Source organism: Macadamia integrifolia, chromosome 5 (assembly GCF_013358625.1).
Source record: "Macadamia integrifolia cultivar HAES 741 chromosome 5, SCU_Mint_v3, whole genome shotgun sequence".
Classification (NCBI taxonomy): Eukaryota; Viridiplantae; Streptophyta; class Magnoliopsida; order Proteales; family Proteaceae; genus Macadamia; species Macadamia integrifolia.
In genome coordinates, this window is record NC_056561.1 from 15,161,079 (window position 1) to 15,233,167 (window position 72,089).

The following is a 72,089-nucleotide window of genomic DNA, read 5'->3' on the forward strand; positions in this document are numbered from 1 at the left end:
ATGATTGTAGAATACCTATTTTACCCCCCAAATTAGAAAGTAAAAACTAAAAAGTAAAAACATGTTCATATTTTTAAATAATGGTTATATTTGGTATCATTTATTAATTTATTGTCATTTTTTTGGGTTTGCATGAGTGGGCCGGAATATAAGAGCACATTTTAAAGAGGGTCCGTTTAAAAACCGGTTAAAGCCCGTTTAACATTAAACATGTCCGTAGCCCAATTAAGGCCCGACTAAAGCCCGATTAAGGTGGCCCGATTATAGCCCGAGGCCGACTGACCGAATATAAAGTGTACCATGCCCTCAATAACTAAGCCCGATTAGTTAAATGGGCGGACACGGTGTAGCCTTTGAAAGTCTTTAAGCCCGATTAAGCCCGATCGAAACCAAACCGACCCGACCGGTTGACACCCCTATGATGAACCTTAGATTTGTAAAAAAACTTGAAAATCTAAGGTTAAAATTGAAAAAAGTGAGTAAAGATGAACTTACTATTCAAATTTTTCAACTTTCAAGTTCAAGGTTCTTCTTGGACTATGTTTTTCTCCTTCTTTGAACCATTCACTTCGACAATGTTTCTTTCAATCTACCATTTGAGTCTCCAAAAAGGTGTGTGAATCAAAGGGGAAGAAAGAAGAGAAATATAGAAAACTATTGGTGAGAGTTTGAAGTGTTTGTTTCAAACAATAAAAGGCACATTCACGGGAATTTTCATATTTTCAGTCGATACGTACCGATACGGTACCGATACGTACCGATACTCTCGGGAATTTCCAGATTTTCAAAAGTTCGTATCGTAGAGTATCGTACGTATCGGTACCAATACGGTACGGTATGGTACGATACGCACGATACAGCGATACGTAAAAGGGGGCCCAAAATTCCTCGTAGCGTATCGGTATGTATCGTGCCGATGCCTACCGATACGGATACGTATTGGCCGATACGTACGATACGCACCGATACTTAAAACCATGATCACAGCTGAATTTGAGTACAGCTTTTCACCCACAGACGGATGGTCAGTCGGAGCGAACCATACAGATATTAGAAGACATGCTCAGGGCATGTGCAATGGAGATGAGTGGCAGTTGGGAAGAATATATACCTCTTATGGAGTTTGCATATAACAACAGTTACCAAGCTACAATTGGGATGGCTCCGTATGAGGCGTTATATGGCAGAAAGTGCAGGACTCCTTTGTATTGGGATGAGGTAGGTGAACGTCGAATGTTAGGACCTGAGATGATCCAAATGACTTGTGACAAAGTCGACGTTATTAGAGAACGGATTAAAGCAGCTCAGTCCCGTCAAAAGAGCTATGCGGACACCCGCAGAAAAGATATTGAATTTCAGCCAGGAGAAAAGGTATTTCTCAAGATCTCTCCTACTAAAGGGTTGCAAAGATTCCACAGAAAAGGGAAGTTGAGCCCAAGATACATTGGACCATTTGAGATCTTATCCCGGGTTGGCTCAGTAGCCTACATGCTTGCTCTGCCACCTTCACTTGGGGATGTTCACAATGTATTCCATGTATCCATGCTGAAGAGATACGTGCATGATCCATCTCATGTACTACCCGTGGAACCAGAGTACCTAGAAGCTGATATGACCTATACAGAACAGCCAGCTGAAATTTTGGACCGGAAGGTGAAAACCCTTCGCAACCACTCCATCTCCTATGTAAAGGTGCGATGGGCTGGTCACTCACTTGAAGAAGCATCTTGGGAGGTAGAAGATGAAATGCGAGCCAAGTACCCTCATCTTTTTGATCAACCAGGTACGCAATTTTGAGGATGAAATTTTTCAGAAGGGGGGGTAATGTAATACCCCGCTTCTTAAACCCGGTCTGATTTCGAGGTTGAACCGGTTTAACCATGCAGGAACCGAGCCAGAGGAAATTAGAGCGGGTTCCTTATGGGCTATGATGGCACGGGTGACCTTAAACACCGGCTGGCCCGACAAGTTTGAGCCAGTGCCAGAAGAGACGGGAGTGCCCAAGCCGTGTACATGCACCTACCATAAGGCCATGTACGGATAAAGCAGGTATTATAGCCGTATTTTAAGGTATATACGTATGCTACATCGTATGCCAGGGGTGGGGTTCGTGCCGAGGCCCGAACCCCATCAAAATCCCAAGTTTTGGCCCTCAGGTGGGCGGACAGGTGGGTGCACCCACCCACCTGAGTGACCCATCCATGTGCACTATTCACTTAATTAGGAATTGTATATATAGCTTTATGTTTTCTTTTCTTTTCTTTCCATTTATTCACCCGTACGTTGGTGAGGATAGTAAAGAGGAGAGAGAAAAGAAAGGGAAGAAGAAGGGAAGAGAAGGAAGAGGAAGAAAAGAGGGATTTCAGCGGCGCCGAAGCTCGATCTTCCCATTCCGGCGCCAGGAGAGTGATCTTCAACTCTAGATCTACAGTTAGAGGTAAGCAAAGTTGGGTTTTGTGAACATTCACCATATCCAAGCTTTAAACCCTTGATTCGAGTATGGTTTCTTGAGACCTTGTAGATCCCCTTTGAAATGATGAATCTAAGGTTTAATAGATGGTTTACGTGTTGATCTTGAAGGATTTGAAGAGATATTGACAAGGTGGAAGAAGCATTGTGGGTTTGAAGTGATTTGGAGGGTTTGAAGTTGTTCTTGAGCAAAGAAGGTAAGATGGTTTCCCATCACTTGAATCTAACCTAGATCTAGGTTAGAACCATCCTATAGGACCTTGAAGGTGTGAAGAATGGATGGGAAAAGCCCCCATTTGATTCCCCAAAGAATGGAGAAAATGGGGAAGAAACAGGGTGTTTCCCGCCAAGACCGGTGGGCCCCTACCCGCCTGTGGGCACCCACTTAAGAAGGCAGGGGGGCCATCGGGCACAACCGGCGGGCCCAACCGGTGGGCCATCCTACCCGTCGGTCCTAGCAGGGGCCCCTGGCCCAACCGGCGGGTGGAACCGGTGGGCCATACCGGCTGGCCCCTACCCGCCGATCCCAACCGGTGGGTAGGACCGGTGGGCCAGACTGCCCACCTGTCTGACCCACCCGTGTGGCCCCGAAGGTGATCCTTATGTTCGATCGAACCCAAATCGGACGTGTGACCTTCTTTTAACGTTTTAAACATGATTTTATCATCAGATCGCATTAATTTTGATCCTAAAATGGTGAAGTACTAACCTCGCTCAATTATGTTAGGTTCACCAAATCCTACCCGATTCGCACCGGATCTCACCCGTACCGAACGGGAATCCTTGTACGCTACAGGTAAGTGGGGAGAGGACGTTTGGCCTTGTTTCAAGGTATTGTTTGGCATTCATTTAATTATATCTAGTCTAGTCATGCCATCATGAATATGCTATGTAGACTATTCATTCCACACATTGATGTGCATATGTGCTATGTTTACTTTCCAATTGCCAATTGAATGAGATGTTTATATGTTGAATGTGGACATCATTGTGCATGTTGCATTGATAGACTAGATGCCGTAGTCGGCTTGGAGATGAGTGCATTGGTGGCCCGTGGAATGGGACACGGAGGCACTATGCAATCGTACTATTGTCATATAGGAGCATGCGGTATTAGGATTCTCACCATCCCGTGCTACGACCCTTCCCAACAGGGGTTAAGGTGTTGGGTTATCATTTGGGGGGAAGCAGTGGTCGCGGTCGTCGGGTCACTGTAGCGGTTAGACATAATGCCCGGCGGGTCATGTAGGACAGCCGACAACCCCGGTGGTATATTCAAGAGGGCCAATCGTACTGCTTTTAAATTGCTGGAGTCAGCACCTTTATTTTCAGTCATTTACATTTCTGTTGAGAGCCGGTGGACGACATTGTCTTTACTTTTCCGAGTACTCACGGTGGGCCTTCTCCGACAGCCCTATGGGCGTATCGCGGGAGGGAGTTCGCGGCTCGTACCCGGAGTATACGTGCACTGTGGTTATAGTAGCACTAAAACCAAGGACTTAGTAATGTTGCTTAGGTGGATGTGATTTAAAATGTATAGCATGGCATGTAGTGCATATGATGTGTTGTGATGTGTGGACTGCTGTGTGGTCCATCTTTCTACTTACTGAGCTAGTGAGCTCATCCCACGTGTACACCCCTTTTTAGATGATTTTGCAGGTCATACATCTGAGGAGCACGGGGTGGGTCCCACAGTCGAGTTTCCTAAAGAGGACTGGTGGACCCCTGAGGAGTTAGAGCACGGCACTGACTGCTCGTGTGAGAGTTGTGCTGCGGGATAGCAGTTCTGAGGCCGTGCTGAGCTCCACCTTTGAGGCCGTGCTGAGCTCCACTTCTAAGGCCGAGCTGAGCTCTTCTATGTGATGTCGAGCTAGGCTCACTCCTTGATGCCGAGCTGATCTCTAGCCTTGATACTGAGCGAGCTGTGTACTCTGATTGTTTTGGTGGATTTCCTTATGTACTTGATATTTGAATTTTATTCTTTTTGTGTAAATATCATGCCTTCGGGCCCAAATGTATATAATTATTATATCACTATCCGGGTATCAAGTATTATGGGATTATTCACAGGTAAAACTTAGTCTTCCGCTGATCTGATGAGTTTATATTAGTTGTGTGTATGCTGTGGTGGAATACAGTATCTGATGATCCTGACAGGTTTGGCTTAACCGGTGTTAACTCGGTCACTGGCCCGGTTCAGTGTGAACGGGGTGTGACATATACAATAGGAAAATTTTGGAATAGGGCACGCATAAGTGGGGTCCACACATATTTGGATCCGATTGCACGTATATCATGAAGGGGAATACCATTAAAGCAACAAATAATAATTTGAGTTGGGAAAGTAAAAAATATATTTTATTTCCAAAATGGTCCACCAGAAACAGGGTTGTTTTTCACTGGAAATAAGGTTTGGTTCACCGGAAATATCAATGTTATTTCTGGTGAACAAAATATAGAGCTAACTGGGACTTTTTAACTCACCAGAAACAGGCACCAGAAGCAGGTCCAGTGGATCTGGCTTGTTTCTGGTGGTTCCAAAATGGCTATAAATAGACTTGGGTTTGGGTTCTATTGTATAAAACCCTAATCTAACTTGTGGAGAAGGTGTGGAAACGGCCAAGGAGAGTCTTTCAACCCATTCCCCTCTTTCCTCTTGCCATTTTGCTATCGATCGGCACCGCTTACACACCAAAGGTATGTTTCTCTTCTCTTCAACCTAGTTTTGAGATTTTCTTCTCTGTGAGCTTTACTTTCGGCCATTGAACTAGGTTCTCACTCTTGAATCCTTAGGAATCATCTTGCAACGATGTCCAAACATCGTGTACGTACCCATCGTGCCGTTGAACCCAATCCTGTTCCGCTCTGTGGCTGAGCAAGATCGTTGGGAACTCTTCGAGCATCGTAATGTGGACCCAGGGGTTTACATGAGGCCAAGAGACTTTCGTACATTCCATCTCCATCAATGCTTCAAGGCGGTCTGGTGGTATCGCATCTCAACACTGGTCAGGTTGTTCTACTCCAAACTGCAATGCGTGAACCAAGGTATTGAAGAGATGCGGATCACCTCCTACGTGAAGGGGGTTGAGATCTCCTTTGACATGAGGCAGTTGGCCAACATTTTGATGGTTGATAATACCGGTGACTTGTTGTATTGCCCGCCTTGAACTCTAGCTTATGACTTCCAGAGTCCCAACACCTTTTAGGAGATAAACGACATGTTGACCAAGGAGGCTAAGGGATGGGATCGTACAGTTAACTACTTTGCCACTCCAAAAGTTTTCTGTTGTGTGGAGTTGAACGTTCTCCCCACCTGTGGGCACTACTGAGGTATCTGTATTGCATGCCTATGTGACTTACTGTGTGTATATGGGGGCGCAGATACGTCTTCCTTACCTCTTGATGTGGACCATGGTAATTCAGTCCGAGCGACAAGATCGTCGAGTCGGGAACCTATACTATGGGAGGTACTAACATACATCTTCCTTCGCTTTATTTGAGTTTGATGTTTTAGGTTTTAGTTGAACTTTTTACTTTCTGTCATTTGCTTTAGTTGTTTAATTTCCTAGATTTAGGCTAGTTAGGATTTTTTGCTTTCAGTACTTTATTTTCTTATGAAAAGTGCAAGCTGTGTATTCAAATTTTCTATTATAATGAAAAGGCTTTAACACCGATACTTGTCTCCTAATTATGTAATTCTATTATTGTTGTCTTGAGATTTTTATTTTCATCCTAGTTTCCCCAAGTAGTGGTTTGGTCGAGATTGTGAGTTAAGGCAGAGCTTCACGCTCTGATACCATATCTGTCACACCCCACTTTCAGTAGACCCAACTTATCATTAGGAATACCGGCGATGTGAGTAAGACACATACGTGTCTTACAAACCTACCAGGATCTTTGATAGCAGTACCTTTACATTTCACAATCTCACATCACAACCCAACCAAAAGCAACAGAATCAGAGTACAGTAGCAGAATCATCAATAAAATGGGGAAATGTCTAATGATAATATAATATCAATAACCAAGTTATTCTGTTACATTCATTTGTGACTTATAACATAAATCTCAAAATATAACATCCACGATTTATACCAAGAGTATCAAAGTATGATGTACAATCTCACAGTGCGAGGTAGGCATAGTGGTCGCAAGCACAGTCCTGATTGTGCTCCTCCCTTTTGGTATCCACCAGTCGCTCACACTATACTCTAACCCAAAGGATACTGGTCCACACGCCATCGGCACCACAGTAATTGCATCATCATCTAAAAAAAGGTGTATACGTAGGGTGAACTTTCCAACTCGCTCAGTGAGGGGTGGGGTCAAGCAGATCTAATCAACAGTCACAGTAATAATATATGATGCATGATAGAGGAAATTAAACACATAGTCCATGATGCTCATGATGTAATTCATTTATTTTATTATCTACCTAACAATACAACTAAGTCTGGTAAATGCTACTATGACACATTAGGTTGTATCCCTCATTCCGGAACTGCCATCAACTATGCAAGGATACAAACCCTAGTCATGAATAGAAGCCTATCGATCCCTATATGCATCCATGGGTCACCCAGCAAACCCCTGATAACTCCCTCCTAGCTGTCATGGCACCGATACCAATCATCGACCACGCCTGACAAGTTCCCTCCTCCAGCAATAATCACATCGTACCGTGGGTGTGGCAATCCAGAAAGGCACATCGAACATACCACAATGGGTTATCCAACACATTTACCCCTATTGGAAAGGGTTCATAGCATAGGGAGTGATACCTAACCACATATATACTATATGCCTTTATAATGATACAATTAGTATGAATTACACAATACCGGTAAAACCTCGGCCACAAAGTGTAATTCATCTCCAAATATAGTACCGGGTACACAATACTAGTAATGCCTCGGCCACAAAGTGAAGCCTGAGACCGTTTATCTAATCTAGCATGCATATCACAGTTGAGTATGAACTACGCAACACCGGTACCAATCATCAGCCACGAAGCGTATCCATTTTCAAATGTAGTCCCGGAGTACACGATACCAATAACACGTCGGCCACAAAGTGTAATCCACAACTACAACTAACTCTAATGCACATAATCAATACATGAATGCAACATAAATATGGAAATCATGGCACCGATACCACCTCGACCATGCCCAGATTCTGTCTCATACATACAACCAAACACACGACGATCACAGTATTGGTAACACCTCGGCCACACTGGATCCCATCATACATTTCCATAACAATTCATATCATTATTATAAAAATAAATGTAACATATTGCATGTCATCATCATACTTGAACAATTAAAATAAACTTGTTCAACCTTACACATGTGGGAAATTCTATAATAATAAACAATCCAAAACAAAGCAACCATCCCTCACCTTGTTGATCTCTGCTTGTGTTAGGGTTCATATGAGGCCACCGATCAATCCACTCAATTTTGGTCTCGGGGCTCGTGCACATCACTGTCATAGACACAAGGGTAATCGTACATCAATACGTGTTAGAAAGTTCGGGAGAGACCCACTTGGGTCACCCCCAAAAGGTACAGACAAGGTTTCCTAGTGACAGTAATGTCATCGAAAACACCCACCAAAAATAGGGTATTTTCATCGAAAATATCATTGTTGTTTCCGGTGGTGGCGATAGACAGCTCATTGAGCTCTGTGGTTCATCGGAAACAACCCACCAAAAACATGCCCAGTGGATCCCTATAAACTCCACGGAACAAATCCCGGTGATCAGGCCTGAGCCGAAAAGCCCCAATTAGAGTGTGATTCCACCGGGCCGTTTGGGAGATATGTTGATCGAATAATCAAAACCCTAGTTGGTCATTTGGCACTACTTGTTGCCAGAGGTCACCGAGCTTGGTTTAAGCTCGACAATAGCATCGGGAGGGTAGAATACGCATTCTACAACCTCAACATGGTTTATACACTAAGATTTCATCCAAACCTAGCTTAATCTAGGTCAAAATGAAGAGAGAATTGTATGGCAGGTTGAACTCACCTCTGGCAAGGATTTTTGAGGACGATGAGGCAGCTGGGACCAAGATAAACTCTTCCCTCCTTCTTCCTCTTCCTCTTCCTCTTCTTCTTCTTCTCCTTCTTTTCTCCTTTCCTCTCCCACGTTTGTACACAATGGGAAATGAGGAAATGAATTCCTCATTTCTAACTTATGAGTTAAGTTGGGCCTTAGGGTCCATTTGGTTGAACCCTATTTGGATCGATAAGATGAATACGACTTTCGGAGCCCGAAAACCCGACTACTTAGGTCCGCAATGTGCTTACATCATGAGGAAGATGTGGAGAATGATTTAGGATCATCCGAGACTGTCTACGATGTGAATGGCAAGACCCATAGGCATCGGAACCTGGAGAGTAACCTGTTGGCTCACTGGAAATAGCCCACCGGATCTAGGCCTAGTTTCCGGTGGCATATTTCTGGTGGTCAAGATAGTTTGCTATCCAATAGCTAGTCTTGCACAGGTGGTTTCCCTTGGCAGTGCTCGTGGTCTTTCAGCAACTTCGGTACATGTTAGAATTTATGTGTGAGGATTCAGGTCACTACCGTCTGGGATCGGGAGGTTCGAATCCGCTTCAGTTAGATTGGCATGCGATGCACGAATACTTGGGGTCATCTCTCCCCCTTTGGCAATGGGCGGCGAAAACCCCTCCTTGCTTCCGAGTCAGGGCACAGGTGTAACACATGGGGAAGTGGAAAGTATATGTGCTCTACTACCACCGGTCCACTACTGTCTTGATAAGATTTGCATCCATCTTCTAGCATGGTGTTCCGTATCCAGTGCTTCAAAACCGGACTGAGCTCATCGTACCAATCTCAAACGCTATTCGGTAAGCCATAACTCTTGTAGGTCAGGTAAGCACTCTTCGGGCCCTTCTGCAAAGTAATGTAACACCTTAATATCACCTCTTCATATTAATTGTGAACAGGCAAAGGTACCAGGCAGGAAAGGTCAACATTAGCTTTGTTGCCAGCAGTAGAATGCCAAGAAGGGGAGAATGATCCAACCTGTACCTGTACCTGTGCATTCTGCCAACAGTGTTGGAAGAGTCAACGAGAAAAGTGGGCCAACATGTAGTTATTAACCTCTGATTGGGGATAGAAATAATAGAGAAAGCAATAGACCCAAGGGGGACTGAATCTAGCTCAATCGGCTAGAAAGCCCTGGGCAGGACAGGTTGGCATGTTAGCTGGGCAAAATAGTCATCTTTGACTGTTGTGGGTCCCACACTTATAATTTAACGTCAGGGCCTACTTTCTTTGATCCTTTTATATTAAAATAAATAAAATAATAATATACATAAGAAATTATAGGAATTAAAGTTACGTATGAAATTAAATATGAATAAGTATTAAAAAGATAGCATATATTATATTATATTATATTATATTATATATACATATATATATATGTGTGTGTGTGTGTGTGTGTGTATATCCACTAAGGGAGATAGGACTATAAATAGTGCTCCACCGACCTTTAGCACTCTCATTTTCTTTTACGTACAACAAGAGAAAGAAAAGAGAAAGAAGAAGGAGAAGAAGAGAAGAGAAGGAGAAAAGAGAAGAAGAAGAAATTGAAAGAGAATTGAGGTTCTTGAGACAGCAGTTGGCTGATTCTTCTTCTAGGTAAGAATCTAACTTTGTGTAAGTGTTGAAGTGATAAAATCATAGTGAAGATAAGGGAAGATTAAGGTGAAATCTGAAATTCAACATGGAGTAAAGACTTAGAGTAAGTTTCTTTGATTTCTTAAATTTGAAATGGATTACCATGAATGAAGGCCAAATGGGATTGGAATACTATGATCCTCACTTAAAATTCTTAAAACAGAAAAATTAATTTGAATTGAGGTGAAATCCCATCTTGATTTTATTGTCATATGGTTTTAAAGACACATGCAAGATGAATTAAAGGTTTGATTGTATGCATGCATATGAAATTGAGGTTTGATCATCAAATAGAAGCTAAATACTGTTATTCCATCTCTAATTTCATTTTTGTATGAGAACTTCGTTTAATTGGGAGAAATCTGAAAATTCTACTACATTACATATATAATCTAAGAGTTTGAATATGGAAAATGATGAATGGATTAAATGAGAGCTTAAATTAAGTCCTTATATTGTTATCAGGTGATTAGGACCTCAAAACAAAGGAGTATGAGCTAATACAAAGGTGAACTTCTGCTGAACATTGGCAGAATCAAAATTCTGTAGAAAAAGGGCAACCGATGGGAGACCACAGGCCAACCGGTTGGTCCGACAGTCTCCAACCAATTAGGCTTTCAGAGACCAGTTTGCTTCCAGACTTTAATTGAGATCTCTTAGATTAAAAGGAGACCTATAGGACTTACAGAGGAGATTATAGCTGACCTTATTAGGGATGAATGATTTCAAATTGATTTTAATATCATGTATGTATATATTTTTGGTTTTAGGAACTCTAAATAGCAGTGTTAGAGCTTGTTCAGTGCCAGAAGGAAGGTTATCTATTTCAGAGTACTAGTGTGAGTGGGTGCCCTGACCTCTATCTTTTAGAGTGTTTCTTATTGTTGTTCATGCATAAATTGTTTGTGGATGTGCATATTCTTTTATTTTGATGATCTATAATATGGTGCAATTGATGGAACTGAGATGTAAAAGGTAAGACAGGTAAGATGGGATACGTGCATGTTCCCATGATTGTATGTGTGAATGTGGTGAATCTTGTGCATCATATAACATGTTGGGCTATGTGTCACAACCCTAAGTACTACAACCCCTTGTCTGTGGGGGGTTAGGAACGGACTAATCCCGACCTATGTGACTTCCTGATCAGTAGTGCACTTTTGTGTGTACGACGTACTGTACCAGAGATGAATGTGAGACAGGATACGATGTACTGTATGCCTGGTGGATGTATATATATTATATGGGGTTACTAGACTGAGGCTCTAACCGGGACTGGGTGGCTCTTGCTTGCAACGAGCTTGTATTCCTGAGGCCCGTATAGGGTAGGGAATGCCACCTACGATTTGTAGCATTATACCCATAGGAGATGAGACTTAGTAATGGACTAGGGATTTGTATATTTTAATAATTAGAATCATGAGCATCATATTTCTATGTGGAGCATGCATTGCATCATATGTTTGCGTGTGTTTGTCTATCCCACCCCTCACTGAGCATTTCCAGTGCTCACCCCCCTTTTCTTTGATCCTCAGATGATGAGAGCAGTCATATGTCGATTACCAGTATAGAGTGTGAGATTATGGACATGGATCAGTTGGCCTATATCTAGGATGATGATTATAGCCATGAACCTGATTGTGAGTGTGATGATTGTGTTTATGGAGGACAGCAATTCTGAGGAGTAAATGTAACTGACTATTCTTTTGTGTACATATATGTAATTGTGGTGATCAGTTTTTGATGATCTAGGTTAATGACATGATAAGAAAGAAGGCATATTTGTGTAAATATTTTTGTTATAATGGGATAACTGTAAGATATGTATTTACTATAATATAATGTTGTGGATTACTGTACATACGGTATCACATAGATACACTAGATGGATATGGACTTTATAATTTGTTGCAACTCTTATTTTTAAATAATTATTGTGGTATTGTGGACAATCCTAGAGTAGGGTCATGGGAAAACAAGCTGACTGGGTGTAGTGAGATATCCAGTGCTGGCATACCTGTGCCATATTGAGGGCAAGGTGTGATAGGTAAACAGCCCAAGTAAGTACCATTCTATCTTAAATAAAAATTGATAAGCAAAGGGAATCAGACTTACCCATCGGCCCCACGTCGAGTTGCATAGATGCTAGCGCATCCCCCCGCAATGTAGACCCGATGTACTAGGCCACTGGGCCATCCTCTTCCGTCCTCAGCTGAACCGGCCTAGCCAGATCCTTCAGCACCCTATGGTTGCACTTTTTACCCTTATCGCCAATAGCAAAAGACAAAAGAAGAATATATATGTTTTAAGAAATTGACTCAAGTCAATGTCAGAGAGAATAAAGAAAATGGGGGTGGGGACCACTACTTTTAAAAAGTGGCCCCCTTTTTTCATGGCTCCAAGTAAAAAGTGGCGGCCCCATGAAATTTTAAGAGAAAAAAAATTCAAAAACCAATTGTTTCGTCCAAGGTATAGGTCTAAAATGACCAAAATAACCCTAGATGGGCTAAACCCAAAAATTTATTGCTTGGCCAGAGGTATAGGTCAAAATGACCAAAATACACCTGGATGGCCTAAAACCCAAAAAAAATTATTGTTTGGCAGAAGGTATAGGTCTGAAATGACCAAATAAACCATGATGGCCTAAAATCCAAAAAAAAAAAAATATTGTTTGGCCCAAGGTATAGGTCTAAAATGAGAAAAATACCCCTGGATGGACTGAAGTCAAAAAAAACTAATGTTTGGCCCAAGGCATAGGTCTACAATAACCAAATGCCCCTGGATGGCCTAATTTTTAAAAACTAGTACTTAGCTAGGATATTGGTCTAAAATGATCAAAATACTGCTTGGATGGCCCAAGTTCCAAAAATCCATTGCACCATCAAGGCTTAGGCCAAATGACCGAAATTTCCTTGCTTAGGTTAAGGGGTGCCTAGGATGGTTAGTTTGACCAAAACACCCTTCACTTAGGTTATAAATGACCCCATATGGCCACATTGACTAAACCAACTAAGATATGTTGCATGGTAACACTTTGTAGGAACCAAACATTGGGACCCGTTGAAAGTCTCCCCCCGGAGATTGCCAACTCAGGTAAAATCTCAATCTCCTAGTCCATTAGATAGATTATATTAATTTTTTGATTTAACATGATTAACCATTTAAATTGATTTTCAACTTTTAGTTTTTCATTTACCAACCGATTTTCCAAATTTTTATCGATGGGATTTAGCACCTGCATTTTTTACATAGCACCTTCGCCATCCTTGAGCAAGATGACGAGAGTACATGCTATGGGTGACAAAATGTGGTAGTTATTTTCTTTGCCTTTCGGCTGTGGCACAGGCCTCGACCAAAGATGGGCATTCTGTAGACACCCAATTTGCCACCCACCCTAGGCTATGATGATTTACAGAATAAGGATGCAATCTACGCTTTCAATCGATGGAGAAATCGGCCTTTTAAAGTAACCTTGACCTAGCTTGAAAACCATAGCTCAACCCAAATTTTAGGCGTAACCATCACTAGTCTTATGGCATTTGATAGTAGCACATTATATGTTGGGGAATCAAATCTAACTACTCTCCAATAGTGCAAGAACACATGAAAAAAGATTGTCGAATATCCCTAAGGTGGAATAGGGCAAAATCCCTTCCCTGTGAGTCCCTAACATTTTTAAGCCAAAAAGAGGCTCGAAACCCATACTGATGGATAGTGCTTGAAAATATGATTCTAACTATGTGTGGTAAGCCAAAATCAAGCCACTGGATATCCTAGGATCACACCTGAAAGACAAAAGCCTTGTGGAGGGTTGGATCAACATCTTTTTTATCCAACGAATATTCCTTTTCTCACCGCCCCACGAAAACCTCATGACCTCGTAAATTTTCAAATTGGTTGTGGCTAAAAAATTGGCAGCCCCGCAAGATTTTGGCCAAAGTGGGCGGCCCTGCGAAATATACCCCTTTTGGGCCCGAAAATCTATTTAAAAAAAAAGGAACTGTTCACCCATCCCAAAGGGGATAGATTCCACCTCTCTGCCTACCCCTCTCTTGGTGAGCTACCTACCCTTCCAAGTGTTCTGGAGTATGGAGAAAGTTCCTTAACCTTCATTTTTCCCCTCCTAACTTTTGCTAGCCGAAGTTTGTCGAAATACTCACTGGTCCCATTACCTTGATTTGCATGCCAAAAAAAATTTAAAAACACTAAAAAAATCCATAAAAATACCTTGACCTTTAGGAATGCCTTAGAAAGTCATTTCATCTCCAAATCCTTCTGAATTCTATTAGTATCACCTTAGGAACTCAGAACTCTATCGAAATTTCCATAAATCCCCCGAAGCTATGAAGGGTAGCAAGAAGGCCGAAATCTTTGAAGAAGGAAAGCTAAAGGTCAAGACTAATTCCACTTGATCTGGGGAACTCCAGTCTATACTCGCAACACACCAGCAGGGGACCACCCCTCTCAACCCGAAATAGGCGTCGAGCACAAATATAAACTCTCAACTCAATCAGTTAGAATGTAGAGTTTTAACTCATATGTGGTAGTGTACATAGAAGTGTAACAATAACTTAGCCATTATAAGATTAATTATGGGAGACTCTTCATTTATAACCATCTAGAAGGAAGATCGGTTCAACCGGGTGGAGTGGGTGCCTAACACCTTCCCAACTCCACAACCTGACACTTGCCCTCATCTTTGGACTAGACCAATTTGTAGGCCCTTTCTTTATGGATCAGGCCCACCGGTCCTAGATCCTAATCCTACGTGGAAAATCCAAAATTTATGATTCTCAATCCCCAAATGTTTGTCAATAGTTGTCATTAAGATGCCCTTAGAGAATACCCCCAAAGGCAAGAGACGATCTATGAAACAAGCCTCCACGTGTTCTCAAGCATGGATGCAATGGTGTGGGGCCCGCAGGTGAGCACCCTTATAGTAGGTCACTGTCCAACCAGTGGGATGTTGGATGGTTTGTACAGTTGGTACACTTGTTGGTTTCCAACCTTCTTTTGCCAATACCTGGGGTTCCCTAGGGACATGTGCGCGGTCTTTTGGTGATGCTCCCACCATATAAATGAGTCAAGTGGGAAGGTGTTAGATCACTTTCCAAGGTATGGGATGTCTAAATCCTCTCCAATTCTCTTGGCATTGTCGGCATTATCAGCATTGACACCTGGGATCACTCCATCCTTCTATACAATAGACCATGGCTATCCATAGGTCATCAGTGCTCACTATCTTCGGTACATCACCTATTAACAAAAGTTTAAATTTGATTGGATTAGGACACGAGTGTAACAACTCCCCATCTAGACAGAACCACCAAAAGAAAATAGGTAAAGTGAGTGCAACAAGGTTCATAGGTTGATCACTACCGATAGTTCTTTACTGCCTGAAATATATTATTTGATTGTGGGGCCCGGGCCTTAGGACCCATGTACTTTGAAACACCCTTGAGGTTTGGTTCATCACCCATAATGATGGATTAACCTATGAAAACCATATGGATGTGGAACCTATGAAAACCATATAGAGGTGGGCCCATATGGATCAAATATTGTATTAAATCAATTCTAAGAAGAACACATTATTTTGGCAAACAAGTTTATCCATTTAAGCCATGCATATAATGTGTAACTCATTTCACTTGTTCATTTCACAAATTGAAGAAAGAAGGAGAGAAAGGAGAAGAGGAAGAAAGGAAAAGAAGGAGATAGAGATTAAGGGTGGAGATATCCTACTACATACATACACAACTAAGGTAGGAGCCTCTCCCTCTCTCTCTCCCCCAATTCCATTTCTGTAGAACCTAAGCTTGGGTGAGATTCCATTTCAGCTAAAACCTAAATGGCTGCACATGCATCCTTTACATGCTTGCTTCTAATTCACCCTACCTAGCATGAAAGCATGCAAACCTAACTAGAATACTAACAATATAAAAGGATAATTAAGTAATTGAGATCCAACAGGACACTAAATGAAATCCATGCAACGAGATGATTACATACATCCATAAAGGAACCCAATGCATGAGTATGATTCTTGTAAGGAAATCAACCTAAGTATACATGATCCTTTTGCAAGCAACTTAATTTTGATCTCAAGACTTAAGTCAGAAAAATTCACATAAATGGGATCAAATTAAACCTTAAGTAACAACAACAACAACAACAACAAGCATTACCTTATCCCAACTAAATGGGGTCCGGTACATGGATCTAATATGATCAACAAAGTAAAAGAAATATAAGAAATTGCAACAACTAAGTAGAAGACGATACAAGAGATATGCTTTAGCAATAAAAATAGAATATCATCCAAGGAACATCCTTTACAATAGGTCGGCTACGCGGGTCTTTGTCCTTCACATTGTCTATTTGCAGTTATATTGGAATCCAACCATACCAATTGCATATATTTCCTTATCACTTCGTCAATAGGCATTTTAGGTCTACCCTTACCTCTTCTGGAACCATCTATATGAACCTTCAGTAAATATCTACAAATAAATGATAATTTCATCATAACATAGGAACCCAAATGGACCAAAATGCCTTGAGGATGAAATCTGGGCAGAGATCTCAGCTTCAGGGCCTCACCAACTGATCACCATCAGTGGATCCCAATTCTACCAGAGGCATCAACTGGTGGACAAAACTTAGAACCCTGAAGCCTCTTGTACATCCTCTAGTGGTACCTATCAGAGGGGTACCATCCACCAGTGGTACTAACTGAACCCAAATTCCAGGTTTGATTCAGGGGTATTTATGAGATTTTAGTAGGGATTAACAACCTAAATTCACCAAATTGGCTATATCAAAACCAAGTCACATGGTGTGGCCAACGTAGAGTGAGGATAATTGATTCACTGAGTTTATCGACGAGGTGAGTGGGTGTTTGGCTTAATTTACAGAGTGTTTTCTCATTTGTTTGTGTATGAACATGATACATTTGATTTACTTATGTCGTATCAATTAATTGCAAGTGTATATTTTGAGATGGAATGAGATAATGTGTATGCAAGTTGATATATCATGTGAGTGTTGAGATGATGTTTTTGAGAATTGTGAATTGTATGATTGATTAGGTGAGGACCACGGTGTGGCTGAGGGATGGATTCTAGTACTGTGTTCCCTCATGGTTTTGATGTGTGCTGTTTTGTGCATTCTAATGTGTTGTTATGTACATAACATGTAGAAACATGGGTTAGGTATAATAGACCTAGTACTACAACCCCTTGGGGGTATAGGCATTGGACAACCCATGTGGTAGGTATGATGAACATTTATGGAATACCATGTCTGCGGCACGATATGATTGTTGTTGGAGGCGGACAAGGAGAGCCCGGGTGACTGATGTGTGATTTTCAGGATCATGGCGCCAGGATGATGTTTATCAGGGTTTACTAGGAGACTAAAGGTCATATTTCGAGACCAACAGGGTTTTAATCATAACTAGGGTTTGTTGGCTAGGTGGTCGATGGCGCATTCTGAGACCAAAGATACCATCTAATGTGTTACAGTAGCACTTATAAAATTTCAGACTTAGTTTTATTGTTTAGAATATTTAATTCAAAGAATTATGCACCATATCATGATATCTTAGTGAAGCTCATCCCACATTGTTGTTTTCTTTTAGATGTTAATAAATGTGATATGTCTTCACCAGTAGCTGATCATTAGTGGTTGCCAGAGGTTGAGGAGCGTAGTCTCGACTACATATGTTATGACTGTGCATACGGAGCACCTTGATGAGGACAAAGTAGTCCTTGAGCTATTTTTGGTTATTTTGTGTTTTTAGATATGCAATCTTTTGTTAAGTTATGTATGTAATATGGAGAGGTGTACAGAACAACTTATTGTAAATATTTCTTCTATCATATAAATTCACCAGTTATGAGCTTATATATACTACCTTAAATCATTTTTGCTCATTTATTTAGATGAACAAGTATTTAATTGTGAAAGTCAAAGTACTGTATTATAATCTTGAATGGTTAGTTAGGACAATGGTAAGTATAGTCACATGCAATACCTTAGTGAATGTGGGGTGTGACAATGGAGGCGGTGGTGATGGTGGCATTAGCGGTGGTGGTGGTGGTGTGGTGGAGGCAGAGGTGGTGGTGGTTGTGGTGGGAGGTGGCGGCCGTGGTGGGGGTTGTGTTGTTGGTAGTGGATGAGGTGGTGGGGTGGTGGTTGAAGTTGCATTAGAGATGTTATACTTTTATCATGAAATTACTTCTTTGCCCATCAAATTACCCATGTGCTCATTAAAGAGCAACCCCTTATTTCTCCCTCTTAATTTTGAGATAAAGAAGTTCCTAAAATATAATTCTTTTTTTATTTCCTAGTAACATTTTGGTCCTGGTTATTCCCCATTAGTAAACGGATTTCTAGCCTTTTTTTCGTTCCCAAAAAAAGAAGAAGAAGAGAGAAATAGAGAAACATGATGGTTATAAGTACTCTTTCTGGTGTGGATTGTACTTTAACTAAGTAGACATGTCACAATCAAAATCCAAGGGATGGTTTTCTGAATTTGTAAAGGGGAGATGAGATGGCACCATAGATGAACATACACTCATGGAAAGCAAGTATAAGGGAAAACTACTTCCCCTTTCCTTGTAGTTTGCCAAAATTACGTGTGGGTCCAAGGGTTTAAACGATTTACATCTCCTCCCCTGACACTAACGGTGTGAGTATGCTGTTAATTTTAGATAGAAAAAGAGTATGTTGTTAATTTTAGATAGCAAAAGACCTTATTACGGATAAAAATCCTCTGCAATTCCTTATCCATGCAATACCGTGCAATACCGTGCAATACCCCCTTGAGAGGGTGACACATGGACAAAGTGGTTTGAATGGTTCAGATTAATCCTACATTGATCCAACCCCAAACCAGTGAGTTGAAGTTGGATCAATGTAGGATTAATCTAAGCCGTTCAAACCACTTTATCCACGTGTCACCCTCTCAAGGGGGTATTGCACGGATAAGGAATTGCAGATGATTTTTATCCCCTTATTACCCTTTAGTGGAAAATGGATAATACCCTTAATTGATGATGTCACTTTATATGATGTACCTTAATGCCAAAAATACCCTTACATTAAGGTAAACTTACTAATACACCCTTCCCTTAAGACAAACAAAATAAGGTTCTTCTTCAACTTAGTTCTTCTACAAGAGGGCGATCAAGAAAGGGGTCTGCTACTACGAAGCAACAAGAGGACGATTGAGAAAGAGAAGGTTCATTGGAGATTACTCTGTACAAGTCCCCTAAATCAGATGAAAAATTGGAGTACTAGACGAAGAACATTGGAATCGTTCATCATCAAATTTTGAAGATTAAAGAAGAAGATTCACACCTAAGGGAGGAAATCCGAGAGGGAATTGGCACGAAAGAGAAGCTTGCTGTTCTTCATCTCACCTCGCCGATGGATAGTTTTATACTTTCAAGGCTGATCTTGCCTTCTTCCCTTCAATTCTCTCTATTCCCTTCCCAACCCCGTTAGCCATCGTAATCCGACAATAATTTCCTCCCTGGTAAAGACGTTATTTGTGCTTCGCGATCCAAATCGAATTGACTTGTCTGATTTCAATCTGATGGCACCTTCATTTGGTATATTTCTAGCTCATTATTCCGTTTCATCATTTTTTTACTTCTACTTTTAGTTTTTTTTTTTTTTTTTTTTCATTTCTATTTGTATAATCTCCCTCGGATTTCGATAATTTCGGTTGGAGATCCTTTTTCTGTTTTTTTATTTGGATTTTTTTTTCATTCTCTCTTAATCGACACCCCGACCCTCTAATTTCGTGGGAAAATTCTGCAGATGATGTCAGTATCATTTTGAACGCTTCAAATTTTGATCGGGAATCGTCCGCTTCCCATTTGGAATCATTTATTTATATCGTTTTTGTAATTCTTTCCAATGGATCCATGTATTTCATTTCTCTGGGTAGTCCAGTCGACAACACCATGAGAGAACAGAACTAATTTCGGCAAAAGATTCGGAGGTTCCGCTTTTGAAAGAGCTGAAATCTAGTATTAACTTCCATGAGAGAGCTGATTACTTTCGATCTGACGCTGAAGTATGATGACGGAGGGATTGAATAGGCCGATGGACAGATGGGTTCATGGTGCCTCGCAGCTCAGGCCTTATTTCATGAGCCTTACCAGATGCTTGCTGCCAAGACCCTACGGATTTGCCGATATGCTTATTGAAGCCGCTAAGTCGAAGAGACTATTTGATCTAAATCTTCCGTGCTTGATGCCAGACAAATTTTGATCTGATTTTGTTGAGATAAGATGTTTTGGAGATGGAAGAGGATTTCTCTCTTTTCTTAATTTTAAGTGAAGGGTCTTTCGGTCTCTTCACTTCGTTCTGGGGGTATTTTCGGTATAAGAAATGTTATCTCACTACATAACAGATTCAAAGTCATGCCACTAACGGATTGGACTCAAATGTAAGAATCTTTCATACTTCAGGGGGCATAAATCGCTCAAACCCTTGTACCCACATGTAATTTTGGCAAACTACAGGGGAAGGGGATATAATTATCCCCAAGTATAATGGCAGGTTGTAACATAGAAAATTCATAACAAAACGTTAGTTTGCATGACAACTTTCTTTAACCTAGTTATGAAACCATGCTTTGTATACCTTTTGGAAGAATAGATTGGTCATGAGTATTGAAAACCATACAAATATATGCCTTAGTATCAATACTTTCTCATGACTAATTCAATTGTTCCTTCTTGAAGTGTATACAAGAGGGTGCGGTTACGTAATGGTCACCTTGCACTGGGCAAAACTAGTTGTGATATAGGCAACAAACAAAGGCGGCTTGGATAATATTGGACACATTTGTAGTCTACCCTATGTGGATAACAAAAGAAAAAAAAAGTACCATATGGATAAACTTGGTACTCCCTAAACATCTTATTGATAATGTAAAACATTTACCAGGTTGAGACATGTACCACATCGGAAACAATATTGATGTAGTTATAAGCACTACAACCCAATTTTCAAAGACAACCTAGCTCGCATGGCTGCGAATGATCCCTTGTATTCAGGTAGACAGTACTATATGAAGGTTATAACCAAGTCTCAAACAATTTACCATTTAATTTGTCGCGTATCCTAAGATTTCACTAACTATGCCCCTACATGGTATAAAAATTAAGACAAAAAGGTTCCCTTTGACAAGGAGAATCAGATATACCTATCACCAGTGTGAGTCCTTACGTTGATACATCGCTTTACATACAGTTTGGGGATCAGTAGATCTTAGAATGATCAAATTAGAGCTTTTTTTGGGTGGCGGATACCCCCAACATGCTAGTGACCACCCTTGCTGGTTATTTCTCACTAAAGATTACAAGATCAAGAGTTGTGGTTTTGTTGTAGGCTCATCCTACCTATATAGGGGGCCTGTCTGACTACGCCACATGGTTTTACAAGCAACCATGTTTATGAGTATGTGCACGAGTGTAAGTAAAAGAAGTGACCATCAATAAATTCAATCTATCATCTTCACTCCGAGTACCATACATGATGTGGTTAGTGCAAACATGATACAGTCAAAGGTTAGCTATACATGTGATCAAACAAAAATAAAGTGAAAGGGAGAATATTCTTGCATTAAACATGAGCGTCTAATTACAAAAGCTTGACAAAAAATGACCCCTTAGTGGGGTTGGCAATGTGTAGATGGTAAAAAGTTATGGCCTAACTTTCTTTAGTGGCAACAGGGGGTTGAAATAACATGAAAAAGGAGTCACTACCTAGGATATGGGGCTAAGACCCAAAAAAGGTGGCCCAATCCCTGATTAGGGGAGAGAATGAGGTTTCATTTTATATAGTTTGGTCCAGAGGTTAGGGAAAGGGTCAGGTTATAGATGTGGGAAGATGTTAGGCATCTCTACTCCATCAGTAAAAACCGATCTTTCTACTAGACGATAAAATTTGAATAATCTTTAAAATGTGTACATCTTAAACCCACATGTTTGATTATGTTTGATAACTAAGGTATAATATTGTATCCTATGTTAAATCCTACTCGTGATTACATCAACTACTTTATACTAATCATGCATATCTAATTAACACATGCTAATTAAAATGCTTCTTTGATTCTAAACATGGATTGATAATTAATTTACTATTATTAAGTTAATTAATTAATTACCCCCCAATTATGCTTATCTAATACTATTGTATGCTACACTACACTATGTTATTTTATTATTCAATACTATATTACACTATGTATGCAAACCTACTAAAGGAAACTACTAAGAGAAAAGGGAAAAATATACTAGATCAGGACCTCAATTGAGGATTGGAAGGGGAGGGCCCCTTTGCTCCAAACACAAACTCACGAATCCATGAACTTGCGAGCCAATACTATATGTTTTTTTCCCCTTTTACTTGAACCACTACTATACGGTTTAGGGAGGAGACCAACTCTCTCTCTCCCTCTCTCTCAGAGGATTCGAAGCCCTTTCCCTTTCTTCGAATTAGGACCCTTTAAGAACTGTAAGTGATTAAGTTTCCACTAAAATCATTACTTTTGATGGATGCAAAGTTTCCAAGCTCAAAATTCAACTCCAATTACTTTTGGTGTTAAAGATGGGGGTTTGTATATATAACTTTCCAAAGATGCAGGTGTGAGCCCATTAACATACAAGTGGGAGCCATGTGCAAGCCCATAATAACGTGGAAATAAATAGGGTGAGATGGAAATGAGTATTAAGTATTCTACGTTTTTCTTTTCTTGTTGCTCAACTCATTAGCATATGTATGAGACCCACATGTTATATAATTCCACCCCCTAAACACCACCAAACAAACGGCACTTATTGGGTGAAATTGTGAGATATTTTGTGGTATTGATTGTAGTTGTAATACGTGAATTTTTGCTATATCTGAAAGTTTCAATTAAAAAGACATAATTTAGCGTATCAATCCAAAAAATTTGTATTATATAAGAATTTTATAGGTACCCGTATTGTACATGTTTTAAATGTATATAATACTTTTTATTCTTATTAATACGTTTAGTTCGGGAAAAAAAAAAGAAGAAAAAACTCAACTCCAAAATTCAAAACTACACATCTCCTATTCCGTATTTTTTTCAATTTTAAGAAAAAATGTGGATGATACGCATCTCCCTTTCTTATTTTATTAATTCCAACCCTTTTTTCATATTGCCGCTTTCTCTCTCTCTCTCCTTGATTACTTTCTTTATGTAACTTCATTTCAAGCTCATCATAAATCTATTAATCCATCAAGAACCTTATGTGTCTACCCTCTTGTTCTTAACCATTAGCCTATTAAGTCTACTGAATTATAATTTTTTCACTCAATTTAAAATCTGATCTTAATTACGAATCTATCATTGGTTATTATGATTGAATTATTGAATATTTAAATGGACCTATACGTGATCTGATTTCAATATTAGAATATGGATCTGCATCAGTAGGGGTTGCATTGGATTTTCTTGTTTGATAAGATAATATCAATGATGATATTATAATTTGTTAAATGATTATCCACATGCTATTATTATTGTTATTTTAGCAAATATATGTTATTATTTACCATGATAGAAAGTGGTTGATGGATGACCTATCAACATTGGCTATGTTAGACATGATTAAACTTAGTTAATATTAGAAGTAAAACAAACAAAATTGAGAAATGATTCCCAATTGGAAAGCTAGATTGGATTTAGGTGTTCATGAGAGCATGTGATATTAGAATTTAGTTGTAAACAACCAGTTTCAGTTCATTCTTAATACCAAAATAAATATGTATTTTCACTCCCGAATTTTTATATAGCAATCGTATTAAATTCGTACCCTATCATTGCCGTGGGCATTTTATTGAATCTAATTTATGAAAAATATTATTTTTGTATGACCCATTTAATTGTCGTATATTTCCGTTTTTATATTATTGTCATTCTCGAACTTACTAACTATGATAGTGATATGACATGCCACATGTTCATCAAAATTTACCAAAAGAAAAGGGAAAAAAAATCCACTTAAGCTCTCCTTTGGTTCTTGAAAATATGATTGTAACCCCTGCCAAGCTCTTTAAGCTCTTTAAACTAAATGAGTAGGCTTGAACCGGAGGAAAATTTCTATGATTAAGGCTAAGGATGTGACGCCCCGAAACCTGGCCTAGGGTTTTTGGACATCAACGGTCCACAGGTCTGAAAGTTCTAGGTGATAATGAATCGAAATAGAATCCACACAAACATAAGTGCAAGCAAGAGTTAACTAAACTAATATATTATTAAAATTCAAGGTTCAAATATCTAATTCAAATTTTAAACTTAAAGTAAAGTTGAATTAAAGTATGTTTTTATAGTCTAACTCAAAGTCTACATCATCTAAAAATAAAAATCATTGTCTTCTTCAAATCTATAAGCAATATCCTCATGCTGATCAACTCTAGGTTCAGCATTTACGTCATCTCCATACTAGTCCTCACCAACATCATCTACAAGTTATGAGGGTAAGTCTCTGGGAAGAAACTTAGTGAATAGAACCATAACACTAAACATGTTTGAAATCACGATCATATAACCAATATCAGGAAAGACATATACAGTGTAATATAAAATTTTTAAGAAGATAAAGAACAAGCATACCACACATACTTACATTGCTTTATTTACATCGCCGCATAAGTAAATATGACGACTCAGCAGAAATTAAATAACAATTTCACAATATCATCTATGAATGATCAATGTGTCACAGTACCACATTGCCCCCACTCAATATATAGAAACTCGCAGAAGCTATCTAGTGTCCAACCTCTTAAAGACCAACTCATATCTCCCGAAAGTCAAGTAACAATTGGTAGATCCTGCCGAGGGTAGGTTGTGTCATCTAATAGTCTACAGTTCCACTAAGGAAAAACCCAGTGAACCAATCCTCACCTCAACATTATAACGCTAATGTTGACAAGGCAAGATAAGAATAATAAAGTCAATTAAGAATGACAAATATATATAAATACAAACAAGTTCGGAATTCAAGTGTGATTAATACTCTAATTCACCCCTATCAGTCCCTATGTAAATATGAAATCAATTTCAGTTTCAATTTTTGTAAAAGTCATCAAAACAACAACTATAAATAACAAATCAATGATTAAGGAAGTCTCACATTCCTCCTCAATCAAGGTTGGTAATGTAAAGCATTATTACCACAACAATGTATCTCATACATCAAAATAGTAAATTTATGTAAGTTGGTGTTTTAAAAACATATGCACAACAAAAAACTTATGTGATATAAGAATCATGTAATGCACATAGTACATTACTCCATGCAATCATAATCACAACTTAACACATAATATTAGAAATTAATATTATGAAATCAATGTTCTATTTATAAAATTTTACTATGTACATATAATGCAAAGCATGGAACAACCTTCAATTTGTTCCTCATTCTTTCATGTACATAACATTAGGTTTGCAAAATCATATTTCTAATGAAAAAACATCATAAAATTCAAGGTTTAGAATAGATCTAGGGTTCATAAAATTCTCTTTTGGATAACACTATAAAAATAAACAAGTTACGGTAGAGGTTCCACTCACCTTGATGTCGTTCCTAAAATTTTGCCTCAACCTATTCTGCCTATTGACATAGAAAAATAAGAAATAAATATCTCTGGAACTCCAAATATGTTGAAATTAGATCCTATTGAAACCTAACTCATGTATACAAGTCTCATACAAAGATCACATAAATAAACCTTTCTTAGGTTAGATATCAATCTCCCTAAAAAATGATCTTTAGACTGTAACAAATTCTGTCCAACGAATTTAAGAAATTTATTAACCCACTTTATCGAACTCAAATAACTTCTAAATTGTTTTTTTTTGAGATTTAGAAAACTCATGAAAGTTTCTGCGATAAAAATATCAAATTCAAATTCAAAGTCTATATGCCTCCGTCACAACCGCCACTCTCGGGTATAGAAAACTCCCTTAATAGTGACCTATCTGAATATATAAATTGTTCGATATATCAAATCAATCCAAATTTGATGAAATTTTTATGAGATCCCGTAAACACATCCATATACTCATAGTAATTATTTTATATTGTAAAACAATAACGAACTATTTTTAATAATATGAATAAGCTCGGGCTATTGTTCTTTCTGACCCAGAAATTACTGTTAACATCTCAAAATCTTATTTTCTCTCTCCTTAAACCTATAATTTAAAATCCCAATTATTTAAATCATGATTAATCTTCCAAGTAGAACATAAGAAAGTAATAAAATCATATTAAGAATTCTTAGCTTCGAAATCTTGATTTCTTTTCTCTTTTTTTTTTTTCTTCTTCCTTCTCCTCTTTCTTCTCTAAAATAGCTTTTCTTTTCCTTTTTGATTTTTTTTTCACAAATAGAGAGTGAGAGGCAATAGAGCCACGTTTTTTACTTCTATTTCCTTTCCCCAAATCATCTCCAAATCTATCTCTAACATTCCTACTTCATCTCCAACTCCCTCTCTTCCTTTATTCTAGTCACAATTGATCTCAAACTCTTTCTCTCACTTATCCTATCTTATCTTACTTTATGCACAAGCTTATCCAAAATTTAAAAAGTGAGTTGCAACTTTATTAGGAAAGCTTTCATTTGTTAACTATTAATTAACAATAATTAGTTAGTTAGGGTTGTTAGTTAATTAATCATTATGCACTTGTTATCTAATTATCCATGTGGATAGTTAATATGTATATAAATAAATAAATATATATATATATATATATATATTATTCTTAATTAAATAATTTCATATTAGAGTTGACATTAGAATCATGTAATTAAAAAAAAAGTCAAATTATAGTCTATAGGCAAAATGGTAAATTAGGGTTTAAGGGCAAAATGGTAATTTCAAAGGTAAAAACCCTAAAATTATTCTACATTGTAGTTACATTTATTGGATAAGTTTTAACACTTACCAAGGATCGATGCACCCTCAATGGTCTGGTATCCCCACTTTAAATCACCCTGACCCTACAATGGTCAATAAACAAAATACCCCTAGTAAGATTTCGGGGTATTATAAGGGATGTCAATCCTGAGCCCACACCGATAGGCCTGACCCAGCCTGACTTGCTTAAGGCTCTACCTGAACCGGCCCATTTAATAAACGTGTTGGGCTTATTAAACGGGCATTTACGATGCAGGCTACTAGCCCCTTAAGCGCCCAACCAACCCTACTTGTTTAAGAAGCCTGCTTGAACTGAGCCATTTAGCCCAACCGACCTGACCCATTTAAAATTGCTTAAATACCTATTTTACCACTACTAATACAAAATAATAGTAAAGACTGTAATAAAAAAATCTATGATAGATGATGTTGAGCACGATATTACATCAAACTTTATAATAAAATAAAATAGGGTCTTTTAAGATGCTTTAATAGAGAGTGAATGAATGGTAGACAATTATTGTGGAGAACAATCACTTTGGTACTTGTCTTAATCTCTCTTTCTTTTTTTTTTTTTCTGTAAGAAACAACCATGATCTCATATATGATTTTTTTTTTTTTTTCTGTAAGAAACAACCATGATCTCATATATGATTAATTGTGGAGAGTTTTTGAGTGACCTTTACTATGTTCAAATGGAAAATTTCTAGACATTTAATCCACTTAAAAAAAGATTTTAGGGGGAGCCCATTTAGAGCCCGTTTAAAGGCCGTTTAGACTTAAGTATGTGTGTAGCCCGTTTAAGGTAGCCCGATTAAAACTCGACACCGATCGGCCTTATTACAAACCATACAATGCCCCCAAACCTAGGCCCGTTTAAGCAAACGAGCGCTCACAGTGCAAGGGTTTTACTGCCAGGCCCGGTTAGGCCCGACTGAGACCGGCCCGGGCTGACCGAGACCGACCCGGCCCGGCCTGACCGATTGACACCCTTAATTATGCCCACTTCATGTACTGCAGCAACAGCGGAATGGAATATTCCAAGAGTATGAAAGTTAGTTTGGTGGGCCCTTTCATAAATCATTGGATTAAATCTCCAAAACCCCTTCTTTGAATCTTCTTCCCAATTGATTATTCCAATTTCCAGCCACGCTCGTACTGGTGCAGTAGTCCCGGTCCGTTTCATATCTCAGAACAAAATCCGGGAGAGTTGGTAAGAGGCCTTAGAACAGAGCTGAGCATTCCAATCTTCTAACAATGCCTTTAAGCCTTTAAGCCTTTAAGCCTTTAAGCCTTTAACCAATCCAAAATGCAATTCCCCTGTTGTGTTCTTCACTGAAAACTTAAATCTTGATAGTTGAAGTCGCCTTCCTGTTTCGTCAATGGAGGAACAGTACCCACATCACAGATATCTCTTTTTCTCCATATTAGGCAGTTGAGATTCGATGAATTCTATGTTCTTCTTCTAAAACGATTTGGGCTTGCTTCCACATCCAGTTTTCTAATACCCAGAGGTTTGCAAATGTCAAGGAACATTGTCTCTTCTGCGAATTCGTCATTTCTACCTTTAAATCATTCCGGGGTACCCTCTCGTTCTGCTAGATTTTTGGTTCTAAGCAGAAAGAGTTTGGGTTATTATTCTGTGGAAAGAAAGATCGTTTGCGCTTGTACGGCGCCTCCAAGGAACTGGCCCGATGGCTTTTCTGCAGTCAGGTTTAATGTAAGTTCATCAATCCAACTCCCTGTCTGTAACTTCCATTTTTTAATCTATTTTATTGGTATCGAATTTTGTTTTTTTCCTTTCCTTTGATAGATATTGCACTTCTTAGTTCTGTTCTTAATAGGGGTTTTCAATTTTGGTGCGAATTGTTGATGATATTAAAGTGGTTTTATCCTATCACTTTGAAAATTTATTAATAATAATGGCTTTGTTTATTGCTTTCTCTCGTAGGATCCATCCCATGATGATAAGGATTCATCCAGCGTGGAGAATTTGAGTGTGGCTAGAGACGTTGAGGATGACTCTGATGTCCTTATTGAATGTAGGAATGTTTACAAGTCATTTGGGGAGAAGCACATCTTGAGTGGTGTCAGCTTTAAGGTGAATTTTGTGTACTCTTATTTTCATTCCCTTTGGTGAGTTTGGTAGAATTCTTCTACATCATTGAAGTTTATTTAACCCAATGTCTTCTTCATTAAACTGATATACACTATTCATCCGTTACAACTAGTGATTGGAATATTATAGCCATAATTTCTTACATTTTCTTTTAATTGTAATGGCTTTTAGAATAGGGCATATATGTATGGGATTTATCAATGCATTCAATACTCTTGTAGTATTTGGAATTTATCACCTCTAGGGGTTGGGGAACTTGGAGATATGGCTATCTGTTTATAGTTTTTGGAGATGGATGCTAATTTTCTGTTTTCTGTCCTCTGTCACCACCAAGAGAGGGACAGACATGAGTTTGGTACTAACGTATACCTCATTCTTGATATCTCTGCGTGTTTTATTCCTTCTCTAGTTTCATCTAATCTTTATAGTTTGTTATGGCCATGTTATTTGCATTCGAAACATGTTTAATTAATTTATCTTTGGAAGAATTGCAATGAGTATTGGTTTTCTTGTAAGTGAGCCAACACTTTGTAGTTTAAATGAGAATTGAATGAGTTAGGCTGAAATGGCTGGCATATTGAGGTTATCATTTTTGTTTATGTAGTTTTCTTAGGATTGTAAAGAGGAGTATCAGTAACTCTCATGGATTAATTTTAGTTTAGAGTCTTTTGAATGGGTTTGTTCTAGTACAATCGCCCACCACACAACAACAACACCCCCCCCACCCCCCCCAAAAAAAAAAAAAAAAAAAAAAAACCACGGCTTCCCTTCATTAACAACTTTGCTTCAAACAATTTCAATTATTTCCTATATCTTTTACAGTTCCTTGCAACTGACACTATACCTTCAGTTTACCAAGCATACTAGGTGCTCGGCCTGTAAAGAATTTTGTATATAAAAAGTTGTCTGAAGATTAGTATCTCAGTTCCCCTCTAAAAGGGGAAGGTCATCCATTTAAGATTTTGGATGTCACAGACACATTTCTCCATTCTAAAATGATCTATCTGTTTGATTGCATTAACTCCGTAATTTCATATAATTGGGATAACATAAGGTCAAGTCACTTGTGACAACCCCCCACAATAGGATCTCAATTACAACCAGAAAATAACCAACTTCAGAAACAATAGCTACAAGTATTAGATGGGTCTTATATTTCAATCGGAGAGAGGTCTATTAGAGGGGATGAATCTCATAAAATATTAGCCCAATTAACAGTTGGATCCTGAGATATCAGCTAGTCATGAAATTAGAAGGTAGGTTTCAAAATTTGTAAGTAATGTGAAATAGACAAACTCGGCCACTATATCACCACCAAATCAGAATTGAAGGGGAGGTCTTAGAGTGTGGATTCAGTCCTCCAAATTCCAGCAACAGCTGGTGGCTTGATGTGCGGATCAAGGGGATCAAAGTTGCAGTAAATCCTTGAAGCAAACAGAACCTCCTGTGCTGGGAAGCCTTTCTTGATCAGCTATGATGGCAACAGAGAAACTTGTTAACACTTAATGGAGTTTTGGTGATGATCAAAAGCTTCTGTAGATGCCTTGGTAGTCTCAAAAAACAAAATCAGAACTCAAGACAAGAAGGGAAAAACAAGGAGTCGATGGGAAGAAGGGAGAGGGATAATGCAGGGGTCTCTCTCCCCTGGCCACTCACCATAACTCTCACAGAGCCACTGACTCTCTCAGAAAACTATTTCTCTCAGCCAAACAACAACAACACAACTTAGCCTTATCACAACTAAATGGGGTCGGCACTCAGCCAAGCATAAAGCTTAATTTCTTTTCTTCAAATTGTCTGGGGATAGTCCCCCTTCCTTGTATTTATAAGAAAAGTAAATCAATATGAGTGAAAACCTCCCATGTGTTGGTGACCTAGAAGGTTATAAATACAATCAAAGATTCGAAATAAAAAAGACAATCCTTACACCTCCCATAAGGAAAAAGGAAAAAAAAGAAGACAATCCTACTTTCTAAATTTGAAATTAAAAACTATTCCTAACTAACTTGCTATGGCATGAAAATAGGAAGTAACTAATACAGCAAGTAATCAAATAAGCTTCTTCCGCATGTGCCAGCTGTCCATGGACTCCACTACTCTTCTAGAAGCTCACTATTGCAAGTAACCAATTCCCCAACAAAATAACCACACTATGGCCAGATTTGGGGCCCACAAAAATCTGAAGAAATCTATTCTATAACAAGCTGTCGATGGCTTTCGTGGTCAGGAATATGAGCTTGACCAGGGGCTTATATCTGACCAGCACATGGGTCCAAATATGGGCCTGATCATAGCTTAAACCAATGGCCAGAATAGGCCCTGGTTTAAGCTGAATATATCTTGGCCCATGTGAATTAAACAAGGGCCTGTTTGGACTAGCCCTACACTGCATCAACTCTCCCCCACTTGAAAAAACTCGACCTTGAGTTTTAATGAGTTGAGGAACCAGTTGAGTGTGCTTAGACAGTAGACACACAATCATTGTCAACAGTTAAGATTGCGCCCAAGTGATCTTCTGTAACAATATCATCACCTTGCTTATTCTCTAGTTCAAGCACATTTCTGCTGTCCACTGTAACATCTGTTGAAGGAGCCATTCATAAAACATGAATGCTGACGGTGTTGTCTTCGTTCTCTTCAATGTTATTGGTCGGCTGCTCTTTAACATTGTCGCCAAAGGGAAGGGGCTCAACATATGTCATCTCCAGATTGGCTTCTATAGTTGCTAGAATATGGTTCTTTGATTGTTGAGGGCAAAGTTTGCCGAAGTGACCATACTTGTGGCAATGTAAGACTTCGCGTCACCTCCATTAACCATGAGAGTCTTACCCTTATCCGTTGTAACTCGTGGAGCTCGGGTAGGAAAGCCATTTGGCTTGCTTTCTATAAAATCCTTTTTAGCATCCCAGATTGAGGATTAAAACACTGAGGGGCTACTTTAAGTAAATCTTCCGCTTCCATTCCTTTCTCAAACCAATCATTTAAATTGGGAATATGAATCACGCCTATCTAGTCATGAATGTCAGCTTGTAAACCCAATTTGAAGCAAGATGGAGCTGGTTGTCTTCTTCATCTACGCCGCCGATTTGAGAAAGAAGATTGTCGAACTTGTCCATATATTCCTCCACGGGCATGGACCGTTGACGAAGGGTGTTGAGTTGATCATGTAACCTTCATCAGAAAGTTGAGGGTAAGTACTTTTCTTTCATCTCCACCTCCCAAGTGGTAGGCTCTTGTTGACGACGATATAGCTTGTCTTTATCAGTATGCCACCACTCTGCTGCTGCCCCTATCAACTTGTATGGGCCAGCTTCATCTTCCCTCCTCAGTTAGTGTGAACCAATCAAAGTAGTCTTCAAGAGCACATAGCTAATTATAGAAAACAATTGGGTCGTGCTTCCGGTTATGCTCCTTCAATCCAAGCCTCACCTTATGTTTGTCATCATTTTGGCGTGGGTTTGCATCACATGATTAGTATCAGCATCATAGGTGGCTGGTGTACATATGGTTCTTTGTCCTTGTTGATGGGGAAGTCGAGGAACACGGTTGACAGTAATTTGCTGTTGTCCCCCCATGTAAGCATCGAGACGTTGCTCTATGGTAAACAATTTCTCAGTCAACTGTTGAACAACTTTTACAAGAGCAAGTCAGCCATGACTCTGATACCAAATAATGTAAGGTCAAATCACACCCCAGAATAGGATCTCAATTACAACCAGAAAATAACCAACTTTAGAAACAGTAGCTACTTGTATTAGATGGGCCTTGTCTTTTAATCAGCGAGGGGTCTATTAGAGGGGGATGAAACCCAAAAAATATGAGCCCAAACTAGAAGGTAGTAAGCAATGTGAAACTGACAAACCCAACCAATAGATCACCACTAAATCAATATCGAAGGGTTGATCTTGAGTGTGGATACAGTCCTCTAAATACTAGCAACAACTGGTGGGTTGATGTGCTGATAAAGGGGATCAATTTGCAGCAAATCCTTGAAGAAAATAGAACTGCAGGTGCTGGGAAGCCTTCCTTGATCAGCAACAATGGCAACAACAACTTGTTAACACTTTTGGAATGTTAATGATGATCAACAGCTTCTATAGATGCCTTGGTAGTCTTAGAAAGCATAAATCAGATCTCAGACAAAAGGGGGAAGACAGGGAGTCGATGAGAAGAAGAGGAAGGGATAATGGTGGGCTCTCTCATCCATGGCCTCTCACCATAAAGCTACCAAAAATTGAACTATACCATTTGATCCCTCAACAATTTTTTTTTTTAATAAATGCAGAGGGATTTGACCAGGAATCACCGATCCTATAGGACTTACGTTTTTATTCGGACATAGAGTAGAGGGGAAATGTATATTTTATTTCACAGATAGGCATGTTGGATCCTATATCTATTTATTCTATATAGATAGATGAAAACATAGATTCACACTGGGGATGTTTCTACGGACAATGATGGTACCTACTCATATGCCTTGTTCTATTCGGAAGAATAAAAATAAATTAGAGATTGTCTTTTAGAGAGATGACTGAGTGCTTAGTTGGTTAGAGTCTTGGTCCATCACACCAGAAGTCGTGGGTTCGAACCCAACCTAGTGGAAGAAGTCGAAGTTGTGGGATCGTGTCAAGAGCAACTAACTCTCTTAGCAAACTGATTCTCTCAGGCAAGCATTGATGTAGATGCACATTATGGAAGGAAATATGAGAGGAAGAAGGGTCCAGCCTTAGTCCACCTGAGTGGCTAGGGTCCAGCCAAGAAGCCAGCCGAACCTCTACTTAGTCCATCTGAGTGGCTAAGTACAAATAAGGGCCAATTGGGCCCATCGGCTAGGGGAATAATTAATAGTTTTTTTTAATTAATTAGTGGGCCATTGGGCCCATCGAGTTAAGTAAGTGGTATGTCAAGTCCAAATTGTCTTAGGACTTTATTTGTTTTTCAAATAGGTTTATTATTCCTAGTCTAATTTTGAATTCCTAACTGTAGTAGGAGTGTCTAGTCCTATTGGGAAACCAGCTCCTAGTTGAAGTAGGAGTGTCTAGTCCTATTGGGAAACTAACTCCTAGTAATAGTTTGATTGCTATTTTGCCCTCCATAAATAGAGGAACCTATGTACTCATAATTTTAGATTTGAATAAAGAATAATTGCAGTCAATTGCTTAAAACAACCGGGATAGTTGTGGGTGAGAAGCCCGGGACGAGACAGCCACTCCTTCCCCACTTTTCCCTTTGTTTCTTTTTGTTTAAAGCTTTTTATTTTATCCTAAGGTTACTGCTGTTGAAGTATATGATTGTTGTGAGTATTCAAAAGTTCAGATCTGTCCAAGTTACAAACCAGAATTGATTCTCTCCTGAAGCTTGTGATTATCTCTCCTAGGTCAGAAAATCAAGAAAGTTTGTAACTTCATAACCAGCCATCAGAATCCTCTCAACTTTGGGGGTTTTTGTACCCTCCCTAGGGACTATATACGCCCAAGAGTGCAGCTCAATCGGACTCCTACAGACTTGGCCGCACCTCTCTCTCTCCAGCTCTATAGCAGGTCTTTCTCTCTCCTATCGGGTTGGGTTTTGGGCTGGTTTTGCTCCTACATCGGTATTGTATCCTTAGGGGTTTATTTGATGGTCTTATTTCTTTGTTTCGTGGTCCTATTTGTATTATTTGGGGTTATAAACTGCTGGGGTAGTTCTTGTAATCTACTCCTGCATTAAGCATAACGCTTAAATTTTTTTTTTTTTTCAAATCTTCTGGGAATTGTTCCCCTTCCTTGCATTTATAAAAAAGTAAATCAGTATAGGAAAAAACCTCTCATGTACGGATGCAACAGGGTTGGGCTTCTTAAAACCTTAGCCCAACCTTGAGTTCCATTAGCTGGACCGAAGCCCGCCCTGAACCCAGACTTAGGTCCTAAAAACTTCAACCCAGGCCCCACGTTGCAGGGCTCAGCTCAGCCCAGGCCCGCTTAGATTGGCCCTGATTGGACAGGGCTGGGCTGGGATGTCCCTGATTGGCCTTGACCCTGGTTTGCTATTTAGGGCTGGGTATACCCTGACCCTAATTTGCCATTAAGGGTCGGGCATACCTTGACCCTAACCTTTACCCTACAAAATATGAAATAACTAAAAATTCATTTGACATTGCATCTAAATCCCTTGGAATTGAAAATGTAAAATAAAAGTTAAATCTAATAAACATCATTAGATAAGAAATATAAGTAGTTTATACGATTATGGTGGATAATGATTATTGAACCTAATAAATTGGCCATCGAACACTCAATAACTAATACTTAATGATGCAGTTGCACGATGGACTTAGGAAAGAAATATCTTTTGATTTGATTTTCTATTGTTTTAGAATTAATTTCTTTTTAAATTAGCTAGCTTCTAATTTTAGAATAGTTTCCTTTCAAGTAGTTTCCATTAATTGTTTGATTTTTTTTTCCTTTATATTGCATATGTAAACAATGGAGAAGTTTGAGTTTTAGTTTTGAAGAATTGAAGTTTTTGAAAAAAATTGAATGTTTTGCTTGGCTGAATATGGACTGCCGTGATCCCCATCTCTCTCGTTTCTGATTTTTCTGTCCTCTTGTTTTCTTTTTCCCTTCTTATCTTCTCCTTCTTCTTGGTGGTTTTCTCTTTCCTACCCTTTATTCTCTGTTCACGACCTCATCACTGGGCTTTGTTCCTCTTCTCTGCCGGGGTGATTTCAGAAAACAAAAGAGGGTTTGCCGGAACTCCTCTGATAGAGTTCTATTTGCATTCCAGTTCTGGCCGAAGGAGAAGCTCCTGCCTGCGATCCATACCCTTGTCCATTGCTCTCCAAAGAACCCAGTAATCACAAGAGTTGAAGTCAGTTGCAGACCATACCTACAACTATCGCTGGTTCCAAGATTCAGACTTTATATTCCAAGTATATGCTTGAATCTTTGAACTGTACTGGTTGGGATTGATCCAGCAGGCTTGGGCGACATTAAATCTGGAATTTCAGAACTGTTGAGGCTTGATTTGATGCAGATATGGCTGCCCTTTCTTGGTTGGACCAGCATGACCGGCTTTGGAAGCCAAGAGCCAAGAAGAACCGGTCCAGCCCAGGGTTTTGGTCCAACAAGGGTTGGAAATAAAATTAGTAGTTTACCTAGTATTTTATTTCATGCTTTTAGTTTCCAAACTTGAACGTAGGAGTAGGATTTATTTCCTTGCTTTGGTTTCCTTTTATAGTTGTTTCCTAGTTTAGGCTAGTTTCCATTCCAGTTAAGTTTCTAATTTCATGTTCCTATTTTTCTATATATTGGTTGTAATCGACTGAAGATTTAGAGAGCAATTTGATTATTGAATGAACGTGTTAGTGTGATCCTCCTTTTCCCCCTCTCTACTCTGATTTCCCTTCCCTTCCCTACCCTAAGGTTCTCTATCAACTTGGTATCAGAGCCGAAGGATCCTATTCCTTCCCCATCTTTCTTCTTCCCTTTCCATTCTCTGTGTCGGATTCCACCGATACTGAGAACACAGTGAAAAAAAAAAGAAGCCATCGCTCACCCACCCCATCCCTTCAATCCTATTGAAAACCAAAGGGTAACCCCTCGGCCCTCTGTTTTTTCTTTCCCCTTCAATCAAAACCCTTCTAGGGTTCCAGATTGTGAAAAAAAAAGGCGAGAAGAGCGGCAAGAAGTAGCAGCAGAAGAAACTGAAGTAGAAAAAAAAAAAAAAAAAAAAAAAAAAAAAAACCCCAAACCCTCCCTGCCCTCGGCCTTCTCTGTTCCTTCCGGCAGCACCACCTACCCTCCGCCTTCTCTGTCCCTTCCAACAGCAACCGCCGCCGCCGCCTCCTCTCTGTCTCCGACGGCAAAGAAAAAAAAGAAAAAGAATCGAGAAGAAAGAAGAAGAAAAGAAGACGAGATGAGAAGAGAGAGGCAGCGACATACCTGAGTTGAAGCCGTCGCGAGTCACCCATCCCTTCATCGGAGTCGCGCCGTCTCCCTCCTCCTTCTCCGAACTCCCACTGCTGGTTCCATCTCCTAGAAGGAGACACCTCCTTGGTCGGTAAAACCCACCCCCATGATTCCCCTTTTGTTCCTTTTTCTTTTATTTATCTTTCGTTTCCTAAAATACCCCTCCCTTTCTCCTTTATTCCCCTTTTGTCCCATATATTTTTATTTCCAAATCAAACCCCTATCCCACACGTGATTGATATACCTTTTTGTGGTTTAGTTTGAACTTCAAAAAAAAAAAAATACCATTCTGCCCCTGCCCTTTAAGCATCCAGTTATTTACTATTCTACCATTATTCTTTGAGTGCTATTTTGTTACTCATCACCATGGTAGCCAATAGTGAAGTTGTTCAACAGCTGAATTCCTACAAAGGAGAAACTGATACAAAATATGATGCCCTCACTAACATGGTCACGTCCCTAAAGACAATGGTGGAATCTATGCAAGTTTCTATTGATCGTTTGGTGACAGCAGATAAAGGAAAGAGTCCCATTCAGTCTGGGGATTCTTCCAACACCACTCCACAGGATCTGCCAGTAACACACCACCACCACCACCTCCACCACCATATGGGACTGGGAGACATGATGATGGAGCAGAAAGAGCAGCAAAACTGGATGTCCTTGATTTTTATGGAGACAATAATCCAGAATTGTACCTTGACTGGATTCACAGTTTAGATACATTCTTCAGATGGTACGGGTTGACTGAGGCTCGAAAGATCCTATTTGCAGAGGCCAAACTGAAAGGCACGGCTCGAGTCTGGTGGATCAAGCAACAACAACAGAACCGAATCCGAGGCATTGGGTTGGTCACTACTTGGGCTGAAATGTATGAAGTCATGAATCGGCGATTCTTGCCTTCTGATTACAAGCAACGCATGCATCTCAGGTTTGCACAGTTGAAACAAGAGAATTTGACCGTTGAGGAGTATGTTGCTAGATTTTATTATTTAGCCACTCGTTCTGACTTTGAGTGGGATGAAGAAGTCTTAGTGGCCCAATTTCGCAATGGTTTGCACCCTCAACTTAGTGCTGCCCTTGCATCTAGTCGACTACCTACAATGGAAGACGCCGTACAAGTGGCATATCAGGTTGAGGAAAGTCTGAAACGCCCATACAACCGGAGAAATTTTGCAGATACTTTTTCTCGAGGTACTAGTTCCGTTTGGCAACAGTCTCCTACCCAAGAGAGGTCATCTAGCAAGCCACAAGCAAGTGCTACATCTATGGCTTCTTCACGACCTAGTCGGCCGTATTTTCCACCTCGACATGTTTCTGAAATGTCATCTTCACGGCCTACTCGCCCATATTCACCCCCTTGGCGTGGTTCAGATAAACCTTCTGATTCTTCAAAATTCACAGTTCGGTGCTACTCATGCCATGGATTTGGACATATCAGTGCTCAATGTCCCAGCCGTTTGGTTGCTTTTATTGATAAGGATTCTCCTATACCATATATTCCCGAAGAGCAACTTGGTTCTGACACAGTCGATTTAAGAGAAGAGCGTGCAACAGGTGAAGTCAATGACACTCTCAGTGACGATGACCAACATCCTTTTTATGTCATTCGTCATGTGTTGACCACTCAAAAGGCCACTGAAAATGAAGATTGGCGCCGCAGTAGTATTTTTCAGACTTCGTGTGAAGTGCAATGATCAGTTGCTAACCTTAGTCATTGATGGAGGCAGTTGCACTAATGTTGTCTCTGAAGACGCTGTTCGTAAGCTGGGATTGAATACAGAACCACATCCTAATCCTTACAAGGTTGCTTGGGTGAACAACACTAATCTCAAAATCACAGATAAGTGCTTGGTCACATATTCTATTGGTGGATTTAAGGATACAGTCCAATGTGATGTCCTCCCTCTGAAGGTGTGCCATATCCTTCTTGGTCAACCTTGGTTGTTTGATAAGAAAGTACAGCATTGTGGCTATGCCAATACCTATGCCTTCAAGCATGCCAACAAGACTATAAAGTTTCATCCTCCCAAATATCTCCCTGAAATTAAGCTCAAGAAGATGGTCGAATCGTTCCTCATTCAGCGTATTCCTTCAGACGGTCTCCTCGGTCCTTTCCCTAACTCGACGGAGTCGAGTTCTTTTCAGAGGAGGAGAGTTGATGCAGATATGGCTGCCCTTTCTTGGTTGGACCAACATGACCGGCTTTGGAAGCCAAGAGCCAAGAAGAACCGGTCCAGCCCAGGGTTTTGGTCCAACAAGGGTTGGAAATAAAATTAGTAGTTTACTTAGTATTTTATTTCATGCTTTTAATTTCCAGACTTGAACGTAGGAGTAGGATTTATTTCCTTGCTTTGGTTTCCTTTTATAGTTGTTTCCTAGTTTAGGCTAGTTTCCATTCCAGTTAAGTTTCTAATTTCATGTTCTTATTTTCCTATATATTGGTTGTAATCGATTGGAAGATTTAGAGAGCAATTTGATTATTGAATGAACGTGTGAGTGTGATCGTCCTTTTCCCCCTCTCTACTCTGATTTCCCTTCCCTTCCCTTCCCGAAGGTTCTCCATCACAAATATAACTCAAATCAAGCCCAACTAGAAAGGAAACTAATGAAAATGGAAACTAACTAGTAATCCCGTACTCAATCTTAGAGCCCCCTTTTTAGACCCATAAAAGTGGTCTATTACACTCAAAACACATGGGATCAAAGGCCTAACATGTATGGAACCCAACCCTAGGCTTATTCCTAATAAAACAAGCCTATTTTGGTAATTAATCTGCATCACCTCTTCTTTCTTTTATCCTTTTAGACAGATCCATGTAGCCGACCCCATTCAATTGGGAAAAGGCTGAGTTGTTGTTGTTATTGTTGATATTAGTTTGAGCTATTCTCAATGCAATTGTCTCAAAACACTGTTTACATAGCCAATTGATTCTTCTTTCACTCAGATTACGGTATTAAGGACCCAAAAGAAAGAATGATTAGAAGAAGAAGAAGATCTCCATTATGTGACTTGGTAAGATCTTCCATGATACAAAGAACATCAGACTTCGGTGGCATTACGATAAGTGAGAGTAGAACCCACCATTTTCTCCATCAACACCATAACAGATTCTGCTGTTTAACTGAGGAGAAAGGTAGAAGCTAGTTGGAACTGCACTAGAAACAGCCACAGATAATCTAATCATTCCAAGATTTCTTGCTTCCCTCAATTTGCAAACTGCTTCTTTTGTTTTCTAGCAGCAGTACTCCACTCAAGGAAGAAATATCTTCATGTAGCTAAACAAAGCCAACTGCTGAACCTATGCACTCCTCTCTAAACTCTAAAGAAAACAAAACAGGACCTTTCAAACTAAATTAAAGAATGATTTTCAGGGAGCAATGTTGGGTATGCCTCTTGCATTCCATAGGGATCTGTGTATATGAGAAAGACCATATTTTTGGTTTCCTATCTCCTACAATGACATCGATGTTCAATCTGCTATTTGTAAGCAACCCTTAAACCCTACTAAAAAAAAAAAAAACAGAAGCAGCTCCTCGAACAAAATTGAGTATTTTTCTTTACAAAGTTGCAGGTCAGTACTCAGAAATAAGAAACAGCAAAGGGTTTGACATCTATTAATGATTAGGACTTGCAAGAGAGCCCAAGTTCGTATTTTAGTCACTTGAGAGAGGGTGAGAGGGAGAGAGATCTTACCCACAGAAAAGAATAACTCTCCAATCGAGCTTCAAAAAACCACCAACAGCAATGTCGTTCCAGGGAGAGTGAGAGATGTGGAGATTTTGATATGCTACCCCTTTTTCAACCGAGCAACGATCCTTCGAATTGCGGGTAAATTTGTTAGCAAAATGAGTGACAGTAGAAGAAACAGAGAGAGAGAGAGAGAGAGAGAGAGAGAGAGAGGGATCTATGCTCGAACCAGACAGAATGGAGACAGGTTAGGGTTTCTTGCGAGGGAAGGCGAACGACCTCGTCACGGATTTGGTCCGGTTATGATTTACGAAGAAGAGATGGGCTTGGGCCTTGGGGTGGTTTAGGGCGTGTTTGATTGCTCGACTCAAGAGAATGTAATTTTGTAGAATCGTGATTCTTGTCAATATATGGTGTATAGTATTCAAAAATTAGATTTTAGAATCTTGCGATTTTAGGTTTGCACTTTTCTACACATAGAGTGATTCTTAGCTGAAATCTCCTCTTTGTAGAATCGTGATTCTTGTCAATATATGGTGTTTGGTAACCCAAGAATTAGATTTTAGAAAGATTCTAGCTATTCTAGGTTTGCTCATGTATAAAAAGGGGCGAAAAACCTTAACCATGGCTTAACTCTCTTCTTCGTTACATCAGAACGTTGGAGGGACTTGTCCGTCGAGCAGCATCTGTGGCAGTATGTCTTCGTCGAGCAGCTGTTGCTGAGGTTAAGGGCATTCGAACATACTCTCTCTCTCTCTCTCTCTCTCTCTCTCTCTCTCTCTCTCTCTCTCTCTCTCTCTCTCTCTACTCTTCTTCTTCCTCTCGTTCTCTGAATCAGCATCTACTATATGCAAATTTGGGTAAAAAAAAAAAATCGAAAAACCTTAATTATGGCCTTACCGATTAATTTGTTTTTAAGTTTTCCAATTAAACTAAAGATCAAACCTTCAACTAAACTAACTACATCCAAAGGTTACTCCCTGCACTCTATCTCAAATCTTCTTCTTCCTCACCTTCTCTATGTGACGTTCTCTTCTTTTTTTGGCCCTCTCCGTTAGGGTTTTTGGTGCTCTCTCTCTCTCTCTGTTAGTGTTTCTGGTGCTCTTCTTTTTCCTCACCTTTTCTGTGTAACCAAACAGTTATTCTGAGAGAATCACCATACAAAATCAGTAGCAACCAAACAGTTATTTTTTCAAGAATACAATTTCAGGGAACCATATTCTATGGAGTTACATTCTTAAAATATAATGTCTCTATAAAATCAAGCAATCAAACATGCCCTTAGGTGTTCTTGCAATCGATTCTAAAACGTATTATTTTTCACCAGTTCATTTCATGAGAATACAAAAATGAACTGGACTTGTCAAATGCAGTTCTGTTTTATTTGTGTTCTCACAAATAGAAGAACATCAAAAACGTTCTCGTAAAGAGTTATCAAATGCCACCTTAACCTCTTAGAAATACATTTAGGGATATTCTGTAAATACTTCTTATAAGGGTAATTGAGTGAAATCACATTCACCGCTAGAAAATCGAATAAAACAAACATCTTCAACTAGTGTTTTTTACAAAGGGTTAAAACGTAATTGAGACAACCCATCTTCCCCAATCATCCCTCTCGTCTCCCACCATGAAACCTCTTTATTTTGTCGCCGGCGGAGCTCAAGGTCCCTCAAAAAATGGCTTTCTAAATTATCCCCAAAACCCTTTCCCTCTCCATCTCCCTAGGTCCCTCAGTCCTGCGAACTCCCTCCTTCACTCTCCTCTAGTCTCTCATTACCTCATCCCTCTTTCCCTCCGCACAGTACAATGGTAGGAGTTGTTAGACTCTGCAACTGAAGCAGAGGCATGGCACCATGCGACGGTCAAGTCTTAGACACTTTGCAACTGAGGTAAGAAATCAAAATCTCTCTCTCTCTCTCTCTCTCTCTCTCTCTCTCTCTCTCTCTCTCTCTCTCTCTCTCTCTCTCTCTCAACGCCTGTAATAAGACTGTATCCCATGACCTAGGTACACCATGTCTAGGTCTTCCCAACCAATGATACCTATTTTTGTAGTAATCTACATCCATGCATTTCAAAAAGGAATTTGAATAAAAATACAAAGCTACACAGTTGTCTCAAACTCACAAGTTATATACATCCTCAAATCTGAATAAAAATTAATTCAGAGCTACATAATTGTCTCAAACTCACAGGTTATATACATCCTCAGATAGACTCATTCTTTCTGGTTTTAACTTTTTCTGTTAATATCAGCCCTGCTCAAATTCGCAGGTTATATAAATCCTCAGATAGACTCATTCATTATGGTTTAAAATTTTTTTGTTAACATTTGCCCTGCTCCAGCTGCATTCACATTTGATGTAGAAAACTCATCATGGTTAGATGTCATAAATTGATCGCTGCATGCCCAAATCTTTCCAATTTGGTTGACAAGTCCTTGTCATAGTACCTTCCGTGTCAATAAGTGCAAGCCCACCTGCATTAAGATATGTCTCAACGAGAAAGTGAGTTCCTATATATACTTTATAAATAATAAAATGTTCTTGTCAAGGTCTTCAGATCAGAAACAAGAATCCTAATAAAAAAAATGCACACCACATGCTTGTTCCCAGTCCAAGAATTTCATACGCTCATTCACTTGGAATTCCAGTAAGCATTTCAAAATGTGAGTGTACTTGTGTCTAAACCCACTCTTGTACAATCTGTTTTAGACTTGATATTGAAGGTTTAAAAGAAAATGATTATGGTTAAGTGATTGAATCCTTTTGATTTGTTCTGGATTTCGTAGCTTCTAATCATCATCTTGTATTGCCTGATACAAGGAACAGTTCTTACTCTAGATTGGTGTTTGTTTTATTACTTTGGATTCTTACTATATATTGTTTCATTTATTTTGTTAGATATCTCTATAGCTACTCTTCGTAGATTATGTACAACAGTGATATGTAGGTACTCCTAGTTACCCCTGTGCATCAGTGACTGTGATATGTTGACACTGAATAGAATGTAAGCACGATAGCTTTTGGATCATGTTAAATTGAAGATGTATCCATGCTTTGACCTTAGATTCTTGTAACACCTCCTCTTTTATGCGTTTCTTGCTACTATCTGTTGAATAGATAGCAAAAATGATTTTTTTTTTTCTTGTCAATAAGCATTGTGAGTAGGTCTGCTTTTCTTTTACTATTCTCATAACGTGTTCGTCTCCCTTTCTTCTATCTTTGAGTTCTTTTTTGCTTTTAATGGTGGTGGACTTGTGGTTACTAGCCTTCTATTTGGCTTCCCATATTCTGATACTTATTTTACCCACCTCATGAACCAGATCTTGAGCCTGTAGTTCAACTTCCTTTTCTCTACCATGGAAAGCCTTGTTGATCACTAAAGACTTGTTTCTTACACGAATCCTTCGAGGTGACACATGAACCAACTCATTTATTGGTTTATTCTCGCATAACTTATAATTCATCTTTAACGACGCCAGTGTTTTATGATATCATCAATTTTTATTTTTTTATTAAAAAGCGATTTAATCAAAATCTAATATAGAATTTAGGGCAGTAAGATCCAAACCATCCATGTAAGAATGAGCTTAATGTGGTTAAACATGAAGTTCCTACTCTCTTATGTAAGATGTAGCTGTTAAATCGAGAGAGCTAAAATACGTTGATTCTCCTCTTAATGTGCTTCCATTTCCTTTCACCCTAACACTTTCCATTTACAGAGTATGAGATTCCCTCTTTCTACTTTACATCAGTTACTTTGCAGCTTCTAATGCAAGAAGACTTTACTTCCCTAAACTGTTGTGTTATTGTTTAGTGTCGGGTTATATCATTCAATTGTTTCAGGAATAGAGTTCAGCACTTTGCATCTAAGGTTGCAGTGAGCTTTGCAGGGCAAGTCCTTTTGCTTCTTTAAGTTGTTTTAACCACCTTAGGAAATGTTAAACTGAGTTATTGGTTTGTTTCACATTGAATGTTATCAATTGATTCAGGAACAACATCCTAACATTTTCAAGCATTTCTCTGTCTGGCAATGCTACATTTAGTGGTAACATACGAAAGTAGGGATATCTCCACAATTTATTAGTTCACCACTTGGATCATCAAAAGCTTTATTGTGCTCTGTGGCACGAGTTTAAGTGCAACTTCATGACGTTGAAGCAAGCGAGTTTTGTACATGTAGATATTTCTTACAATTTGTTGTAGTGTGTCTATTAAAATATATTTCTGACAGCAGTAGCTACCTCTGTTTTGCAGTGCAGCCTGTTTTTGTTTTACTTGGGGTGCTCAACATGAGCCTCTTCTCCTCAATGGCAGTTATAAAGCCCTGGTTGGTCCTAGAAGGCCTTATGAATTGCAAAACTGGTTCGGGGTTCAGTTGATTTGAATTTTGGTTCTCTTTCTTGTTGGATTGGTCTTACCAACAAACCTTGATATACTTGATGTCTTTGATGATCTAATGTAACTTAGTTATTTAATGAACCATCAGTATTGTACAACTTTCAATATAGATTCTCTTAAGACATGATATATATATATATATATATAAGTGTTAGATTTCTTCAAGAATTTGCTTCTTTAAGATTTCATCCTTTCTAAGTCCTTGAAGTATTAACACTAGAAATGGAACACACCCCACACAGAAAAGGGGAGGGGAGGGGAGGGGAGGGGAGGGGAGGGTGGGGGAGAGAGAGAATTATGTTATTGGCAGGTCTATCTAGAGACCTAAAGCAGAACCAGCGTTTGTTGCCATCAATCCCTTCAAGGAAGTCCCTCCAAAAAATAATGTGCTTTTTGTTGCATCGAAACTCGAAGATGATGTTAATTTGCTCCGTTTGGTATCGTTTCTGTTTCAGAAACGCCGTTTCGTGTCAAAAACGCCGTTTCGTGTTAAAAACGAAAATTTCAGTTTCTGTGTCAAAATGCAGTTTTTAAACGAAAAAATGGTGTTTCAAAATTTCAGATTTTTATTGGGAATTTTTTTTTTTTGTAAAATGGAACGAAACTGGGAAGACGGAACTCCAAGTCCAATCTCGTTTTTTCAGTTATTTTTTTCACTTTTTGTTCCAAAAAAAAATGAACGGACCTATAAGTGCACCAAACAGAAGATTCTGTATTTTTGTTCCAATAGAACAAAAAAACTTCAGAAACGTTTTTTTAGAACGATACCAAACGGAGCTACCAAATTGCGAGTCCTGATGTGGCAAATCACTTGACTGAAGTACATGACTGTGATGTCACTCGGAATATAGATGATTTGTGGATGATTATGTATAACTTTGGTCATGTTGTTTTATTGCTCAATATTTAGTCAGTGGTAGTGTAGATGCTTTGGCACTACATACTGGACATGGGAGATTTTGGGCACTCTTATGATGGAAGTGACCTCCGGGAGTTAATTTTTATAAGATTTTCATTTAAGTACATGATATGCTTTCATTTATAAGTTATATTGTTGGAGTTTTGGGCATATATATAAAGAGAAATATGGAGCCATGTTTTGTACTTCCTTGGAGCCGAAAGAATGCCTAGATGATTCTTATTCTGTAATAATTATTCGTATTTGTTTATTCTAGGAGAATCTTTAACTCAAACTGGTAAAGCACTTGGGGATACCCCAAAGATGATGGTTCGAATCCATCAAGACTCATTGAATGTTCTTATGTCTAATTTTTGTATCTACTCAGGTTCATGGGATATAGATTGCTTAATAAACGTTGTCGACACAATAGTCATGTGCCAAGGGGAAAAAATCTATTGTCATTTATTACTTATTTTATTTTAATAAGATCATAAAGGAAGCAACGTAAGATCAATTGGGGTTGGCATTTACAAGAGTTCCTCTAGTTGACGTGTGAGCGATGGTGTAAAAAACAAACGTTGCACTAAAATATCCTTCAGTCTTCATATATATATGGTCCATTGTATGGTCCACTTCGGTTGGGCCATTTGATCAATAAACGTTGTTGACCCAATGGCTCTTGCTAAAAATAAGAGATGGATATCACAGTTATTTCCTAAAAAAATCTATTGGTGTTTATTACTTATTTTATTTTAAAGGAATTATAGAAGATGCAACTTAAGATCCATTTAGGTTGTCATTTAGATCAGTTTCCCTAGTCGACATGTCCACACTTGTGACAAGTGGTAAACGAAAAAATTCAATGTACCAAGTCAATTTGTTTGCACTAAAGAAAACCATTAGTTTTTAACTGTTTAAAAGGTTAACCAAGATAATTGGTTTTAACTCCCCTAGTCGACATTCTATTGGTATTGATTACTTAGTTTATTTTATGGGATCATAAAGGAGGCATTATAAAATCTATTTAAGTCGCATTTGGATTAGTTCCCTTAATCACATGTTGGGGCTTGTGAGTATGTTTGGGGGGGGGGGGGCAGGGAGGGTGCAGAATTCGACGAGATATTTCTAATTTCATTAAAATATCTATCCTTTGACATAATTTCCACAAGTTTGACTAAGATGTCCAAATTGCACCCAAATATGCTTAAATTTTATCCAATTTAACCAAAATTGATCATCATATCAAAAGGTTGACCAAAAAAAACCTATTTGACCAAGAATATCAAATATTATGGATTTGATAAAATTATCCACAGTCAATATAGAAATATTACTAGTATGCCATGAACGATCGTAGTATCATATTTTTTTTTAATAATATAAGACAAATTTGACAAACTAACCCCAATTTCATCAAAATATCTATCAATTGATATTATTTTCACAAGTTTGACCAAGATGTCCAAACCACACCTAAATGTGAATAAAAAAACATCTCATAATGTGAGAAAGAAGTGGAGAGAAATCTTGATCATCGACTAAATAAGCAATCTTGATAAAGGTAGAAAAGTAGAGAGTACAATTAGACTAGAAGCTTTGCACTCAATAATTATTTTGTAACTGAATAATTTATGGGACAACTTTAGAAAGATGTATCGGACTTTCGAGCATCCCAATGGAATTTTTTTTTTTTTTTTTTTTTTGAGGAAATCACTTTAGTGTGCTTTTTTTTTTTTTTCTATTATATTTATTCCACCACTTATCACTTAGATAGCTTGTCGAATGGTTTTTTTTTTTTTTTCCCACTTTCCCATTCATTGATGTGTAAACAAGCGGAACTAAACAAAATACCAACTAGATGGATCTTATAATGCCTTGTCTATTATCTTGGACCAATAAAAGATTACAAGGTAAGGGTTCTCTAAGTCTTCAATGTAGGCTACACCTAGACAAATTCAAATTTTTAGTCATTTTATTTCAAAAAAAATAATAAAATAATCAAAGGTGTCTAGGCGTAGCCTGCATTGTATGCTCAGAGACACTTTTCCCAAGAATTATATATAATAAGCATCAATGGGGGGTTTTTATGGGAAAAAGTTAGACCCTATTTTTTTAATTTTTTTTTTTTAACATGAGTTGATTAGGGGAGTGATCCAAATGCCTTGACCTTAATGGTTTAGAATATTAAACATTAGAAAATTCAACGAATCTTAATCCACTCGAACCATCATCTCTTGGGGCATTCCTAAGTGCTCTACCTGTTTGAGCTAAAGACTGATACACGTGGTGAAATCAATAACTTGTAATATAGTTTTACTCATTGCATGATATAAAACCAAATTATGCCTCTACATCCATGGTCATCCATGATCATCCATGATCTATGTCCCAAGTGAGAAATAACAATAAAACATCCATGATCTATTCATCCATTTAATGGATTCATACAGTATTCAACTCTCATAAGTTAAAACCTATTGAAATTAAAATCATCAATTCCAAATGCAATCACGCGTGATACATCTAATAAATGTCACTTTTTTTAACAGAAGAGGAAGAAGTCAAGGGGTTTACACTTTGGAAGGATGTTGACTCATGTGTGGAAATATTATTGCATAGACTTGAATCGAGAATCCCATTTAGAGAAATTCATAGATATTGACCGATATGCACTTGGTTGAATGAAAATTCCTCACATTTTCCTTGTATCTGTCACTGACCAATGATGCAATCCAGGTGGTGATGGTGACGGTGGCTTCCCTATGGGAGGTAATGAAGGAATGGATGGCATTAGCGGAGTAAGAGAGAATATTAAAGATGGAGAAGAAATAAGAGCAGATCAGATTGGGGCAGTGGAGCGAATAATTGAAGAACAGAATGTTCAAGTATCTGCAATTGCCCTCTCTTCGTCATGATGATTGTGGTGATGATTCAAGCCATGCAAATGTTCAGGTGGTCTCATCACTCACTCACTCGTGTCTGGTGGACCTCCTGGGGACTTACTTGGTGGAGTCCTATATGGTGTTTGTCTTCTCTAACCTTTGGATGCCAATTGAGATTTGAGAACTATTATTCTTAAGATATTTTGACTTATTTTTTTATTCCAATAAAATTATTATTATTATTATTATTATTATTTGGCAAAACAACATTGTTGGTCTGCTGTAAGAAATGACAGAAACGCAGACCAATGAGAATATGGACGGGCCATCTTCAGCACACACAGGAGTGGAGACAACGTTGTCATTTCGCACCTACTGTGTCTGACATAGACTGGTAGGGTTCTTTTTCCATTTTTCTAAACAAATTATTTTGAGTTGGTTGAGTCATATATGTTATCTTGTATGTATACTTTTCTTTTTATCTTTTTTTTTATTTGGCACGATTTCACATGTATTGGAAATCTCTCATAGTCCTTTATTATTATTAGGAGGGAAAATTACACCCCCTCCCCCCTGTAGTTTGTCAAAATTACATGTGGATCCAAGAGTTTGAACGATTTACTTTCCCTACCCTATAATTTGAAAGATTCTTACACTTGAGTCAAATCCGTTAGTCTCCGTGAGTTTGAAACTGTTAGGTGATGATGTCACCATTTTCTATCGAAAATGCCCTTATAATAAAGTGAAGATACTAAAACACCCTTCACTTAAAACAAAGAAAAGAGGAAATCCCTCTTTCACTTTCTTCCTCAACCTAGGTCTTCAATCCGTCTTCAACGACAACTCTTCCGCAACTTTAACCAGAAGATAGCGAAGAACACCATTGAGAACCTCATTTGAAGTTTGTGCGAAGGAACCCTCAAGCGCTAAACATAAACCCTATTGAAGAACAAAGCTTGCTGCGATTTCCCTCTGATTTTGTTGATTTTCCCTCATATTCTTTGTATCTTCATATTCCTCAAGAGAAAAAGGAAATTTTGTTTGGGTCTGTGGAGTGTTGAGGATTTGAATTTTTTTTGTCTTTCTACTCACCCTGATCGAAATTTAACGATTATGGCATTCTCAACCGGATATTCTTGGGTTTGTTATCTTCTCCGACGCCACTCGAGAGATCTCTGCTGGTGGAATTATAGGGTTCTGTAGTTGTGGAGTTAGTAAGGGATTTGAGGATCTCTTACATGTCTCTCTTTTAACGTGAGCATTTTTCTGGTCGTGATTGCTCTTCTAGTACAATGCTTTTCGATGTGCAGATTTTGGTTTCATTTACATTGATGTATCTGGAAATGGTTTTTGGCAATAAAGGAGAAGGAACATTTGTAGCTGAATTCCGACAAATGAGCACTGAGCATGGGGTGCACTATGAATTGTGTTGGAAACACTCAGGATTTGATTTTGGGTGAATGGTAGATCAGGGTGAGATATCTGTATTGGAAATTTGTGTTGTGGAACATGACTCCTCCAACATTAAAATGCTCTCCTAAAAGGGAGCTAAGGTCAAATAATCACAAGCGTGGACGCAATTTATGTAGAAACACAACCCTAAAACGATGTAGAAGATAATGAAAAAAACAAAACAAATAATGCATACGAATTTTACGAGATTCGGCAAGATTGCCTATGTCCCCGGTGAGATGAGATCTTGCTTCACTATCAATGGAGAATAGGATTATAGCGCTTGTCTTCACACCTCTCAGTATTGCTTTCATTATAGAAAAAAAAAACCCTCGATACAAATATATAGCGAAAAAAACCATAATTCAGAAAAGTACACAATTGCCCTCAAATAAAATATTCGAGTGGGGGCGCTACACCCCCTACTATGTAGGGGAGTCTCCTGCCCCTCTTACAACCCCCACGGCCCGCTAATTGGTTAGCAAAACCGTCATCCTACCTGTCTAGGTACTACACCGATATTACTTGAATTAAACTGCGACGGATTACAAAACATTGTACACCACCAGTTTATAGAGTGGATTACTCCTCCAATAGAAAGACGTTGATCTTGCTTTGTTCAATGAGATGCAAACTAGAGAAAGAGACAATTTTTTTACTTGACATGACCGATAACATTGATGACTCATTCCGTAATTTCCTAACTCATCCTCTATATCGGTTTCAGTGCTTTGATTACATCTGAATGTATTTCCACGTCAGTGTTTTTCATATTTTTTTGTCTATAGCTGGAGATTATTGATGATTTTTGTCTAATTTTAATTTCTTTTCAATTCTTGCAGCAACAAAACGGAAATACTTTTTCAGATAACAAGCTTGGCATCTCCATTCCAATTCGCGGAGAGAACAGTGATCTGCTCATTGCAGATGGTGAAAAATGACCATGAATGGTGGGTCATCTTCCTGCTCTTTTAATGCATTTAACTTAATATTGTCGTATTGGCTCTTTATCGTCCAGAATTAGCAAAATTTACTAAAGGATCATAAGAAAACAGAGGAAGGTAAAACGGTTCATGCCCGCCTTCAAGCTGATTAATGGTAGTTTCAGTGTTTCAATTTTTTGGAGATTCCGATGCTCACCGGAGATTTGCAGAGCTCTAAAACCTACCTTCTCCAACGATTATGTGTGTTCGGGAAGTGATTTGAATGTTTTGGCTATAAGAGAGTATAAAAAGGTATAATGGTTATCTTATATTAAGACTATTTCCTACTAAAGGGATAATACAGTCTTTTTCTGTATAAAACTAACAGCATACTCACACCGTCAATGCTAGGGGAGGGGGCGTAAATCTTTCAAACCCTTGGATCCACATATAATTTCTACAAACCATAGGGGAGGGGGCGTAATTTTTCTTTATTATTATTGTAAAAGGCATCTCTCAGAGTCTCAAGGCAAGTCAATATTTCATTTCTATCAAAATAAAAAAAAAAAATAAAAAAATTTATATTTCACACTTTATATGTAAGGCCTACATGGTCAAGGAGATTTTTTTTTATTAGAAAATATGGTTCAAGAGAAGAGGGAGAGTATCAAGGAGGAAAATGTGGGTGAGGAGGCGTGTGCTATCTTGTATATGTATATCATTTTCCTTTGGGTTTGAGTTAGGGACAATTACTATGACTCCCTTACACTGAGCCTATATTTGCTAAAACTCCCTTACCTTTAATTTTTTTTCGGGTAATTTACAACGCCACCCCTTGGAGAATGCCAATATTAGAGGGACACCCCCTCTCTTTCACCAAATTAGACTCGGACCCCCTACCGTCAATCAACGTTATATGATGCTTTGAAATGACGTTTTTGCCCTTATGAGTAAAAACTAATAAATTAGACATTTTTCATTATCCCAAAAATACCCCTCCTTACCCTTTTATCTCTCCTTCTCTCCTTCTCTCTTTCTCTCCTTCTCTCCTCTTCTCCCTACCTGCGACCAAGGGTTCAGACGAGTTCCAGCAGAGATAGAGAAGGCAGTCGCCGGAAAATACTTCTCCTTTTGTCCCCGGCAAGTAGTGCTTCCCATCCAGTTTCTGTCGCAGGCGAGAAGATATGTTTGTTTGTTTTTGTTTTTGTTTTTTTCTCTCTCTCTATTTTCCCCATTTTGATCTCTAGTTCTCTATTGGGATTTTGTGTGCTCAACGAGACGCCGAAGATAGACCCACGAACCTGCATATGCCGTCGTCGAAAGAGTGTTCGCAGCCGCCGTAGTCACTGGAGGGGGTTCACCGCCGTAGTCGCTGGAGGGGGTTCGCTGTCGTAGTCGCCGTCGTCGCCGTCGTCGAAAGAGTGTTCGCAGCCGCCGATCTGCAAGCCTACCCGTTCTTCTTCTCAACTCATTGAGGCTGACTTGGGAATAGAACCATTAAGGGCAATTTTGGTACTCCATTATTTTGAAGGGCAAAATGGAATTTAGAAAAAATATTAACTGCTGATGTCAGCATTCTTGGTATATTATGTAACGTTGACTGACGGTAGGGGGTCTAAGTCCAATTTGGTGAAAGAGAGGGGGTGTCCCTCTAATATTGGCATTCTCCAGGGGGTGGCGTTGTAAATTACCCTTTTTTTTTTGAAGCAAAAGCAAACTTCACAATTCTGAAAAGAATTTTGAATTTTAAAATGTGAACTCTTTAGGTAATGATATATTAATTGCAAAGAGAAATTCTTATCAAAAAATATATATATAAATTATATATATATATATATATATATATTTTTTTTTTCTTTTATTTTCTTCTCTTGGTCACCGGTTACCATAAGGATGAAATTCTGTTTGGAAGTTAAGAAAAAAAATATAATTTGAAAATTCTTAAAATAGAAAAAAAAGGTATGGACAGTGGGCATGCCAACGTTTAAATAAGGGCTAAAAGGTCCCAGCGCTCGAGAGCTGAGAATATATAAGACCTGCAGCTTTTTCAGCCGTTGATTTTTGGATAATTTATAACGCCACCCCCTGGAGAATGCCAATATTAGAGGGACACCCCCTCTCTTTCACCAAATTGGACTTAGACCCCCTACCGTCAGTCAACGTTACATAATATACCAAGAATGCTGACATCAACAGTTAATATTTTTTCTAAATTCCATTTTGCCCTTCAAAATAATGGAGTACCAAAATTGCCCTTAATGGTTCTATTCCCAAGTCAGCCTCAATGAGTTGAAAAGAAGAACGGGTAGGCTTGCAGATCGGCGGCTGCGAACACTCTTTCGACGACGGCGACTACGGCAGCGAACCCCCTCCAGCGACTACGGCGGCGAACCCCCTCCAGCGACTACGGCAGCGAACCCCCTCCAGCGACTACGGCGGTGAACCCCCTCCATCGACTACTGCGGCTGCGAACACTCTTTCGACGACGGCGACTACGGCAGCGAACCCCCTCCACGACGGCATATGCAGGTTCGTGGGTCTATCTTCGGCGTCTCGTTGAGCACACAAAATCCCAATAGAGAACTAGAGATCAAAATGGGGAAAATAGAGAAGAGAAAAAAAAACAAAAACAAAAACAAAAACAAACAAACATATCTTCTCGCCTGCGACAGAAACTGGATGGGAAGCACTACTCGCCGGGGACAAAAGGAGAAGTATTTTCCGGCGACTGCCCTCTCTATCTCTGCTGGAACTCGTCTGAACCCTTGGTCGCAGGTAGGGAGAAGAGGAGAGAAGGAGAGAAGAGAAAGGAGAGAAGGAAAGATAAAAGGGTAAGGAGAAGTATTTTTGGGATAATGAAAAATGTCTAATTTATTAGTTTTTACTCATAAGGGCAAAAACTCTATCTCTGCTGGAACTCGTCTGAACCCTTGGTCGCAGGTAGGGAGAAGAGGAGAGAAGGAGAGAAAGAGAGGGGGTGTCCCTCTAATATTGGCATTCTCCAAGGGGTGGCGTTGTAAATTACCCTTTTTTTTCCAATTCTTTTTGGACTTTTACATCTTTTTCTACCCCTATTCTTTTTAAATGTCTAGATTACCCCTCTAAAACTCCCCTACCTTTAATTTTTTTTTTTAATGCTCCCCTACTTTTGGACTTTTACATCTTCTTCTACCCTATTCTTTTTAAATGCCTAGATTACCCCTCTATCCACTTGATAACCAGTCAGTCTTCTTCTTTTTCTCCTCCTACCCAGATAGATGTTGAGCCAAAGGCACATAGGCAGTGTGTGTTGAGTGTCACAACACACGAACAGAGGTCACACGCCCTCAATTTACAAAACCTATCCCCATTTCACCGGCTTCCAGCCTTGTGTCGACACTGGCACTGCGGAACTCTGCATTGCATCGACCCCCGCCAATGCATCTCTGCAGCCCTTCACCATTATATAGCGTCATCTCTGAATCGTGCATAGATCGCTACTCTATTACTGTTTTACTCTTGACAAAATAAAATCTGTTTTGCCACTATTTCGCTCGTTGTTCCTGTCACGCCATCATCACCTAAAACCAGCCCCTGCTATCTCCTTCCACAACAACCTAGCCCTAAAATCCAGCCTTGCAATTGCAATCCCAACCATCACATTGCTACCAGTACGCTTTGCAACCACAGCTGGACCCGCCATGCCCAATAGCGACTTTAGGCTCTGCATCGCTTGACCAGCCTGGCTATGGCCAACCGCCTGCTTTTCCTCCATTATCGCTCTGTCGCACATAGCATTGCTATTGCAATCATAATCCATAACCCACTCCATCATGTACAGTAGCACACCCATCATCTCCATCTCAACCGCTCTAACCTCCTGCATCTAACAAAATTGAATCGTTGTTGGTTTCGTCACTAGACGGATCAAGTGACCTTTTCTTCTTCTATGTCGATATTCCATGATGATATGTTGTTTAACTACTGCCTCTAAAACCTGGATGTGAGTGTAGTATATCAATGGGGAAATTCCCTAGATCAATGCTCTTTTTACATGTACAACCATGAGGGTGGAGGGTGGAGGGTGGAGGGTGGAGGGTGGGGGGGCGGGAGGGGGGAGGCAGAGATTAAGAAATTTACTACCTTGCAGCCTAAGAGGCGGGCAGATCCCTTTTCTCAAAATCATTTAAACTCTGGGTTTATGAGGAATGGTTGGCTTCGGCCCCTTTCGGTTTTCCCCCCTCTCATGAATGATTAATGTGGACAACTGGGCTTCTTTGCCCGTTAATGGAGATGGTTCTGAAATGGAGGGTTCATTGGAATCTAATTGAAGAAGATGGTGTGGGTCCCACTATTCTGAGAGGAAAAGATGATGATGGAAAAAGACTAACCGGTTGCAGGTGAAAAAAGAGAGGTAATTTAGGTATTTAAAAATAACAGGGGAGAAGGAGATGTAAAAGTCCAAAAGTAGAGGAGTATCAGAAAAAAAAGTTCCAAGTAGGGGAGTTTTAATAAATATAGACTAAGTGTAGGGGAGTGAGTAAATTTCCCTTAAAAAAATTATATTAAACAATATCAAAAAAAGATGGGGTCGGCTATGAAGATCAATGTAAAACAAAGTAAGGAAAAATGAGGTCCAAATAAAGTAGGAGAAATGAAAAAAACATACGAAATGATAAAAGAGAGATGAAAGTAAGAGGAAAGAGGGACAATTGAGCAAATAAGGAGAAACTCAGCTAAATAAGGTTAACTACATGGATCATTGCCCTCTAATAAGCTCTATTCTAGGTCATACTTGTGACAATAACTAGACACATGCCATTCTTCACAACTTCTCCTATGGTAATGAATTTTAAGCATGTCCCTAAATCTTTTAGCTCATTCAATTGTAATCAGATAATCCTTCATTGAAAATGATTATACCACCTCAAACGATTTTCTCGAAGAAGCCCCATCCTTCAATGTCCTTGATAGGGTTTTAGGAGTCAATATTGCATCCATCCTAACAACCAACACTGATACTCAATACTAGCCAAAACCAGATTGATTATACAATACAGACGAAATGCATTGATGTGCTTATGGTAGATATAAAATATAGTTTTGCAGCTTAAAATACCTTATTCTACAACATGTAAGTATATATCAATTTTATGTATGTATGTCCAAAAGAAGGGGGAAAAAATTGATGTAAGGATTTTAATCGATCAATGATTTGACTACTTAAGTTCCCAAAACTCATTAGACGATGAAGATTAGGGGTTTTCTCATGGTATCTATTTTATAAGTTTAAAGGAGGCGTATCAGGTTTATTATTTTACCTATATCAAACTTTATTAGTTTCGTATCAACCCGTATCAAATTAATATTTTATTAATAAGTATCATAGTAATATACATTGATACCGATACGATACTTACCAATATTTAAAACCCTTGGTATCGATATGGATCCTGAATGTGAGGAAGTTCTTATTATTTATTATTTATTTATATAAAGGAAGGTGTTAATTGGGGGCAAGGAAACTGATGCATATCCGTATGTTCAAAATAAAAGCTCCTACTTTATTTAAGTACCCCTGGATCGGACCCTGCACCTGTACATCATCCCATCTTATCAGATTTCTTTTTACCAAAATTAATTAAATTCCTTACCAAAATAGTACATATATAATATAATATAATATAATTGAATTCATATGCGTTACATCTCTTCCAAGGCAAAAGGAAGTAAAAAAATCAATCACTTTTATTGGTTCATGTTTCGATTTCAATCATTCTCACACTAAAATTGATGAAACTTAAAAAGTGTGAGAGGGAAAAGCATAGTCATGGATTACTCCAAAAGCAGCGTTTCAAAGTTGGCTGTAGTGGTTGTTATGTTCGCCGGAGTTCTATATCTCTGCACCTGGTTTCCTTCTTCCTCCTCCATACTTGTCTCTTCAACTCAGAGCTGCCAATGTCCATCAGCCAAAATGGTAAGCCCCCATATTCTCTCTCAATCTTATTATTTATGGAATTACTGATGTGGGTTGACATAGTTTTTCTGAAATTTCAATATTTCCTTGGTGGGTTCTCATCAGAGTGATAACAAAATCATGACTACAAGACCCAAAGATGAGCTTGAGATGGCATTGGAGAGAGCTTCAATGGTGAACAAGACAGTGATAATTGCTATGGTTAACAAAGCTTATGCTGATGGGGGAAGTCCAGGGAAGACGATGCTTGATCTATTCTTGGAAGGATTCTGGTTGGGTGATGACACACAAGGTTTGGTGGATCATCTACTGCTTGTGGCCATGGATCAAATAGCTTTCGACCGGTGCAAATTTATGAAACTTCATTGCTATAAATTGGAGACAGAAGGTGTGGATGTTGGAGGAGAGAAGTTGTATATGTCTAGGGGATTTATAAAGATGATGTGGAGGAGAACTCTCTTCCTTGGTGATGTTCTCAAGCGTGGATACAGTTTCATCTTCACTGTAAGTTCTAACTTTGGTCTCACATTCTTCACTGATCATTAGTTCACAACAACCCTATAGGGTTGGCTAGGTTTGAGAAGAATGGCTTCCTAATAGCCACTAGGTGACCTGACCCAATAACTTACTTGGGAATTAGAAAGCTAGATTTAGAACCCTCATAGCTTTGGTGTTTTTGGGAGAAATTTTCATTCACCACGTAGTTGAAGGGACACGATCCTTAGATTTCCTTTCACCGTGGCCTTAGGGATATTCGTAAATTCAAGACAACCATTACCCATCAGGCAGGTGTGAGATTTCATTATTAACTACCCATGTCCATATCCATTTTTATTTCCAATATTTCCATTTCCAAAAGGAAGTGGATTAGGAAAGTGTCTTTTTGTGTTCATTATTGAAGCCTGGTTATGATTATTCCGCTTGCACGATCCTTATATTTCCTATCAAAAAAAAAAAAAATTTTGCCTTGTTAGTGAGATGCAAATCCCTCACCCTTTTTCATGGGAAAAAGTTTCCCACCTGCACTATTGCTTTCGCACAGTCGCACATGGTTTTTTTTTTTTGTTTTTTATCTTCTACCTGGACCTCATTGACATTATGTGGATGGTGTCATTTTATTTTTAATACAAAATATTGGTGGAAACCATCACAAATTCTACTTTGTGGTTGATGGAGTTTTGAATTTGGCATCTATGAATCATTAATCAATAACAATAACAACAACAAAGTCTTATCTCAACTAAATAGAATCAGTTAGATCACGATAGACAAGTTTGCAAAATAAAGAGCAAAGGAAAGAAAGGGGAAAAGAAAGGAAAAGAAACAAAGCAACACCTCTTGGACATCCCACTTAAAAGGGATCAGTAACATGGATCTTTGACCTCCAAACAACTTTATTTCATGTCATACTAGAATCTAGACCAAGCTTCTACATGATTTTCTTTATCAACTCTTCAATGGTCATTTTAGGCATGCTCCTAGTTCTTCTAGGTCCATTCATCTGGATCTAGTTACTCCTCCTTATAGGAGAATTCAAAGGTAAACACTAAATATTTCCAAACCACCTTAGGCGACATTCTTTGATCTTTTCCTGAATTGGAGCAGCTCCCAAATCGGCCGTTCATTGCTCACCCTATTCCTCCTAGTTTTGTCACACATTCATTTTAACATTCTTATCTCTGCTACATGCAACTTGTCTGTGTTGCGTTTCTTGATTGCCCAACATTTCACCCCATACATCATAGCTAGTCTTATGACTGCCCTATAGAATTTTCCTTTAAGCTTTAAGGGTATACGTCAATCACATACCACTCCAAAAGCATTTCTCCACTTCGTCCATCTCGCTTTAATTCTGTGAGACATCAGCATCTATCTCATCAACTTTATTTATGATTGACTCCAAATATTTGAAATGATCGCTTTGAGGGATCTCTCTTCAAGTTTCACTACATCGTTATCTGTTCTTGAGTGACTAAAGGTATCGAGAGAAACCATTTCCAATTTTCAAACAACCTACTATTGTTTGAACCCCACCTCAAAAAATTCCTATCAAGTGACCACTCCTTATTATTTCCATTGGTGTGTTGTGGGAGATTCCTTCAACATTAGTACGTAGCGCAAGAAATCCTCCCTTTGGAAATTTTTTTCTCATCAATAGTAAAGAAAACCTACTTAAAAAAAAAAAAAAAAGAGTTTTCCTTCAACTGTGTAGAAAGGAAGAATTTATAGATCAAGATAGCTTTCCTTTAATCGTGTAAAAAATAATTCCTTCAGAAATTCACTTATAAAGGATAATAAAATGAGGATCAAGTTTTCCTTTAACTGTGAAAATATAAGAAGGAAGTTCCTTCTCTTTTGATGATTTGACCCATTATCGGAATCTTATGTCGTAATTACACTCTCACAGTCTCATCTCCTATTTATGATGTCAAAATTATCCCTCCCCAATACAGTCTAATGACACCGACGGCCATAGCATGGATGAATTAAGGGAATATTCTCAATCCTAAATGTAAATAAAAAAGCATTAACCCATTGTTAACCCAATCCAAGTCTTATTTGTCTCTTTTTCACCATGCAATGTCTCTAGGTACACTTTCGAAATGACCCTTCCACTAACATTGAAGAAGGGCCAACCATTTACATATTCTAAATGTGTACTCCACGATATATAATAACTTATTAATCTTTATCTTTAAGCTTGTTTTTCAGTTGCACTTTATAAGATTAAGCTATTATTAGTATTGTTCAGCTCAGTACTCCAACATTTTTGATTTACCCAAATCATATTGGTGATAAACCTGTATCACACTAAGTTGTGATCCACCAGCCCTTTCTTCTACACAAAGATAGATTTTTAGATATATGGTTTTCAATCAATTAATTAATTGCTTTACAACTGGAATTCTAAAAATGGTTTTTGGACCATAGTTTCAAGTACTACTAGAGTTCTTCCCAACCCCCACTTGTGTATTAACTTAAATTTACAGAGGAAAGAGCAATAGGTTTGCTTAAATTGAATCTCTTGCTAGTTGGTGCTAAACATAATTCATAAACCAATCAAATCAAAGATGATTCACATAATGAGTCATATATGTTGGCATTATTTTTCATCCTTCCTATGTCTTGAAACAACACATGGTATTTGCCAACAAAAGAAACAACACATGGTAGACTCATGTGGAAACTATCTTCGTAAAATTTTCCATTTAAAATTTTTTTTTTTAATATAATTTTTACTTTAATAATATTATATATATTTTTTAATTTCATTCATGGAAAGATGGAAACGCTAAGACAAGGGTGTCAAAGTTCAGCTTGGACCAATTGGATCAATCAAAAGGATCTGTTTTGCTTAGAATGAACCAAATCAAACTTATTGGTTTGGTTATGGATTGGAGTTTTCAAAATAGAAACCAAAACTGAACTAGATTGATTGAAACAAATTAAAAGGATCAGACCTGATTAAAAAACCAAGATCGTACCGATAAACCCCTGTCGGCAACTCACTTACCTCCTTCTGCAACCTTGCCCCACTCTTGTTCTTCCTCCCCATCCCACTGCCCCAACCCATGTTTTTAGTTATGGGAAAGAGTTCTCTACCTGGTAGCATGGCCCTTGCATTAGCATGGGGGCCAATCACAGAGTGCACCAGAGCTTCAATAAGGATGGGATTTTTTATATCTATTGAGGTAGGGTGATCATTTCGCCCCCCTTTCTGTCTAGGTGCAGAAAAAGTTCTTTTTCCCTTTTGTTATAGTTAAAACAAAAGAATATTTCATTTAATTATAGTTTTTAATTAGACAATTTTAGATCATCTTACCATGATAAATCTGATGCCGAGAGACAAACAACCACTAGAACAATGGCTTTATGAATCTCTATGTCATGTTTTGCTCATCTCATTTTTATCGTCTATGATCTTTGATATTTCTACCATTATATTTCCAATCACTTAATTACAAATGGTACTGGCCAAAATCAATCATATTGCTCATTATGTATTCTATATTAATTCTTCAAGTATTGATTTGTTAACCTTCTACACTACGTAAGTGAATTCATTTCATCAGCTAAAAACTCTTTATTCCTAATTTATTGTTGCAGGATATGGATGTAATGTGGCTGAGGAACCCATTTTTGAGGTTGATCAACCAAAACCAAACTGGTGATGATGATCTCCAAATTAGTTGTGATGAGTTCAATGGCTATCCAGATTCCAAAGACAACCTCATCAACACAGGCTTCTACTTTGTTAAATCAAACAACAAGACCATTGCTCTATTTGATTCATGGTATGAGATGAAAGACAACTCTACAGGAATGAAAGAGCAAGATGTCCTAATCAAGATGATGCATATGGGCATGTTTGGACAACTAGGGTTGAGAGTGAGGTTCTTGGATACCCTCTATTTTAGTGGATTTTGCAAAGATAGTAGAGATTTTAATGCAGTGACAACAGTCCATGCGAATTGTTGTTGTAGTATGAAAGCTAAGTTGGTTGATCTTATGTCTGTTCTTCGAGATTGGACCAAGTATAAGCAAGACACCAAGAAATATAAGCGCTTAACCAATAACACATCATTCTTTAAATGGTCTCCTCATAGTGCATGTATCAAGTCATGGATAGGGTTCAATATTAGTGCACATGTATCATAAATGATCCTACTTCATGTTCGTAAGCTATTACATTGAGAATATTGAATAATATAGAAGAAAATAAAAAAATTTATAGGACATTCATACGATTAGCTTTCATGCATGGTGTATAATCTTATGCAGGTAAATAGCATTATGTAGATTAACTTACTATAACGGAGATGAGGATAATTATGTTAGAGTCAATTTGGGAGTAACTTCGATATATGAAAGCTATGAGAAAACCATTTGAGATTGCATGTTCATGTTCCATAGAAGCCTTTGAATGCTCCAATACGTAGGAATTATTTGATTCAAAATGAAGTAACTCAAAAACCCAAGGGCAATCCTTAAATGACCCTAGAGAGAATTGGTGAGGAAAGATATGGCATGGCACAAGTCTTGTATCAAGTATGACTTCGAATAAAAATAATTGGAGAGCAAGGATCTGTGCAGCCGACCTATTTTAGTTGAAATAGACTGAATTATTGCTGTTGCAGTATAGAAGAATATAGAAACATAATAAGTCTTTACTTTCTTTAACAATGAAGGTATAAAATTGTTTAATTTAAGTTCTATAACGTGTCAACTTTCTACTACTATTAGGAAATTTTCTCATATGTTGCACAGTGGGGTCAAAAACCTATATCCTGGTTCAGTACCACTACCATGTGGATCTGCAAGAGACAGGGGTTAGGTAATGCGATTATTGATTGGGCTAAGCCCATGGCCCGGCATTATTTTGTTCAATTTAAGCCTAATGGCCCAGCTCGCATTGCACATTTTTTTTTTTTTGGGTGGGGTGGGGGGTGGGGTTGTGCAAATGTTGCACCCTAGATTCAAATGGCCTCTTGTCTATGCTAAGTTGTGCTCAAAACAGAAAACCAATACACCATTTGCTAATATAGATATGATGCAGCTAGCTAGACAGCACATACTAAAAGGTTTATTAAGTCTTAATATTCCTCTTTCTTTTCTTTTGGGAATAGCTTAACAAAGCAATCTATCTGAAAAAGTATCTCTTAGGCTCTGTTTGGTTACAATGAAAATTTAAAGGGAAGGGAAGTGAAATTTTCATACTTTAAAAAGAATTGTTTATAATCATTATCCCTATAATTGTATAAAATATTTAATTTTTTTAACCATATTTAGTAATGATATATTTTACATGTAAGTTTTATTTTACATATTATAACAAAGGATTTTGGATGCAAAGTGAAGTGAAATTTTATGACCAAATATGGAATGATTTAAAATTAATGTTAAAGTCACATGGCTAATGATTACATATATTTCTTTTTAAAATATGAAAATTTTACTTCCCTTCCCTTTAATTCCCCTTACAACCAAACATAGCCTTAATGAATGCTTTATTTTTATAACGTGAAAGAATGATATGAAAATTCTAAGTTTTATGTTAGATATTTAGGGGAATGATGTGAATTAGTCATGTGTTAAATTTGAGAACTTAATTTGACCAACTATCCTCCCATAGTCCCGTTTATTGGGAAGCATCTTTAAGTAATTTCATGCACTCCTACAGTTCTTGTGGTCAATATTGTGCACTCTTTTGTAGTCTTGGGTTTTAAACTTCTACTTGGCAAATCTAAATGAAGTGAAATATTAAATGTACACAAGGTGCCTTGGGTTTACCTATCTAAAAAATTTAAGCCTCACATCAACTGCGCATGACAAATATTTAAGAGTTGCTAAGAAATTCATGTCCAGATGGGCAGCTAGAAAAATCTCTTAAATTTTTTTAGACTTGATTTTATTTTTATTTTTGGGTAAAATAGCTGCACGTTGACACTATGGGGATTCTTTCCATGCTATCTCACAAAAAGTGGGTGTCCCACAAAATTTTTTTTTTTTTTTTTGAAGTGGGGTCCACATGAATTGATAATTAAAAAGGCAACTAATTGGTGTTAGTGTATAGATTCTTTTCCACATTGGTAGTGTGTGAACCCCTCTCCTTTTTCTTTTTCTTTTTTTAATACTAAACAAAAATAACATATTGGGATAAAGTTTTCTATCCATGAGAGGCCCTTGCACCACAAACACAGGGGTGTGCAATGACTACCATGCCTCAGCCTAGGTTGCGCACTTCTGTCTATGGGTAAAAGGGCCTCTCACAAACAGAAAATACTTGCCCTAATATATTAGTTACCTACCAAATGTGGATTAATTGAACCACAACGATGTAGATATAAGATATCAACGACAAATTTTTTTTTTTTTGGGGGGGGGTGTGGGGAGGGTACTTCCAAATTACAAAATTGGATATGTACAGTTGAATATCAACAAAATTTGAAGAAAGAATCCAGCAACCCGAAATCATGGCAGCTATCCTCCATAAGGGATCCAAATACCTTTTTCCAAAGCAACAACCAAAAGAGAATCGCTTTCTAAGATTACAAACTGATATTACCTCTAAATACATATCCGGAGAGCTTAGTGGACTGACAAAGCTTCAACAACACTTGTAAATGTGTGCCTCACATACTCTGAGAAGTTGAAATGAAGCCACCCAAAGAAATTCAAAGAACACCTTTCTCCTGTGTGACCTAGTGCACCCAAGCAAGAGCTGTCCAATGTTGGTCTTAATAAACCTGAAGGAGGAGGTAGCCAAGTAATGTAGAGGAACCCAAGTAATCATTTACCTGAGAATCGGAACAGTTTACTTTTGACTGAGCTGATTCTGGTTCCTAATTGGTTCAATGCATTATATAGTGTTTACAAAAAAAAATCTTATTTAAGTATACAAATAAAAAATATATTTTCCTTACGTATTCAAATAATTAAATATCATTTATAAGCATAAAGATAACAAAATATCTCTGATATATCAAATGTAATTGGCCAACAAGAGACAGAAGCGCGTCATGGGAGGACCAAACAACGAGAGAGCCATTGATCACTCCTGGTCATCACCAATGCGTCCCCAACCACATTGGACTAGCTCCATGTGATTGGAATTGGTTGACCCCACATATCACATCTAAAGCGACCTCTGACAGAACCTTGTGTTCTTCATCCATCCAGGTCTGGTCTTCTTTATTTATACTGACCAGGGGCTAGTCGCCTTCATCAAATGGAAGTTGGTTGGCTTCGCTTACCCATCTAAAGGATGCCCATCTATATCGATCACATGTCCCACCATAGGGTTTCTTCCCCACCATCCACGTACTACCTAGATTCCATATCTAACTATAGGTTAATGACATCCATATATAACCAGTTGTAAACTTGATCATTGTCAACAAGCTCCACCATGGTTGAGTTGACAGTTATCAGATCTGAAAGTGACTGTGATTAAGTTAACCGTTATGAGATCTGCCACCTCAGCTAGGATAAGGACTCATCCACTAATAACTCCTAGGTCCACATTAACAAGGAAAGCAACCTGCCATCGAATAAACAGTATCATCGATCACCATATAAGGAAGAGTTAGTGAAATTAAGGGTAAGACACTCATAACACTCTAAGCTATGCTTCTCCATCCTCCTTTCCTAACACTCTTTTACTGATTGAGGCATAGGAGCCTCCTTCCCAGTGCACCCCTCCGGACAAGTTTCTCATCTTTTGATTGCAGGTTTTTAGTGAGCGAGAATCAGCTGCTACAACAATCCCAAATGAATATAAGAAGAAATGAGTGTTTTGGATATATTGTAAGATAAATGCATATGTGGGTGTAGAGAATATATAAAGAAGATGGATCAAAAGGATTGGTGACAGGTAAGTCATGGTCTCAGTTAATTGAAATGTGTCTCGATCCGATTTGTTCATGGGTTGCCCATGTGGGTTAATAACATAGTTCATTCAAAGAACTTTTTATTTTTCTATTAATTTTTTAAATAGAGGGAAATTAAAAAAATCTCTGTGAGAGCCTTAAATTACACCACTTGCTGAGAGATGCCATCATTTTGGCAAATGCAGGGTTGAGATGCCATCTATGATAGTTTGTGGACACACTCGCTGCATCTCCAAGGATAACCACTCGAGATCCTTTCTATGAAGAAGCATCCCAAGTTTAGGAAATGATCTCTTTTGAAGCTGTATATAATAGCAAGGTTTAGGAAATCAGATGACTGGTTTACTTATTTCAGAAAAGGAATCTTGCTTTTCTCAAAGCTCAACAACAAATGAAGCAGCTAGTGGTGTAAGGTTACTCAAACCAATTTGCAGATTACCTGCACCATGGGTACGTGACTATTAAGGTCACTCAAACCAGGTGGCTTTGAGGTAGCTTTCTGGTGGGGACTGAGTGGATGGGTTGTGAAGCTTTATATAGATGCCATCGTACCGAGTAAATTTTTTTTCCATTCTTTATCTTGGGTATCCATCCTCGACTGATATGTTTCTTTTGACTTGTGTTGGTTGTATTTTATGTGTAGGTTACCTGGCTGAAAGTTCAATGGATCAGAGTTCAATAGCCCCTGAAGGGTCTCTGTCGCAGAACTTGGCTGTTTCTGAATCCCCAAGTGGTTGGAACAATGATGTATTTGTTTGGCCTTGGACTGGTATTGTTGTTAACCTTCCAACTGATTGCAAGGATGGAATATATGTGGGGGAAAGTAGTTCCAAGCTGAGTGAGCAATTCATACAGAAAGGATTTAAACCTCTGAGGGTGTGTCCTTTGTGGAATTATCAGGGTCATTCAGGGACTGCCATTGTAGAGTTCAACAAAGATTGGTCGGGATTTAACAATGCAATGACATTTGAGAGGGCATATGAAGTAGATCATCATGGAAAAATAGATTGGCATGGAAGGAAACACAAAGGGTCCAGTATATATGCTTGGGTTGCCTGTGAAGATGACTACAAATCTGGGGGGATTATAGGGGAGTGAGCAGTTCATACAGAAAGGATTTAAACCTCTGAGGGTGTGTCCTTTGTGGAAGATGAACGGAAGAAGAAACTTGTTTCAAGTCTTACTAATGTGATTGAAATCAAGGATAAGCACTTGAATGAAATGGAGTGCAAATTCACTGAGAGTACTCTGTCTCTTAGCCGTTTGATGGATCAGAAAGATGAGCTACAACAACTATATAATGAAAGTAGGTATCTCCATGAGGCTGAGGAAATATAGCATACCTGTTGTGTATATATATATATATATATATATTGAATCAAGCCCTTCATTACATTCATTTTCTCGTCTTTTTGATATCATGTGAGCTTTTTAGCTACAGAATCTTACTTTATTCTTATTTTATGTTTAATAGAGAAACAAAAAAAATGCACCAGGAAGCTCAGAACCATGTCTAGAAAATTTTTCTGGAACATCAAAAACTTAAGGGAAATTTGGAATCTCAGAAGAAAGAGCTTGAGCAGCGTGGCAAGGAGTTGGAGAAGCGGGAGGCACAAAATGAAACTGAAAGAAGAAAACTACAGGAAAATAAGGAAAAGGTAACATGTGTCTTTAAAATTTTCCCTGTTCTTTTAATATTTAGGGCAAGGGATCTACGCGGTGCCGGCTTATATTGGCATCTTACATGCCAAGCCAATAGCTAGCAGCGAAAGAGTGCATTCAGTGGACTAGGATGTCTAGTGCATTTGATGGACCTAGATGCATCATATAGGGGGCCCACATTTAATGAAGAGAGATGAGAGAGACTATGAGAGGAAAGTAGAACCTGAAGGCAATTAATAAGTTCATTTGCACTAATTTTTATTACATTTTTATTAGCAGCTACAAAAAATAGATGGATCTCACATTTTTGTGCATGGGTCTGGTAAATTTTGCCCTGAACAATCACTGTTTCCCTTTTCTGATAATATTACATGTTGAAATTTGCATGGCTACTATATTAGTAGTTGTAGCAGCTTTTGATGATGATCTACTGAAGTGTTTAACATTCTTATTGGTAGTTATTAATACTATTTATGGGTTTCCTTCAGACTGCAATGATAAACAGATCTCTTCGAAATGAAACACTCAAGCAGAAGCCTGATGAAAACATGATGAAACTGGCAAATGATCATCAGGTGTGCTTGGTATTAGTAGGCCTTGAATTTTCTTATCAAGATTACAACAAGCATATAATTTTGTGTAACTTAGAGAAATCAAATCTCATTATTTGGCTTTGACATTTGATATCAGAAGCAAAATGAAGAAATCCACGAGAGAATACTTCAATTAGAAAAGCAACTGGATGTTGAACAAGCACTAGAGTTGGAAATATAGCTGTTAAAGGAGACGTTGGAAGTGATGAAACACATGGGGGTGATGTTGACGCAGAAGTCCTGAAAAAGATGGAGTCAATGAAGCAAGAGCTAGATGATAAGAAAGGAGAGTTGGAAAATGCTGAATCACTCAGCCAAATTCTTTTTATGAAGGAACGCATGAGCAATGATGAGCTGCATGATGCTCGCAAGGAATCAATTAATGTAAGTCTTTCTTTCTAAGTTTAATGCTTCTAATTTTTATTTTAATTTTTAACTGATGCAACCTCGTTGATCTTAACATTTTTATGTCCTTTAACGGTATAATAAGATAGTTCATAAGCCTTCATTTTATGTCCTTATCAGTGCTTCTGCCAGTGGAGTCACAGTACTTGTGGTAGGGTACATGTTATTGGAACTTAATCGTGTTTCTATGAAGTATCTCAAATTTTGATATTTCAGCATTTCTTTCTCAAACTGTACCTGATTTTACATGATCTTCCTCCATTTTTTTCGTGATGAGACTAACTTCCTGTGCTTTATAGGGGTTGAAAGAATTGTGAGGTTGTTCTCAAATTGGAGTAAACTATTTTAACATTCAACCCAAAAAAAAGGCCATTTCATCTTTTTCATGCATCACTAACAAAAAGAATCATACATTTTCCAAAGAGTAGAACCAGCTCAAGACGAATAAGCATTGTACGTCATTTAAGATCATAAGTTCCACTAAATCACCCAAACTCAAAGCCATAACCACCTTACTCCCTCTATGTAGAGAAATTAGAAGATTCATGGGATAACTCAAGTTCTGCATAATGTAATAGTCATAGTTGTCATGGCGATACCTTGGCAGCGTTTTGGCATCCCGGTGGTAAAACCAGCATAGGGTGATGGTAAAATTTGTATGAGTCTCGAATGGTGGTTGCCAAAGTTGGATAGGCATCGGCATCGCGGCGCTGTTGGCGCCATTTCACGCTGGAAACACTAGGCAATCGATTTTTTGTACTTTTTTTTTTTAATTTATTAACAATATTCTATTTCTTATAATTTTATAGGCAGGTGAAAAATAAAAACAAAACAAAACCCTCAGGCCTCGACCAAGTCAATCTCTATTGTCTCACTCAAGTCTTGATTTTTCTACTGAAAATCCACAAGAGAGGAAAAACCCTCGACTGAACCCTCGACCTCGACGGCTCGATTCTTCTCCAGCAGCAAGAGAAGAAACTTTCTCATCTGCTACTACTTCGATCCTTCTCCAACACAAGTTAAGTTCTTCGTCGTCGTCTTCTTCTCTGCTTCTCTTTCTCCTTCTTCTTCGTCTTCTTCGTCTTCTTCTCTGCTTCTCTTTCTCCTTCTTCTTCTTCAGTTCGTCGTCTTCTTCTTCTCTGCGACATGACTGATCACTGACGAAAACAACTCCTTCTCGGCTTCTCCTTCTTCTCTTCTTCTTCTTCTTCTGTTTCTGCTGCTCTTTCTTCTTCTCTTTCTTCTCTGTTTCAGCGGGGCAGTAGTTGTAATAATTCTATTTTTTAGTTGCAGTACCTAGTTGGATGATATGCGATTCTGTGTTCGGTTTCACAGGTTGAAAATTTTCCAGTGGTGTAAGGCATTGTTACTTTTTGGTCAATTGTCATCACTCTGTTGTGAGTTATCATACACTGCTATTTATCTATGTTTATTGGCTCTATTTTGTAAAGGAATTTATAGGAACTCTTGTGCATAAAAAGCTTTCTTCCATTACTTTTTGAGAAAGTGAGCTATGTTGATTTTTTATGACTTGAATACTTGATGACTTGATGTGTAACTGTATAAGTCAATAATTCATGTTGATTTTTGATGATTTGATGTCGTTTAATATTGGTTTTATATGTTATAGGGTATATATTGTAGGCTTGTAGCATGCTAAATAACTTTATAAAATAGGGGAAATAAAAAAATAGCATACTAAACAACTTTAGAAAATAGGGGAAATAAAAAATGACAAATGGGCGATTTGACCACCATGGCAACGCCATAACGGGTGATTCATCGGCTAATCGATTAGCCACCCCTCCACCACCTTGGATCGATTTGACACCGTGACAACTATGGTAATGGTTCATAAAAGATGGAGACTCAAGAAGGAGAAAGAAGAACAAGTAGAGATATGCATATCAGTTTCAACAGTTCCAAACTCAAAAACAGAGTAACTATTCTAGGTGAGAGGCAATGAGAATGCAGCCTCGTGGGGTCAAGCCATTCTCCAAAGTAACATGTAAAATTAGAATTTTGGATAAATAAGAGTATGAGTTCCATTGAAACCCATCAATTCAATTTCAATACCATTTCCAGATTTTATTTGCAAAGCTGATAGATGCATAAAATATGGTAAAAGTAACAACAGAAAGAAGAAAAAAAAATGATAAAAAAAAAAAAAAAAAAAAAAAAAAAAAAAAAAAAAAAAAAAAAAAAAAAAAAAAAAAAAAAAAAAAAAAAAAAAAAAAAAAAAAAAAAAAAAAAACGTATTTGATCAAAATAAGGAATCAAAGATACCCATGAAGCTAAAGTTTCTTTAATTCAGAAGAAAATCCAGCACACAATATACTAAATGATTGAAACAAGAATGTTAGATCTTGAAATGAAAAGTTAGAAGCCCACCACTTGGTAACTCCAAACTGAAGCAATCCTTTCCATCTCTCTGACTCTCTTTAGAGAAGAAGAAGTCCCACCGCTAGAGTTCAAATTCAATTAGAGGACATTGTTAGGTAATTGTATTACAATTTCTTACAAAAATAAAAAAAAATTGCAATACAAAGCTTTTGCAATAGAAACTACTATGATGTTGTAGTATTGATCCTTGCCTGAAATGAAACGGGGATAGACTTCAAATAGATGTTGAATCTCCACCATAGCAACTGAAGAAGCTTCGATTAGAATTGAGGTTGAGTCACACTTGTAGTGTTGCCTTTAAGGTAATTAATGCCCTCCATTGCCAAGGGTTGTTCTGCATCTCTACCTCCAAGATAAAACAACCTTCCACTAGAAGATGAGACAATTCTTCTAGTCCATTCTATGAGCAAAAAGCTACAGCACACCAGCCCCCTCTAACCTTACACAAGACTTAAAGAAAGTAGAAGAAAGAGAAAGACTTGTATGGTTGCAAATAGTAGAAATAGATGGAGTGTCAATGTGTGAATGTGTGTCTCTGCAAGGTATTTGGTTGGGTTTATATAGACCCAAAACCAACCCTTGCACCCTCTTGGATTCCCCAAGAGTAACATCCAATTAATGGCAAGTTAATTAGAGAATAATGTCATATGGACATGAATTGGGAATTAATTCAATAAATTGAATTAATCCAATCAATTCCTTAGCCCACCTCCCCACTCATGGTAATGGTCATGAATGAAATTTAGAGCTCTCATAGGGTGTTATTGACAATTTTCTAGCCCACCTCCCCACTCATGGTAGTGACCATGAATGGACTTTAGGGCACCCACATATTGATATTGACCATTTACCTCCATTTGGCAATAACCTATGGCATGAATTAAGAATTAATTTCATAAATGAAATTAATCCCAATCAATTCTCTTTGCCCACCTCTCCACTCATGGTGATGGCCATAAATGGAATTTAGGACACCCATAGGGTGTTATGACCCTTTTCCACTACCTTGACCCTAAGGGTCCCACACCATTACAAGTCACAAAACACATAAAAGAAAAATCGCATTTTGAAATTTAATTATAATAAAATAAATATAAATTCTAACAGACATGGATTATATAATACAACTTGAAATCTTAATTAAAATACAAAACTTAATGCACTGTCAGATCTAGGACAACTTC

General features: G+C 38.3%; 1 protein-coding gene, 3 long non-coding RNA genes and 1 pseudogene across 5 annotated transcripts in view; all 5 read left to right on the plus strand.

The window, feature by feature from the left end:
- The first annotated feature begins 19,363 nt into the window (after positions 1–19,363).
- On the plus strand, positions 19,364–20,807 carry LOC122080120. Its single transcript, XR_006140604.1, has 2 exons — positions 19,364–19,809; positions 20,021–20,807. It is a non-coding gene; the product is annotated as an uncharacterized LOC122080120 (long non-coding RNA).
- Positions 20,808–42,525: 21,718 nt separating this feature from the next.
- Positions 42,526–45,503, plus strand: LOC122080174. The gene is made up of 2 exons (XR_006140614.1): positions 42,526–42,827; positions 45,195–45,503. It is a non-coding gene; the product is annotated as an uncharacterized LOC122080174 (long non-coding RNA).
- An 11,740-nt stretch (positions 45,504–57,243) lies between these two features.
- On the plus strand, positions 57,244–62,198 carry LOC122078151 (uncharacterized protein At1g28695-like). Its single transcript, XM_042644011.1, has 3 exons — positions 57,244–57,452; positions 57,558–57,956; positions 61,560–62,198. The coding sequence occupies exons 1-3, from the start codon at positions 57,306–57,308 to the stop codon at positions 62,109–62,111; spliced, it is 1,098 nt and encodes a 365-aa protein (XP_042499945.1). The 5' UTR covers positions 57,244–57,305; the 3' UTR covers positions 62,112–62,198.
- A 4,090-nt stretch (positions 62,199–66,288) lies between these two features.
- On the plus strand, positions 66,289–68,710 carry LOC122077911 (annotated as a pseudogene).
- Positions 68,711–69,361: 651 nt separating this feature from the next.
- Positions 69,362–72,089, plus strand: part of LOC122078959 — a 4,715-nt gene continuing 1,987 nt past the window's right edge. For both annotated transcript variants that reach the window (XR_006140239.1, XR_006140238.1), the window contains exon 1: positions 69,362–69,899. This is a non-coding gene — a long non-coding RNA (uncharacterized LOC122078959). The remainder of the gene's footprint in view (positions 69,900–72,089) is intronic.

Coding starts and splice junctions, on each gene's coding strand:
- LOC122078151 (XM_042644011.1), top strand. CDS start 57,306: ATGGATTACTCCAAAAGCAGCGTTTCAAAGTTGGCTGTAGTGGTTGTT. Junction 57,453..57,557: donor AATGTCCATCAGCCAAAATG/GTAAGCCCCCAT, acceptor GGTTCTCATCAG/AGTGATAACAAAATCATGAC. Junction 57,957..61,559: donor GATACAGTTTCATCTTCACT/GTAAGTTCTAAC, acceptor TTATTGTTGCAG/GATATGGATGTAATGTGGCT.